Source organism: Anomaloglossus baeobatrachus, chromosome 2, assembly GCF_048569485.1.
Source record: "Anomaloglossus baeobatrachus isolate aAnoBae1 chromosome 2, aAnoBae1.hap1, whole genome shotgun sequence".
Lineage (NCBI taxonomy): Eukaryota > Metazoa > Chordata > Amphibia > Anura > Aromobatidae > Anomaloglossus > Anomaloglossus baeobatrachus.
This window is the reverse complement of record NC_134354.1, coordinates 526,246,901-526,318,989: the sequence shown is the minus strand read 5'-3', so window position 1 is coordinate 526,318,989 and position 72,089 is coordinate 526,246,901. Positions and strand designations below refer to the sequence as shown.

The 72,089-nt window shown below is 44.6% G+C and overlaps 1 long non-coding RNA gene across 1 annotated transcript; it reads right to left on the bottom strand.

Moving 5' to 3' along the window:
- Positions 1-31,418: 31,418 nt before the first annotated feature.
- Positions 31,419-64,827, bottom strand: LOC142290345 (uncharacterized). The gene is made up of 4 exons (XR_012750272.1): positions 64,759-64,827; positions 54,180-54,292; positions 34,536-34,688; positions 31,419-32,338 (listed from the first exon to the last, which is right to left on the bottom strand). It is a non-coding gene; the product is annotated as an uncharacterized LOC142290345 (long non-coding RNA).
- Between the last annotated feature and the right edge of the window lie 7,262 nt (positions 64,828-72,089).

Sequence of the window (72,089 nt, the reverse complement as noted above, 5' to 3'; positions counted from 1 at the left end):
CCACACATGAATCGTTTCAGGATGCTTAACAGTTGGCATGAGACAAGACTGGTGGTAGCGCTCACCTCTTCTTCTCCTAATAAGCTGTTTTCCAGATGTCCCAAACAATCAAAAAGGGGATTCATCTGAGAAAATGACTTTACCCAAGCCCTCAGCAGTCCACTCCCTGTACCTTTTGCAGAATATCAGTCGGTCCCTGATGTTTTTCTGGAGAGAAGAGGCTTCTTTGCTGCCCTCCTTAAAACCAGGCCTTGCTCAAGCAGTCTCCACCTCACAGTGTGTGCAGAAGCACTCACACCAGCCTGCTGCCATTGCTGAGCTAGCTCGGCACTGCTGGTAGTCCGATCCCACAGCTGAAACAGTTTTAAGATACAGTCCTGGCATTTGCTGGTCCTTCTTGGACGCCCTGGAGCCTTTTTGGCAACAATGGAAGCTCTCTTCTTGAAGTTCTTGATGATGCAATAGATTGTTGACTAAGGTGCAATCTTTGTAGCTGCGATACTCTTCCCTGTTAGGCCATTTTTGTGCAGAGCAATGATGGCTCCACGTGTTTCTTTAGAGATAACCATGGTTAACTGAAGAGAAACAATGATACCAAGCACCAGCCTCCTTTTAAAGTGTCCAGTGGTGTCATTCTTACTTAATCATGGCTGATTGATCGCCAGCCCTGTCCTCATCAACACCCACACCTGTGTTAATGGAACAATCACTAAAACAATGTTAGCTGCTCCTTTTAAGGCAGGAATGCAATGATGTTGAAATGTGTTTTGGGGGTTAAAGTTCATTTTCTTAGCCAATATTGACTTTGCAAGTAATTGCTGTTAAGCTGATCACTCTTTATGAAATTCTGGAGTATATGCAAATTGCCATTAGAAAAACGTAAGTAGTAGACTTTGTAAAAAATAATATTTGTAGCATTCTCAAAACTTTTGGCCATGACTGTAGAGTGGAAAAACGATATTAAATACTTTTATAAAAGCACTTCTTATCATCGACAGGCCTGATAGTGTACACAAATTAAAAATAAAACTAAATCGCAGATCTATGCCACTCTTAGGCTATGTGCGCACGTAGCGTACTAGCCTGCAGAAATTTCTGCAGCGATCTGAAGAGCACATGTGCGCTTTAGATCGCTGCAGAAATGTCCGTAGTGAGCGCCGATTCCATGCGCTCTGCCTGCAGCTCCTGCCATAGACAGAGCAGGAGCTGCCGGCAAAGCGCAGGAAAGAAGTGACATGTCACTTCTTTTTGCGCAGCGCTTCGGCAGTAGCCGAAGCGCTGCGCTCTTAGACGCCACGTGCGCACGGCCCCTGCACAATCTCCATAGACTGTGCAGGGGCCGCAGGACGCATGCAGTTACGCTGCGCTACAAAGCGCAGCGTAACTGCATGTTTTTACGCAACGTGCGCACATAGCCTTACAGCAAAGGTAAGTGGATTCTGTAGCCTGATGCCAACCTGCCTTTCTATTTATATCCATAATATACAATATTAAATAGTCCAAATGTACACAAAACTTAAAGTTAAGCATGTGTGAAATACTTAGTAAAAATTTACTATGGGATTACTCTGCATTAGTTCACGTGGATTAGTGCCCAGAACATACTTGTTATTTTCTTATTTTTGGTGCCAGCTATAGGCTAATACAATAACATAAAAACACGGATAATAAAGTAAATGTGATTCAAACGAGTCATATTTTAAGAGAATTTTGTTTACTCTTCTGAACGACTCCGTTCTATATGGTTTGCTATGCTTTTTAATATACAGAATATGATAGAATTTTCAGACATTCTTTACTTTAAAGGGGTTTTCCCATCTCCAAGATCTTATCCCACTATATAGTAGGTGTAATGATAAAAATATTAGCAAATACCTATAGTTTTCCTGATTAGCTATGTTGCTTACCTCATGTACTGTTGTACATTCAACTATCAGTAGTCTTAATGTGCCGCCCCCATGCCAGCAGCCGGCGCTGCTCGGGTCCGGGCCTTCTGGGGTGGTGGCTCTAGGGCCTCTGGACCCGGGGGTCTCGCGGACACGCCGAATAAAAAGGGGAACGTAAACGTACCGGCTAGGCCATAGTAAGTTCGTGACGCCACCCACGGTGCGTGGTGAAGTGGGGCACCACCGCTGCTGTTGTAGGGGACCCGGGGGAGATGTTGTGCAGCCAGTTGTTAACACCTCCGTGGGTAGGGATGATGGCCCCGGGACCCGGTGTCTCTGTGCAGGGGATAGCGACCACAGGGTGTGTTGGTGTACTCGTACCACACAAGTCTCTGGTAAACCATGGTGTCGCAGCCAGTTGCATTCGGGTCCCCCACCCGACTGGTGGTCTCTATCCTTTTCTCTGCACTGTTTTGTGTAAGGTGGACTTCCTAGCGTGAAACTCGGGAGTCTGCTCCCGGCTGGATGTGGCCTAAGGAGCCGTGCCTGCAGCCGCTGTCCCGTGGGATCTATGGGCCCTGGCAGTGACCTCTTATCCCTATCGGTGGGCTGTTGTCTTCTATGAGGGACTTTGGGTGGGACAAAACCTCTAGTCCTGGCCTCAATCGGTGAATTAACCAGTCCGCTTGTTTCCGGTTCTGGCTTCAGGGTCCGAGTTACCCCCTTTGTGCTACGGTTTCCGGGTTAGTTCCCCGTGTCGGTACCGGAGGGCTACAACCCTGTCCCAGTCCACCTCGGTTCTGCCGAGCCATCTTCCCGTCTCCTGCTGACGGAGACCACCGTCTGCCTCCTAGCCAGTGGCACCAGGGCTCCTACCCTGGTACCGTTCAACTTGAACTTTTCTGCTGGAGCTACACTTAGCTCCATCCCACACTCCTCTCCACCTTCAACTCCAAACTCTCTATCTGAACTCTCAACTGTTTTCCCGCCCAGGGCTGTCTGGACCCCTGGGTGGGCGTGTCCCAACCGCCTGGTCATGCCCACTGATGTGTCTATCTTTCCTTAAGAGGGAGTGACTAGGGTTTCTGGTAGGCTGTGTGTTTCCTAGTGAGGGAAGGTGATATGCAGGGGTCTATTTGTGACTACCTGGTTTTGCCAGGACGTCACATTAACCATGGATACTTAACTTATTGCAATGCCCTGCACATGAGGTAAGCGACATAGCTAATCTGGAAAACTATACTACATCAATCTAATCCTCAGCTCTGCTAAATCCAGAGGCTGCAGTGACAGAAAACGCGACCATCATTGCAGCCTGTGGGAGACACTGAGGACAGCAAGGCAGTCCCCAACTGTGAGAAGCAGTGATGTCACTCAGCTCACCAGAGTTCACAACTGGGGGCTCCCATCGTACAAACTGTGACCACCAGTGAACTTACTGCTTTTTCGTCGTGTCACGAAATATGACAGTCCGGCAATGGGGCAGCTAGTTTAACTGAGGTCACAGTTGGCGGCTCACATAACACAGTGGGTAGCATAGGAACCACCAGCTGTGACGTCAGTTGCACTAACTGACAGACTGTTGGATTGCCTGACATGGCGACAGAGCAATCTGGTAGTGACACAGTTGGTATCCGGGAGTCCCCAGCTGTGAACTCTGGTGCCCTGACTGATGTCATCGCTTCTCACAGCCGTTCTCAGGGTGCTCCAGAGGTTGCAGTGAAAGGCCACGGTCTCTGTCATTGCAGCCTCAGGATGTAGCAAAGCCAAGTATCGTCGTGGTAATACGTGGTTAATTACGTCGGACCTGCCAGGTCGTTTTGGGTGTTAATAGAGAGGTGAAAGAGCATTTTTTCTGTGTTTGTGTTTATTTTTTTTTACTTACACAGTAATGCCCCCCTCTTTCCCCATAGATTGTAAGCTTTCGAGCAGGGCCCTCACTCCTAGTGTAGCTGCTGAACTATGTGCTATTTTGTTTTTGTCTGTACAAGTCCCTACCTGATTGTAAAGTGCTGTGGAATATGTAGGCGCTATATAAATAAATTTTATTATTATTATTATTATTATTATTAATGGGGGTGACTCATAGACTCCTCTCCATTAATAACTTATTGCTTGATAGCAGCTGTGATATTTGACAAATTACAGCTAATATCAGCCCCCCCTATATTATGCCGATTGTCACTGCACTAGGGCAATCGGGATGAGCTGGATAAAGTGCCAGAATTGGCGCATCTAATAGATGCACCAATTCTGAGGCAGCTGCGGATTGAATTATTTAGGCTGGGAGGGGCCAATGGCCCTTCACACTGTTACGGGGGAACCGGCAGATTAGGACCAGGGGGTATATATCCTCATCGCCAGTCGGGGCCCACCGTGCTCCAGATGACAAAGGAGCTGCTGGCACCTGAGGGTTAGGCGGAGACTATAGAGCTGGATGGCTCTGAGATAACCCAGGAACTCTGGGAACCGGTCACGTGTGTTGGGACACGTCAGACCGGACGACAACCCGATTAGCGTTTTGGTGCACCTAGCGCTACACCAACCACGTGTGCAGGAAACACGTCAGGCCGGGTGGTAACCAGGTAGCGTTGACCGGAAGACCGCCACGAAAGCGCCCTGTCGGCCACGTGTGTAGGACACGTCAGGCCGAGCGGTCCTCCGATTAGCGTTTCTGGCCACCTCTCGACTGGCCACGTGTGAGTAGGACACGTCAGGCCAGATGGGTACACCAGTAGCGTTGACCGGGAAGCCGAGGAGGATAAGGAACACCCTGTTAACTCCACAGGGGTCCTGGGGTACGCTGTCCGTGCGCGTAGGGGGCACAACCGGACAGGTGGCGCAGCAGGTGCGTTGTCCGTGTGCGGAGGGAGCACAATCGGACAGGTGGCGCAGCAGGTGCGTTGTCCGTGTGCGTAGGAGGCACAATCGGACAGGTGGCACAGCAGGTGCGTTGTCCGTGTGCGTAGGGGGCACAATCGGACAGGAAGCACAGCAGCCGCAGCCCAGTTAACGCCACTGGGCTGCTATAGCAAGACTGGAACGGCAGGAGGGAAGCACGGCGCCTGACCCTGATGTGCCGAGCCACGAATCTTGGCGTGACAGGCACCGTTCGCCTAACCCTACCTACCGCTTCCCAACATAGGCTTATGCCGCAATGAGGCTCTAACATGGAGGTGTGCTCTGACTGAGCAAAAGTGAAGACTGCGCCCTCCATGTTGTCTCCAGCCCCTTTTATAACCTGGGTCCACCCCAAACCCAGGGTGGAACCACCAAGGTCCAATAGCAGAGTGCCATGTCATCAGTGACGTCACATGCGACCTATCCGGAACCGCTACGTCATTGATGACCTCATGGCAGCCACGCCCCAAACACTTCACCAGTCATTGTCTGACCACCAATACTGAGGTGCCAGATCATAGGGGCGGGCCTCTGCGAGCCAGTCCGGAGTTGCCACATCATCAGGACACCTGACACCCTCTGCCCTATCAGGGCCTGCCACCTCACGGACATGCTCAGTGAGGTCCTTACCGGACCTAGCCTCTGGTGCACTAAGTGCCTGAGCATGCCCAGTAGCCTGAACAACAGACTCAGAAAGCAGACTATCAGTTTGAGCATGCTCAGTAGGCACATCCCAGAACTTAGACACAGCACGAAGTCCAAGTACCTGTGCAAAGAGACTGTTAGGGTTAATTGTGGGAGCATGCTCAGTAGCCTGAACTGAGGACTTAGTCTCAGACATAACACAATCAGGCTGAGCATGCTCACTAGGCAAAACACCGGGCTTCAACTCTGGCTGGGGTAAATCGGCGCACGCATGCGCACTAGCCACCTCTCCACACTTAGACGTGGTGGAAGGAACAGCCAACTGGACGACCCGAGGCACGGCCAAGAACGGCAGCCGGCGCCTGGGCGAAACAGGAACCGCAGCAGGCTGCTTGCGGCTATGGCGGCGCCGGTTCGTAACACACACCCTGATAATACCAGCCCCCAGCTGTGAGTTTTACTTTGGCTGGTTATCAAAAAAATGGTTGGGACCCCACATTGTTTTTTTCTATTTATTTAAAATGTGGCGTCCCCCCCTATTTTGATAACCATCCAAGGTACAGCAGACATCTGGAGGTTTGTATTATCAGGCTGGGAAGGCCCATGGATATTTGACCCCTCCTAGTGTAAAAATAGGAGCTCATCTCACAGCTGCCCATGAAATTGCACATCACATTAGATGTGCCAATTCTGGTGGTTTTCTTGACTTTCCCAATTGCCCTGGTCCGTTATGCAATCGGGGTAATATATAGGCTTGATGATAGCAAAAATCACAGATGCCATCAAGCCCTGGGTTATTAATGGGAAGGCATCTATGAGACACCCCCATTATTAACCATGTAAATCAAAAGAAATAAACATAAAAACACAGAAAAATGCTTTATTTTAAGTAAAAAATACAGACACCCTCTTTCACCCCTTTATTAAGCTCCAAAACAACCCTTCAGGTCCAACATAATTCACAGAACGTCCCATGAAGATCCTTGGCTTTGCTACTTCTAGAGGCTGCAGTGACAGAAAAGGTGACCAATCACCGTAGCCTCTGGGACACACTAAGAGCAGCGGGGGAGCCGCCAGCTGTGAGAAGCAGTGATGTCAGTCAGGTCACTGGAATTCACAGATGGGGACTCCCACGGTACCAACTGTGACTGCCGGTGAAGTTGCTGCCGGACTGCTCTGCCCCCAAGTGAATGTGGGGGTCAGTCTTTTTGATATATTTGATAGTGCATTTCTTTGTTACTGAGCAGTCCACCCTATAACCTGCGTATGTCCATCTTACTTTATAGTTGTATCCTTACTGCTTGGAAATGTAGGTTTTAACCCAGATAATTGCATGTCAAGTATGGTCCTGATATATAAGAAATCACTTTGTCGTGGATATCTGGCTCACAAGCATTGACCATTACATAAGCTAAGTATCTCTTTTTTCAAATATTCCTATAGCAGTAATGCAATACCAGAGTTCCCTTATTCATTGTAGCTGTATGTGTTTTTGGCCAATGCATGTGAGCCTGATAAACACGAAAAGGTGATCTCATATATTGGGACCCTAACTGGAAATGCCGGTATCTGTGTTAAAACCTACATGTCTAAGCAGAAACGATCCAGCTATAAAAGAAGAAGGATACACCCTGCTTATAGGACGGAGTGCTCAAAAAATGTACTACATATATATAAAAAACGCTGACCTGCATATCCAATAGTTAAGAACAGGTGCCAGCTGAAAACACAATATAACTTCAAATAATACATACAGCTGCGCTCTAGAATGCTTACAATGAATAACTCAGTGTGTCTTAGAGGCTGCAGCAGAGCCAAGGATCGTTGTGGGACATTCTGTGGTTTATGTTGACCTGCAGGGATGTTTTGGGGGTTAATAAAGGGGTGTAATAGGGTGTCTGTATTTTTTATTTAAAATAAAGTATTTTTCTATCTGTGTTTATTTCTTTTGACTTACACAATTAGTAAAGGAGGTGTCTCATAGACGCCTCACCATTAATAACCTAGGCTTGATGGCAGCTGTGATATTTGACAATTCACAACTATCATCAACCCCATATATTGCCCCAATTGTCTCCACACCAGGGCAATCAGGATGAGCCATGTAAAGCACCAGCATTAGTGCATCTAATGGATGCACTAATTTTGCAGTGGCTGCAAGCTGCTATTTTCAGACTGTGAGGGACCAATAACCATGGCTCTTCCCAGCCTGATAATACCAGCCCTCAGCTCTCAGTTTTACTATGGCTGGTTATAACAAATAGAGGAGACCCCACGCCAATATTTTAAATTGTATGGGATCCCCTCTATTTTTGATAACCAGCCAAGGTAAAGCAGACCGCTGGAGGTTGAAGCCAGTAGTTGTCTGTTTTGTTTTACTTGTGCTGGTTCTCAAAAATAGGGCAGGAACCAACACCTTTTTTTTTTTTAAGTTATGTATTTATTTTTAAAATACCATACAGCAAGCTGCTATTTACCCGATCACAGATGTTAGCACAGAGGTTGGGGGTGTGTATAACCGTCTGCAACCAATCACAGATGCCGGCCCAGAGGGTGGGTGAAGGAAGCAGTGAGTATTCATGAAGTTTAATGAGCAGGCCCAGAAAAGAGTCTGACTGTTATGTGATCTTCCGGGATACAAGGCATATGTAACTGTCCTGCTTTTACTTCTTTTTGCAACTCCCTAGCCCTTACTACGACCACTTTACAGACATTTTTCAGCACAGAAATTAAGGTCCCTATTGACATGTATGGCATCTGGGGTCAAGTGTGCTTTACCTAACCAGACTTTTTTTTTTCCAAGTCCGCAAACCTGAATATCCAGAGGTCCGCTCATCTCTAGTGGGGATGATATCATAACTGGCACCATTTTGCTAAAGAGGTTTTCCAGGACCACAAAATGAATGCTTGCTAGTGATTAGCAAGCACTACCAAGCTCGGTACTTGTAATGAGCAGTTGGGCGCTCAGACGGGCTTGACTCGTGTACTGAGTATAATGAAAGTCAATAAGGAACGCTAGCATTTTTCTGAAAGACCCTTCCAGTAGGGGTGGGCAGTCAGGAAAATTGCTGAAATGGATGGAAACAGTGCTCAAATGGAATGGGAACAACATGGGTAAAATGCGTGCACTCATCTCTGTTTCAAAGGTAGCTGCTGGGAGCAATGTTCTAAACCAATTGTGTACTAAAAAGTGGGTGTAACTATACAAATTAACAGTTGACATCTTTTTATCACTAAACCCAAGCATTGTGACTCAGAAGGCTATACAGTCATATGAAAAAGTTTGGGCACCCCTATTAATGTTAACCTATTTTCTTTATAACAATTTGGGTTTTTGCAACAGCTTTTTCAGTTTCATATATCTAATAACTGATGGACTGAGTAATATTTCTGGATTGAAATGAGGTTTATTGTACTAACAGAAAATGTGCAATCCACATTTAAACAAAATATGACCAGTGCAAAAGTATGGGCACCTCAACATAAAAATGAGATTAATATTTTGTAGATCCTCCTTTTGCAAAAATAACAGCCTCTAGTTGCTTCCTGTAGCTTTTAATGAGTTCCTGGATCCTGGATGAAGGTATATTTGACCATTCCTGTTTACAAAACAATTCCAGTTCAGTTAAGTTTGATGGTCGCCGAGCATGGACAGCACACTTCAAATCATCCCACAGATGTTCAATGATATTCAGGTCTGGGGACTGGGATGGCCATTCCAGAACATTGTAATTGTTCCTCTGCATGAATGCCTGAGTAGATTTGGAGCGGTGCTTTGGATCATTGTCTTGCTGAAATATCCATCCCCTGCGTAACTTCAACTTCGTCACTGATTCTTGCACATTATTGTCAAGAATCTGCTGATACTGAGTTGAATGCATGCGACCCTCAACTTTAACAAGATTCCTGATGCCGGCATTGGCCACACAGCCCCAAAGCTTAATGGAACCTCCACCAAATTTTACTGTGGGTAGCAAGTGCTTTTCTTGGAATGCCGTATTTTTTTGCCTCCATGCATAACGCCTTTTTGTATGACCAAACAACTCAATCTTTGTTTCATCAGTCCACAGGACCTTCTTCCAAAATGTGACTGGCTTGTCCAAATGTGCTTTTGCATACCTCAGGCGACTCTGTTTGTGGCGTGCTTGCAGAAACGGCTTCTTTCGCATCACTCTCCCATACAGCTTCTCCTTGTGCAACGTGCGCTGTATTGTTGACCGATGCACATTGACACCATCTGCAGCAACATGATGTTGCAAGTCTTTGGAGGTGGTCTGTGGATTGTCCCTGACTGTTCTCACCATTCTTCTTCTCTGCCTTTCTGATATTTTTCTTGGCCTGCCACTTCTGGGCTTAACAAGCACTGTACCTGTGTTCTTCCATTTCCTTACTATGTTCCTCAGAGTGGAAACTGACAGTTTAAATCTCTGAGACAACTTTTTGTATCCTTCCCCTGAACAACTATGTTGAATAATCTTTTGTTTTCAGATAATTTGAGAGTTGTTTTGAGGAGCCCATGATGCCACTCTTCATAGGAGATTCAAATAGGAGAACAACTTGCAAGTGGCCACCTTAAATATCTTTTCTCATGATTGGATACACCTGCCTATGAAGTTCAAAGCTCAATGAGGTTACAAAACCAATTTAGTGCTTTAGTTAGTCAGTAAAAAGTAGTTAGGAGTGTTCAAATCAAGAAATTAATAAGGGTGCCCATACTTTTGCACCGGTCAAATTTTGTTTAAATGCGGATTGCACATTTTCTGTTAGTACAATAAACCTCATTTCAATCCAGAAATATTACTCAGTCCATCAGTTATTAGATATATGAAACAGAAATAGCTGTTGCAAAAACCCAATTTGTTATAAAGAAAAAAGGTTAACATTAATAGGGGTGCCCAAACTTTTTCATATGACTGTAGCACAGTACAGACCCAGATAGCATTAGGCACCTTCATGTAGTATACAGAGATATATAGCACAGTACAGACCCAGATAGCATTAGGCACCCTCATGTAGTATACAGCGCCATATAGACAGTGCAGACCCAGATAGCATTAAGCACCGTCATGTAGTATATAGCCCCCATGGTCGTCTGGCCTCAGTAACTAGCACAAACTCACTTTTCCTCGTTCCTCCGCTGCTCCGGTCTCCTCGGCGCGTCCACTGCTGTCGCACGCTCTGACCTCACTGCAGGTGCGCGGTGGTGACGTCACCGCGCTCCGCTGCAGTCCTGTCAGAGCGCCGACACTCCAGACACAGGGGGGAGAATAATGAGAGAAGGAGCGTGCCGCTCCATCTCTCATCATACAAGTGAAAGTGCAATAATCGTCGGGGGGGGGGCGGTGACAGCGCGGGCACCAGGCAGGCCCCCTGCCATTGCGAGTGGACCCCCCGGCAGCCCAGGGCCCCGGCATTTGACCAGGTTTGTCGGGTGCTGATGCCGGCCCTAGGCGCAACAGTATGTATGGAACTGATAGCATACAAGTTAACAAAGTTTAAAAATAGTGATCAAAATTAAATATGTGCAAATGTTCAGGGGCAAAGCAACACGATGACTGAAAATAGATATAGCATATTACACTAAACAGCAGAGCACTATGTATATAGAGGCATAAGGTGCAAATGGTGCATTTATATGAAAGTGGCTAATGCTAATAATAATATAATCACAAAGTGTACATAGTGCTTTAGACAAGGTGACCAATGTAAATAGTAACTCAACTCTGTAACTACAAGAGGTACAGGAAATAATAAAGTGACAGTACACTGGTTACTACAGTCATGGCCAAAAGTTTTGAGAATGCTACAAATATTAATTTTTACAAAGTCTACTTCTTAAGTTTTTCTAATGGCAAGTTGCATATACTCCAGAATGTCATAAAGAGTTATCAGCTTAACAGCAATTACTTGCAAAGTCAATATTGACTAAGAAAATGAACTTTAACCCCAAAACACATTTCAACATCATTGCATTCCTGCCTTAAAAGGAGCAGCTAACATTGTTTTAGTGATTGTTCCATTAACACAGGTGTGGGTATTGATGAGGACAGAGCTGGCGATCAATCAGTCATGATTAAGTAAGAATGACACCACTGAACACTTTAAAAGGAGGCTGGTGCTTGGTATCATTGTTTCTCTTCAGTTAACCATGGTTATCTCTAAAGTAACACGTGCAGCCATCATTGCTCTGCACAAAAATGGCCTAACAGGGAAGAGTATCGCAGATACAAAGATTGCACCTCAGTCAACAATCTATCGCATAATCAAGAACTTCAAGAAGAGAGCTTCCATTGTTGCCAAAAAGGCTCCAGGGCGCCCAAGAAGGACCAGCAAACGCCAGGACCGTATCTTAAAACTGTTTCAGCTGCGGGATCGGACTACCAGCAGTGCCGAGCTAGCTCAGCAATGGCAGCAGGCTGGTGTGAGTGCTTCTGCACACACTGTGAGGCGGAGACTGCTTGAGCAAGGCCTGGTTTCAAGGAGGGCAGCAAAGAAGCCACTTCTCTCCAGAAAAAACATCAGGGACCGACTGATATTCTGCAAAAGGTACAGGGAGTGGACTGCTGAGGACTGGGGTAAAGTCATTTTCTCTGATGAATCCCCTTTTCGATAGTTTGGGACATCTGGAAAACAGCTTATTAGGAGAAGAAGAGTTGAGCGCTACCACCAGTCTTGTTTCATGCCAACTGTTAAGCATCCTGAAACTATTCATGTGTGGGGTTGCTTCTCAGCCAAGGGAATCGGCTCACTCACAGTCTTGCCTAAAAACACAGCCATGAATAAAGAATGGTACCAGAATGTCCTCCAAGAGCAACTTCTCCCAACTATCCAAGAGCAGTTTGGCGCCCAACAATGCCTTTTCCAGCATGATGGAGCACCTTGCCATAAAGCAAAGGTTATCACTAAATGGCTCATGGAAGAAAACATAGAGATTTTGGGTCCATGGCCTGGAAACTCCCCAGATCTTAATCCCATTGAGAACTTGTGGGCAATCATCAAGAGACGGGTGGACAAACAAAAACCAACAAATTCTGGCAAAATGCAAGCATTGCTTATGCAAGAGTGGACAGCTATCAGTCAGGATTTGGTCCAGAAGTTGATTGAGAGCATGCCAGGGAGAATTGCAGAGGTCCTGAAGAAGAAGGGTCAACACTGCAAATATTGACTTGCTGCATTAACTCATTCTAACTGTCAATATAACCTTTTGGTACTCATAATATGATTGCAATTATATTTCTGTATGTGATGTAAACATCAGACGAGCACAATTAAAAACCAGAGGGCAACAGATCATGTGAAAATATAATTTTGGTGTCATTCTCAAAACTTTTGGCCATGACTGTACTAAAGTGACTAAAGTAACAAATGCTACCAACAGAAGTTGATGATAATCACTAGGAGAAGTAATAATACACAAACAAGTGTTTGTTAAGGGTGATTACATTAGCCTATTTGATCATTTACTTTCCGCTACTGATATCCCTGTATTATACAAAGGACTAAAGGCCACTTCACACATAACGAGATCGTAAAACGAGATCGTTACTACGTCACAGTTTGTGTGACGCAAGAACGACTTCAATTGCGATCTCGTCATGTTTGACACGTACCAACGATTCACCCCCTGCTGCGAAATCGCTGATCGATGCCGAACAGCTTGGGCCATTTTTGGCTCGTTGGAGTCCTGCTGGGCTGCATGAATCTGTATGTTTGACACCCTATTTACGATTTCGTTGACGACCTAGATGAGATGCACGAAGGCGTGTTGTTGCGTCCCCGTTACCATGCCCCTTCTGCACCCATTGGTTGGCGCTGAGAACAATAGTGTGTAGTTACGTCGCCATTTCCGCGCCCCCTCTCTGCAACGATTGGTTAGCAATGAGAATACTATTGCGTTCTGATTGGATATCGCTTCATGCTTTGTTCCCTTTTGAGTCTTCTAGGAGCAAACCTGTGACTACACCCAGATTCATTCGTGCTTTGTTCCCGCTTGCTTGGTTTTCGGATCAAAGCTGCATCTTCCCTCATTCGTTCCCGAGCGTGTCGCTGTATTACAGATTCATTCGTGCTTTGTTCCCGCTTGCTTGGTTTTCGGATCAAAGCCGCATCTGCACTTGTATATCCCTCATTCGTTCCCGAGCGTGTCGCTGTGAGGATCGAAACTGCGATTATTAATAGATAGCATAGACGGCTGCATTTTCTGGACGCGGTAAGTCATTTTCGAAAAGTCTTTGTTACATGTTCCATGTTTTTGTTATAGTATGGAAAGTTTTTGTGTTTATAGATAGTAATTATTTTTGCGGATCATGAAAGTGGTTGGTTGTTATCTGTATACATATTGCCTTTTGTGCGTCCATCGTCCTTTTATGTGTCCTTATCTAGTATTGCTGGTTATTTTGTCTCTCTGCTACAGCCGCCATTTTGTTTCTCTGACACAGTTACAGCCGCCATTTTGTTTCTCTGACACAGTTACAGCCGCCATTTTGTTTCTCTGACACAGTTACAGCCGCCATTTTGTTTCTCTGACACAGTTACAGCCGCCATTTTGTTTCTCTGACACAGTTACAGCCGCCATTTTGTTTCTCTGACACAGTTACAGCCGCCATTCTGTTTCTCTGACACAGTTACAGCCGCCATTTTGTTTCTCTGACACAGTTACAGCCGCCATTTTGTTTCTCTGACACAGTTACAGCCGCCATTTTGTTTCTCTGACACAGTTACAGCCGCCATTTTGTTTCTCTGACACAGTTAGAACTGGTGCACTTCTATGGGGGCGGCCATTTTAGTGTCTCCTTTACACCCCCCCAAAAAATGTGATTGGTTTATAGCAACTTTTCTCATCTTTACATGTTTTTTTGCAGTGTGGACAACATGAACGACATTCAGCGTGTTGTGCTGGGTGCTGCATTGATGTTTGAGGCCGGTCGGCTACGTGAAGTGGAACAGAGGCGTTCCAAACGAAAGCGCCGCATGTGGACCAGAGAGTGGCTGCAGAAGAGGTACAAATACTCCCACATGCAACTGCTAAGAGAGCTGCAGGAAAATAATCCTCAGGATTTCCGCAATTTTCTGCGGATGTCAGAAGAATCATTTAGCCTTTTACTCGAAAGAGTTACGCCAATTATTCAGCGCAAGAATACAGCGATGCGTGCTGCCATCCCGGCAGATGAAAGATTGGCAGTCACGCTGCGTTTCCTGGCCACCGGACGCTCCCTGCAAGACTTACATTTTTCTTCTGCAATTTCAAGGTCCCTGCTCAGCGTTCTTATTCCGGAGACATGTAGAGCAATTTTCCACAGTCTGCGTAACTACATTGAGTTCCCCAAAACTGTGGAGGAATGGCAGAAGATTGCCTCCGATTTTGAACACCTTTGGCAGTTCCCAAACTGTGGTGGTGCTTTGGACGGGAAACATGTGCGGATCACTCAACCACTGAACAGCGGCTCCTATTTTTATAACTATAAGGGCTATTTCAGCATCATCCTAATGGCCCTTGTGAATGCCAATTACGAATTTATTGCTGTTGATGTTGGCATGAATGGCAGGGTTTCTGACGGTGGTGTTTTAGAACACACAGGCTTTGGTGAACGTTTGCAAAATGGTGAACTGCACTTGCCCCCCAACTCTGACACTACCGCAAACCTTAACTTTGTATTTGTGGGCGATGAAGCCTTCCCACTTCATCCCAATCTCATGAAACCATTCCCCCAGAAAAGTCTAACGGCGGAAAGACAAAGGTTCAATTACAGATTATCAAGGGCACGCAGGGTTGTGGAAAATGCCTTTGGGATAATGGCAAATCGCTTCCGCGTTTTCCACACACCAATTAACCTGAGTCTACCATCAATAGACGCAGTTGTTTTGGCCTGTTGCGCCCTTCACAACTTTCTTCGACGGCGAGATGCTATTACGTACTGTCCAACAGGCTTTGTAGACTCTGTTGACTTAAATGGCGAAGTGGTGCTTGGCGAATGGCATTCTGAAGATCCCGCAATCGCAGGACTTCAACCATTGGCGCCCGGCAGAAATACCGATGATGCGAAGGCCTGTCGAGAAAAGTACTGCCAATATTTTAATGGTCCTGGTGCAATTACGTGGCAGCATTAGATAAACTTGTATTGAGCACATTTATTATGCTGAGTTTTATTTTCTTTTATTGATTTGTTTAAGAAACTTCCCTTCTTAATTTTAAAATATATGGTTACTTGTATTATGTTCATCACATTTATACTAATTTTAAAATATATGGGTACTTGTATTGTTATGTTCATCACATTTATACTAAAATGTCATTTTTGCAAAACGATTACTTTAATAAACAGTTGTTTTTACTTTCCACAAGATTTGTTTGTCATTCATTCACTATTAAGGGCTACTGTGGGGAGCAGTACCACCATTGCTGCCGTTCCATCACCCCCGGAGGCCCCATACAGCAGCGGCGGATTAAGGTGGCGTCACGAATATAAACTACAATCACCCCCACTGAAGCCATGACTCCGGCAACCACTTACGACCCCCAGACTAGTCCGGCCCGGCACCGGGTGTCATCACCGCTATCATTGGGCCTCCTGCTCCGGATCGCACATTGAGAGTGAGCGTAGCGAACAACAGCGTGCCAAAATATGTGCCAAACCAGTTGATTTCAACCACATATTACATATGGGTGCACTAAGAAGAAATTGCACAATATATTTTATGGTGAATTTTATCTTGATACCCTAGTATAAATGCTCAATGGTATGACTAAAATTTGTTTTTTGGGTTTAAAAGTAAAATGTTCACTTTTAACTTCAACATTGCTTTTCTTTAGGTAAAACCCTGCAAAGGTTTATTTACTTCCTCAATTTGGCGTCCAGCTGTATGATGAATACATCATTTAGGGCTCTTGTACAATTTTGATTTCCATGTGCCAATGCAATAAAAAAAAAAACACACAAATTATGAATATGAAGCTGTATATATTTTCATTTGGGGTTTTTAAACGGGGACGTTTGTGCGTCCCCGAAACCTTCATCAAACGACATCTCTTTTTCGATTTTTTATAATTGTATGTGCGCTCGGAGTGTGTGCTACCACGACCCCCTTGACACAGCATTTGCGTCATGGCGCGATCTCATTTCTGCAGCAAAGATCATTCTGATTTCTTAAAAGTGCGTCGCACTTTCACCTTCAATCATAGCAATTGTAATATTTCACAAATCAACAATCCAGCCATGGCCGAAGATGTAATATCGGCGGCCATTGGCTGGAGCAGGAACAACAACGTCTACCCCAATATGATTGGAGCTAGCGTTCACGTGACGCTATCCGTCGAATCAGATGTGAAGAGGCGTTACCGCGGGTGACGTAACTGCGTTTGCTACGCAGACACACCAGCGAACAATGGCGGCACGCAGGAGGGCGACAGCTTGGGGAGAGGCGGAGGTCCGTTACCTAATCAGAGAAGTGGATGCTCGCGATTATGATTGCCGTGAGGCGCAAGAGCATCCACTTCTCCATAAAAAAGCGGTCTTGCGCAGGATCCAACGTGGGCTGAGGAGGAGGTTTCATTTGGAGCGCACCTGCGCCCAGATCCGCAAAAAATTAGCGGATCTGCGTTACCGCTCCAGCGCCCGGATCTCTGCCATACAAGCAGAGTTCCAAAACCAAGGTAGGCGCAGATGAGTGTGCCTTGGCAACTTATAATGGTCTTTTTAAATATATATCTATTTATATATAATTATATATATATATATATATATATATATATATATATATATATATATCTCTATCTATATATATATATTTATTATAAAAATAAATATATAAATATATATATAATACATATATAAATAATATATATATATCTATATATATATATTTTTAAATTAAATATATATATATAATTCATATTAATTATATATATATATATATAAATATAAGAAAATATACATATATAATAAATAATAAATATATAGATTTAAATGTATATATTTATGATATATATATCCTTTTTTTTAATTACAATTATATATATAATGTATTATATAGATCGATAGATTATATATATATAATATATATATAAATATATATATATAGATAAAATTCAAAAAATATATTTAGATATATATAATAATAAAAATAAATATATACATATAATATATATAAATAATATATATATATATCTATATATAATTATAAAAATATATATAATATATTAATTATATATATAATTATAAAAATAAATATATACATATAATATTTAAATAATAAATATATATATTTTAATGTATATATATTTATTATATATATATATATATATTTTTTTTTTTTTTTCTTTTAATTCATTAAAAGTATTTATATAATCTATCGATCTATGTAATAGATCGATAGATAGATTATATATATAATATGTAATAGATATATATATAGAGATCTATTGCATTGAACGATAGATAGATTATATATATATATAATATATATATAGATTATATATATATAATATGTAACAGATCTATATATAGAGATCTATTGCATAGATCGATAGATACACCGACACTTGTGGTACGGGCTAATTACACTGACACTCGGGACACAGGGAAATTACGCAGACAGTAGGCTCTCTACACCAAGATTTCCCATTAACTGACAACCCTCTATCAGCACACAGTTTTCATATGTTCTGATATACCTCTTGTCCTTGGCACCCAGCTTCGCCATTCTTTTGTAAAACATCATTCCCTCACCACCCAGCTTTTCCCATATCAGAGAGAGCATGGCAAAGCTGGGTGCTGTGGGTAGTGGGTCTTTTTCCCTCAGCATAAAAAAATTCCATCTCCTGCTTGTATTTTTGTCCCCCCTCATATCTAGTTCACCAAATACAATATTGGCCCCCACATAGCCTTCCATATAGTATAAAGGGTTCCACATAACCCTTCATATATTAGAATGCATCCCATAGTCCTCCATGAACTGTAATGAATTTCCTAGAGTTCTCCATGAAGTTTCATTCACCCCAGAGTTCTCCATATATTATACTGCACCACATAGTCCACAATGTGTTAAAATTCACCCCCATAGTCCTTGTATAAGGTAGGCTACGTAGTCCGCCATATATTTCAATGTACCCCCCACAGTCCTATATGTATCATAACGCAACCACATAAAACTTTATATTTTCTTAAGAACCCCCAGAGGAGCAAGGGGCCGCAGAGGAGGGAGAGCATGTGCCCCATGATCAGCCCGAGCCCCCGGTGGAGCTACAGCCACCAGAGGAGGAGGAGGAGGAACACCCACAGGGGCCACCGGCCGGATCGGCCCCCGGTAATTTTTGAATATAACATTAACGCCATATAAAGTGCAAAACAAAAAGCTGTTGAGTACTATAAAGTGTTTTTTGTTTTCATAGATGCTAGTCCAGGGTCCATAAGTGAGTCTTTATCGGACGAGGGGGATAACCGTAAGTCATGAATCTCCTACTTTGTAATAATAAGCAGAAATAAAAATTATGATTTATTAATTTTACCATTCCCTACATAGGCATACCCACTTTGGCCGAACTCATGTCCTCCCAAGGTAGCATCATCGCTGCCCAAAGAAGGATGATGTCAGCCCACAGGAGGCTGATGGACAAAGTGGAGCGGCATGCGGCGCTGCTGGCACGTTATGTGGCTGGACAAGGGGAGGGCAGCAGCAACTAACGTTTTTTTTTTTTTTGTTATTGTGTACATATACATGTGTTATAAAAAATTTGAAATTGATATCTGCTGTTTGGTATGTCTCATTGCATAAAGCAAGTTAACAGCTATCACCACTCACAAACTCACCACTCACAAACATCATATTACATGTAGGCATCTTTATAGATGCACCAATCCCATTATCCACGAGGGGGTGACTAGGCTTTACTGGTTGTTTGCTGTACATGAGTGTGGGGGTTGTGTGGTGGTATGCCAATGAGGGTGGAGTATGGTACAATCTCTGTAACTACCGTGTTTTGCCAGGGCATCACAACCATATGCTGAATTAAGTAACGCAGGCTGCAAGATTGAACCAACATAAATTTATTATTACAATGAAAATATAACAATCAATTAAAATTAATCTCAAATAACAAAACAACAACAATAACAAAATTTAGTTGCCGTCTTCATATTGGTTGACATATTCAGGCCGGGTGGGAGATGACAGTTGGCTTAAAAATGAATCATTTGAATACCTGGGATAATGTGGGGGGGGAAACTGTGGGGGGGGATACTGTGGGGGGTGGTCAAGCTGCAAGCGTGGTGGATGCATCCTGTTTGGTGTACTTTGCAGGGGCTGGCGAGGAATCCATGTATTAGAATCATGGGGCTGGTTCTTCTTGCATATCGTGTCATTGTCATCAAGTTCTCCTCGGCCTGCCTTTCTTAGGACTTCCAACATTAGTCTCTCGGCTTGCTCCCTCTGTGTGGGATCCAATTTGCAAAGTCTGTCCGATGCAAATGTGGCAAAGCTATCCACTGGACTGCTTTTTGGCTGTGATAGCAGTTGGGTTGCCAAAGAATAAAATTCAGCGGATGTCACAGGGGTGTTGGCCTTCTTTTTGCGTAAATGTCTTCGCCGCATTTCACCAGAGGGTGCAGGTGCCTCATTATCCTCCACAATTGGCTCGCTCGATGTGGTGGGGTTCTCATTCAATTGGGGCCTCACCATATCTGTCTGAGGGTTCTGCGGGAACAGAAAAATAAATGTTAATTAAAAGTCATACATTAATAGTTAGTAAATTTAATTAAAGTGTGACAAAATTGTATTGGAGTGTACTTATCTGAACTGGAAGGGATAACTTTTCCAAACTGCACAATAAATCATGGTAACAATAAGTTACTATTTTGTGTTCCTCAATGGCATGTACATAAAAAGTTTGAATACTATGTACCGTGAAGCAAATAAGGTACTTACATCTACAACAGCGGAGGTGTTGTCATCGATCGGGATGTCATCGATTGGAAAGTCTGCTTCCAGGTCTACGTTTCTTTGGTAGGAGCTTTCCATCATTCGTGGTAGCTCCTGGTCCCTTGTGAATTCCAGGAGATTGAAATACCACAAGGGAGAAACATACACCTGGTCAGTGCCGGCCCCTGACTTTTTGGATTTCTCCACCTTATTAGCTTCCTTCTTGTATACAGTCCTCAAGCCTTGTATCTTCTTTTTTACTACTTTGACATCCACCGCCTCGCCTCCACTGTGTTTTTTAAAAAGCTCCACCAGTTGGGCATAGGCGGCTTGTTTTTGGGTTCTGTCTGAATATTCGGCGGATTTGATTCTCCACAAGCAGGGCAGTGATTTATACAAATCCAGCAGCTCACGCACAAAGTCTTCTTTGTTATAATAAGCCATCTGAAATAAAGAATGAAAAATTTATATGTAAACATAAAAGAAGTTGCAATAAACCGATCACAATTTTTGGTTATGGTGTGCCAGAGACTAAAATGGCCGCCCCTATGTGTGGCAGAAACACAAAATGGCGGCTGTGGCTGAGAGACAAAAGATGAAAAAAATCCAGCACTCAAAGCATTCAACTGAAATTGTTTTATATTTTATTCATGGATCTGTGTAATTATTAAAGACGTTTCGGTCATCCGACCTTCATCAGTTTACACAGAAAAGGTTCTGTAGACAGTATGTGACATTGACTGCAGACCCGGACGGGCAGCTTTTTCCTCTGGTCCAGCTTTTTCATATATTTCTAAAGAACCTTTTCTGTGTAAACTGATGAAGGTCGGATGACCGAAACGTCTTTAATAATTACACAGATCCATGAATAAAATATAAAACAATTTCAGTTAAATGCTTTGAGTGCTGGATTTTTTTCATTTTTTGATCTGGGGTGGGACCCTATCCAAGCACCAGCGACTATAGAAGGAGTGCCACATTTCTATATTTTATTTAATGAGAGACAAAAGAGCCAGCAATGCTAGGATAGGACACATTACAAACAGCACTATGGAGAGACCCCTCTTTAAAAGGCATTATACACACACAGATAAAAGGCAGCAACTTTAATTAACTCACATAATAAATATTAACATATATCTAACAGCAATCAACTGACATAATAAATATTAACATATATCTAACAGCAAGAACATTATTCAAAAAAAGCCCACCCCCCCCAACAAAAAAAAAGACCTACCTTTTCAAAGAAGTGTATATCAATGTAGAATCCAAGCGGAATCGCAAATACGATCTCACCGACACTCGAGAGCACTGCAAGGATACTCCAGGTGCAACTGCGGCTTCGATCCGAAAAACACACCAACAAAGCGACCGGGTACAATGGACGAAGGAATCAGGGTGGAGACGCAGGTTCTATCTCAAAGCAAAGCGCAAAAGAAGTGACAAAGGGTGACGCGATCCAAAATTTAAACGCTAGATATGCCCCCTGCATGCCCAATCAGAACGCAGTATTGGCCGCCAATGAAAGCGGAGGGGGGTATGGAAAAGGCGACGCAAATGCACGCCTACGTGACTCACTGCATAATGGGATTGGAATCGTTAACATAGTAGCTGTGTGACAGGGTCCTTATCAATCAGAGCGGAGGGGGTGGAAAAGGCGACGCCCGCCCGGCCGCCCAATCAGAACGCAGTATTGGCCGCCAAAGAGAGCGGAGGGGGGTATGGAAAAGGCGACGCAAATGCACGCCTACGTGACTCACTGCATAATGGGATTGGAATCGTTAACATAGTAGCTGTGTGACAGGGTCCTTATCAATCAGAGCGGAGGGGGTGGAAAAGGCGACGCCCGCCCGGCCGCCCAATCAGAACGCAGTATTGGCCGCCAATGAAAGCGGAAAAGGCAACGCAAATGCACGCCTACGTGACTCACTGCATTTTACTACGCCCCTAATGGGATTGGAATCGTTAACATAGTTGCTGTGTGACAGGGTCCCAGCGATTTGAAAGATCGTTATACGGGACGCATGCTCGTTCATAAACTCGTTATGTGTGACACCCAACATGCGATTTCAACAACGACTCATAAACGATCCAGAAAGTGTGACGTAGTAGCGATCTCGTTCACGATCTCGTTATGTGTGACTGGACCTTTAGGCTATGTGCACACGTTGCGTAAAAACATGCAGTTACGCTGCGCTTTGTAGCGCAGCGTAACTGCATGCGTCCTGCCTCCCCTGCACAGTCTATGGAGATTGTGCAGGGGCCGTGCGCATGTGGCGTTTTAGAGCGCAGCGCTTCGGCTACTGCACTTCAAAGAAGTGACATGTCACTTCTTCCGTGCGCTTTGCCGGCAGCTCCTGCTCTGTCTATGGCAGGAGCTGCAGGCAGAGCGCATGGAATCGGCTTCACTACGGACATTTCTGCAGCGATTTAAAGCGCACATGTGCTCTTCAGATCGCTGCAGAAACTTCTGCAGTGAACTGTACACAACGTGCGCACATAGCCTAACATTCTCTCCACAAGGATCTAAACATCTTTGCTAGGTCTTTAATTTGAAAAAATGTTCCACGATGAAGGAACCCGCAAAAAAATTCCCACATCCCAAGAATGAGAGGCATCAAAGGTTTTTGATAGCAGGTTTTTGCTATATAAGCTGAAAACTGTATTGTGCAAGGGTTAAAAACAAAAAGCTACTGTGCTTCTCTTATCTGTTTGTGGGGTATTGTTTACCTAATCACTTGGTGATTAACATTGCTAGGTCTGTGCCCAACAGTCTGGCATGCCCCATGCTGTGATTGACACATCCCAGTCAATGCACAATCTCTACTGAGAGTCCAGGTGTGGGCAGGGAAGCTCAATCAGCTCTGGTGTTTTCCTGGATCTAAATTCTTTGATTGTATGAGAACAGCTGCACCCAGTAATCTATGTGATACACCATTGGATTCAAAATCTCCTTGCCTACATAATGTTGCTGACAGATGAGGTAGCTATAGGTGGGTTTACACACTGCAACATCGCAAACGGCATCGCTGTAACGTCACCGGTTTTGTGACGTTACAGCGACCTCCCCAGCGACATTGCAGTGTGTGAAACACATCAGCGACCTGGCCCCTGCTGTGAAGTTGTGATCGCTACAAATCGTTCAGGACCATTCTTAGGTCCTTTGCTTCCCGCTGTGCAGCATGATCGCTAGAAAGTCTCAGTGTGTAAAGGGGACTTTACAGCGACTTCCCTTTCAAAAAGCTGCTTTACAACGTCCCCAACAACCAGCTAGGTCGCTCTGCAGGTCCGGATCGCTGTTGCGTCGTTGGCCAGGTTTGCCTGTTTGACAGCTCACCAGAGACTTTGTAGCGATCCCGGCCAGGTTGGGATCACTGGTGGGATTGCTAGAAAGTTTCAGTGTGTAAACCCAGCTTAAAGCCTGCTGACAGATTCCGTTTAACCCCTTCACCCCCGGCCACTAAAACACCCTAATGACCGGGCCATTTTTTGCAATTCTGACCAGTGTCACTTTGACAGGTTATAACTCTGGAACGCTTCAACGGATCCTGGCGATTCTGAGATTGTTTTTTCATGACATATTGTACTTCATGTCAGTTGTAAATTTAGGCCGATATTTTTTGCATTTATTTGTGAAAATTTAGGAAATTTGGCGAAAATTTTGAAAATTTCGCAATTTTCAAACTTTGAAAATTTATGCCCATAAATCTGAGAGATATGTCACACAAAATAGTTACTAAATAACATTTCCCACTTGTGTACTTTACATCAGCGCAATTTTCGAAACAAATTTTTTTTCCGTTAGGAAGTTAGAAGGGGTCAAAGGCCATCAGCAAATTCTCATTTTTCCAACAAAATTTACAAAATAATTTTTTTTAGGGACCACATTACATTTGAGGTGACTTTGAGAGGCCTAGGTGACAGAAAATACCCAAAAGTGACCCCATTCTAAAAACTACACCCCTCACACTGCTCAAAACCACATCCAATAAGTTTATTAACCCTTTAGATGCTTCACAGGAACCAAAGCAATGTGGAAGGAAAAAATGAAAATTTTACTTAACACAAAAATGTTACTTTAGCCATAAAATTTTCATTTTTACAAGGGAGAAAAGAGAAAGTACACAATACAATTTATTGTGCATGTTCTCCTGAGTACGCTGATACCCCATATGTGGTAAAAATCAATTGTTTGGGCGCACGGCAGAGCTCGGAAGGGAAGGAGCGCCATTTGAATTTTTGAATGCAAAATTAGCTGCACTCATTAACGGACGCCATGTCGGGTTTGAAGACCCCCTGAGGTGCCTAAACAATGGAGCTCCCCCACAAGTGACCCCATTTTGGAAACTAGAGCCCTCAAATAATTGTTCTAGATGTTTGGTGAGCACTTTGAACACCTGTGGGCTTCACAGAAGTTTATAGCGTTGAGCCGTGAAAAGAAAAACATTTTTTTTAACCACAAAACGGTTGCTTCAACTAGGTAGCTTTTTTTTTCACAAGGCTATCAGGAAAAAATGCACCATAAAATGTATGGTGCATTTTCTCCTGAGTACGCAGATACCTCATATGTGGTGGAAAGTAATTGTTTGGGCGCATGGCGGGGTTCAGAAGAGAAGGAGCGCCATTTGACAGCAAAATTGGTTGGAATCATTAGCGGACGCCATGTCACGTTTGGAGACCCCCTATGGTGCCTAAACAGTGGAGCTCCCCCACAAGTGACACCATTTTGGAAACTAGAGCACTCAAATAATTTTTCTAGATGTTTGGTGAGCACTTTGAACACCTGGGGGCTTCACAGACGTTTATAGCGTTGAGCCGTGAAAAGAAAAATTTTTTTGTTTACCACAAAACGGTTGCTTCAACTAGGTAGCTTTTTTTTCACAAGGGTAAAAGGAAAAAATGCACCATAAAACGTATTGTGCAATTTCTCCTGAGTACGCAGATACCTCATATGTGGTGGAAAGTAATTGTTTGAGCGCATGGCGGGGCTCAGAAGAGAAGGAGCGCCATTTGACTTTTCAAACGCACAGACGCAGTGCACTGATCGGCCGCTGCAGGACGCACGGTCGGATGCGATAAAAAAAAGCGTCGGGGATATGTAAAAAAAAAAGTCACGCCAAAAATTGACCATGGATGCCGATCCGTTATGTGCATCCCTGATCAGCGCTTGGCAGAACGCACGGACGGATGCGATACAAAAAGCGTCGGGAATACGGAAAAAAGTCACGCCAAAAATTGACCATGGATGCCGATCCGTTATGTGCATCCCTGATCAGCGCTTGGCGGGACGCACGAACGGATGCAATACAAAAAGCGTCGGGGATACGGAAAAAAGTCACGCCAAAAATTGACCATGGATGCCGATCCGTTATCTGCATCCCTGATCAGCGCTTGGCGGGATGCACGGACGGATGCGATACAAAAAGCGTCGTGAATACGGAAAAAAGTCACGCCAAAAATTGACCATGGATGCCGATCCGTTATGTGCATCCCTGATCAGCGCTTGGCGGGACGCACGGACGGATGCGATACAAAAAGCGTCGGGAATACGGAAAAAAGTCACGCCAAAAATTGACCATGGATGCCGATCCGTTATGTGCATCCCTGATCAGCGCTTGGCGGGACGCACGAACGGATGCAATACAAAAAGCGTCGGGGATACGGAAAAAAGTCACGCCAAAAATTGACCATGGATGCCGATCCGTTATCTGCATCCCTGATCAGCGCTTGGCGGGACGCACGGATGGATGCGATACAAAAAGCGTCGGGGATACGGAAAAAAAAGTCACGCCAAAAATTGAGCAGGGATGCCGATCCGTTATCTGCATCCCTGATCAGCGCTTGGCGGGACGCACGGACGGATGAGGTGTAAAAATGGACAGGGGATACGGAAAAAAAAAAAAAAGTTATACTCACAGTACCCAGAGGACTAGCAGGAGGATCACTGACCAGAAGAGCTGCAGAGGAACAGATGGCAGAGAGATGGACAGCTTTACAGGAGCAGCAGGCAGATCAGCAGAATGCCCAGGAAGGACCCAGGGATGGACGCAGATGTGATCAGGCCGGTGAAGACAGGTAAGAGGACGTCGGGGAAGAGCAGAGGGGGAGAGGGGAGGTTGAGAGCAGAGGGGGGGTTGAGAGCAGAGGGGGTTGAGAGCAGAGGGGGAGGGGGGAGAGCAGAGGGGGAGACCGGAGAGGGAGCTGCAGAAGCAGAATAAAGATAATGGGGGAGGCAGTCAGATCGCGGGGGGAGCAGATCGGGATGTCGGGGGGGGGGGGGTTGGGGGGAGCAGATCGCGGGGGGGGGCACGGCAGGGGCTATCACGGCAGCGCGCAGGGGCACCACGGGAGCGCGCACGGGCTGCAAAGTGAGCACAGTACTCACGTGCAGCAGCAGCAGCGGTGACCTCAGCGACGGCGGCGGCGGCAGCAGCAGCGGTGGCGTGGTACCACAAGTACCAGCCACTGCACGCTGCAGCCATGTTGGGGGAGGGCTCGCAGGCCAGCACAGGCCTGGGGAGGGCGGCCACAGGCAGATCAGACCGCCCCACTGCACACTGATTGGAGCGATTGCGCGTCATAGCACGATCGCTCCAATCAGTGCTGCAGGGGCTGGGGGCGGCATGTTTGAGGTCCACCTATGATATGCTGCAGCAGCTGCGGCATCTCATAGCTGGATCTCACAGGATCGCACTAATTCGGGCATTATTTTTGCCGAAATTAGTGCGATCGATGTGGTTGGCGGTTCAGATTTGAACAGCCAATCACATCGATCGTCGATAGGGGGTGGCGATGCCGCCCCCCCTGGGGTCAAGCAAAGGTCCCCTGCTGTAAGAAACAGCAGGGGACATCATTTGAAAGCCGTTGCTATGGCCACGGCAATCAAATGAAGTTTAGGCCGTAAAATTACGTCCCTGGTCGTTAAGTCACGTTAAAATAGGACGTAATTTTACGGCCCGCGGTCGTGAAGGGGTTAAGGGATTTGGAAGAAATTTCTGAAGAGCATACATCTGACCCTTTGAGTAAGATTCCTCACTCGATTCATTCCAGATATACTAGGTTTCCACCCTTGTCAGTCTGTCCTACTGTAGACATTTTCATCAAATCAGTTTCTGATGAGTGGTACAAAATCCCTAACAGCATTTATAATGATAATTTACCATATCAGGAAAGGTCTAGTCTTAATCATTTAAAAAACTTTCAGACATTGTATTTAAGTCCATAACAGTTACACTCAACCAAGAGAGAAAAAAAGCTGAAGGGTGCAAATAGTGGACACAGGAATGTGAACATGCATTACTGCTTAGAAAAAAAAAAAAATTTTAAAAATGGAGATAGCAGATAAAAATGGCCAATTTTATTTGAGCCTGGTTACCATGTCATGCCGTACCACTTAACTGGGTCCTAACCTAGTGAATGCTTCGCTTTGTGCTAAACTTGACCTCTTACATATGGACTAGAAAAGGACCTGCTAACAGAGAATTAAAACTAGCTGGGCTCTTGGTAACTGGGCTCAAAAGAATTTGGCCATTTTTATCTGCTAAGTATCTATTTTTATGTTTTTTCTCAGTAATCTATGTTCACATACCTGTGTCCACTATTTGCATTTTTCAGTTTTTTTCCCCTCTTGCTTCAGTGCAACTGTTATTGTAATAATATTGTTGAGGAGAGCCATTAGATCAAATACTTAATTAACCTCTGTATGCAGAGTATTGGGAGATGTGTGTTCAATGAAATCGATTTTCTATACATAAGCCAGGTTTTCAGATATAACTAAGATGGCCACCAATGACATCACAGACCCTACCATCAGCATGGATCCACCAGATGACGACAGACCCTCTCATCAGCATTACCATGGATCCATCCAATGATGTCATAGACCCGCCTACGATGACGCCCACCAATCAGCTCATGGACTAACACATTGTTCAACCCACTGACCAATGGACACATCCAAGTATGCTCACTGTAGAGCCGACAATGCCCCTTTCCTAGGTTTTTATAAAGGTATGCTCTTGAATAATCAGGCAGTTCTGAGCCACCTCTGACTGAGGAAAGATGAATATCCGACTGTGTGTCTGATGTCATTTTTTAAGCATGCACTCGATCCACACCAATTAGGCCAGGCAGTAGGCAACAAGTGATCTCTGATTAAGAGTTCACCCTAACAGTATATGTTATTTTCAGTATGCATCAATTCAGACCTTCAGGTTAGGAAGTGCTGGCAGTTTATCCATTTTTGTATTATGGGGTCATGCCCTCCGTCTGTCCACTCCTCCCAGTTACTTTAGGTGTTTTTAATTCTCTGTTAGCAGGTCCTTTTCCAGCCCATATATAAGAGGTCAGGTTTGACACAAAGAGAGGCTTTCACTACGTTAGAAGCCAGTTGAGAGGTACGCCGTGATTTTGTAACTGTGCTGAAATAAAATTGGCCAATTTTATCTGCTATCTCATTTAAAAAAACAAAAAATGTTTTTTCTAAGCAGTAATGCATCTTCACATTCCTATGTCCACTATTTGCATCCTTCAGCTATTTTTTCTCTTGCTTGAGTGCAACTCTTATTGTGATAGTACTGTATATGTTATTTTCAGTATGCACCAATTCACACCTTCAGGTTAGGAAGTGCTGGCAGTTTATCCATTGTTTTATTCATACCATCTGACAAGGGTGGCAACATAGTGATCTGGCCATGAAAAATGGATGAGACTGAAGCCTACCGGCAACTAAGGGACTCAACATGTTACAAGAAACTGACATATAACCCTCTGTCCTCTTTTTGACCACCCTTGATTAATTGTTGAACAAGGCATTTGAAGATGAAACTATTATTAAGAACTTGGTACAAGCTTCTGCCTAAAAACGCATCGATCCTCCCAATTAGGCCTATAGTTTCAGGTATCAGTGGGCTAACTGATAATGTTAGTAACATCGCGTACTGCTCTGTTGACAGCCATACTGATCTGAGCCGGCAACACAGAGCGTGCTGTAACTGCACATTGACAGCGCACAGTGACCAGACCAGTCCCTGAAATATGCATCATTGATGACACTTAATTTTAGGGAGAGGCTGTGTCAAAATCAATATTAGTTAGACAGTGTAGTCAGGGAAGGGTAGGAATGTTTTAATGTAGCCCTATTATAAATTAGATTTGATTGGGGCAATAAATAGGGATTTAGACTGAAATTTTTCAGTCTTTGGACCACCCCTTTGATTTCTGCAGAGGTGTATGCCATTTGGGCTCGGTGATTTGCCTACTTTAGTGATTTTGAGGTTCCGCCGTTCTTAATGCTGGATTAAGCAGTTCACATTTTATGGAGAATTTGTAGTAAACTTAATATTGATTTGAATAGGAGGCAGATGTGCAGTACCCATTCGTGGCTACTATGATTTGATGGGGCAACCCCAGAATTGAGCATATCCAGCCACCTGCTACCGCCACTGGCACCAAAAACAGCTGGTTGGCGGGGATGTAGGGTGTTGGACCCCAGCTGATCAGACATTGATGACCTATCCTAAGGATAGATCATCAATGTAAAAGTATTGGACAACCTCTTTAAGAGCAGAGTCACACTGGCGTATGACTCGCACCAGTGCAAAATGAGAAAATCTCGCATTGCACTCACCTTCATATAAGACAATGCTACAGCTCAGATCTGTGAGATTTTCCTCAGCCCTAATGAAACTGAGGAAAGAAAATCGCAGCATACTGCGATTGTCTGCAAGTCTCTCATCATCACTCGCACAAATACAAGTCTATGGGTCTGAGAGAAACATCGGACTGCAGTCAGATGACATCCAACTGCAGTACGATATAAGCACAGGCTGACAATGGAGGAGACAGACCTGAGGATAATTAAAATATCGCATCCGATGCTCTCCCATCGGATGCCATACGCTAGTGTTACTCCATCCTTAGCTGCATTCTTTAAAAAAAACACTCTTTTTACAATTATCTTGCAGTGTAAATAGGCTGACGATAACTCGATGAACTAGCAGAATGCTGGATGATCAGGTGAAATGATCATTTGCGCAACATAGAAGATCATCGTTCCTAACAGTGCATTGTACTGTGTAAACAGAACTCAGATCGCCTAAAACCATGGTAGCCTGTGTGCACTGAGCAGCCTATTACAGATCAGCTCAGTGCGCATCATTTACTTTGATCTGCCAGAGTAAACAGGCAATTAAATAATCGCCAATCGGTAAAGATTTACTGACAGGTGGTCATATTAGGCCACTGGTCGGTCCATGTAAACGGATCCTTACTGTGTAACGTTATGATACAAGCTGTGTTTAGTTTGACTTAGGTTTTGCCCTTGGGAATTCTGTTTTTGCATACTTACTTTTAGGATAAATGTCAATTTGTAACAGAGAACTGAGTGACTTAATGGAAGGATTAGTCAGTGATTTTTGCACTGCATTAAACAATGTGTTTATTACAAGGTCAAACAGCGCCTTATTGTTTGGGTATTGAGTTCAGTTAATATGATGTCAACACAAGGAGAGATTTGTGTGAGGTTGTTACTGTGTAAGCGGGGCTGTCTGTATTTGGAAGGACAAAAAAAACCCTAGAAATCTGTGAATTTTAACCTTAAAGGGGTTTTCCCAAGGACAAAGTTATTTTAATAGTTCATTTTAATAAATAGATCTTGAAATAATAATAAGTTCCACAATTGGCTGCATTTTAAAAAGATGTTCCAGTGCTGAGATAACCTTTTTAATGTGCCCCTGCTATGTACTGTGTAATGGCCGTGTCTGACCGTACAGACACATGGTCTGATGATACCGCACCTCCTGGGCAAGGGAGAATGCAAAAGAGAGCATAAAGACATTATAGCATGGGATCATAGCTGATTCTTTTTGTGAGGTAAAATATTTCCCTGCCTGTTTTTAAAGAATGTTTTACCTTAAAGAAAGAATTATTTGCAGTTCCATGCTGTAATGTTTCAATATAGAGGAGAAGAAAAGGAGTATTAAATGGCCAACCACATAATCAATAAAAATCAAAACCATTGCCTTTATGGTATCAAAACCTAAATGAGTTTATTAAGCATAAATTCAGACAATGGTAAAATCACAATAGTACAAAAAAGGGGGATATAGTAGGCAGGAAATCAGTCCCAGAAAACATTCCCAAACAAGGGGACATCAGCCCTATAAGGTAATAGTATACACAGAAATGGGCAAGCAGCACCCTGAAAATGTAGTAGAGGAAAATTCATCATACTACAGATATAAATATATGACAGAGCTGCTTACCCATTAAAAAGTGCAAGGTGCTAGGTCAGTGCCAGGGCAGAGGTCCAAATATCAGTGGGAGAAGCCCCAACGCGTTTCGCTGCGTTGCTTCTTCGGGGGGGCAATGCATACATCCTATGTGGCCAAATGCCCCTAAATACCCCTGTGTATTACCAAAGATCGCCGCCACCTGTGCCGCATGTGTCGCGTCAGCGCTCCCCGTCCGTCCATCACTTCCGGGTCTCCCCAGCGGAAGTGACGCCACAACAGCGTCACCTCCCACCGCATCCGAGCTCCTCAGCGTGGGCGGAAGTGGGGAGCGGCAAGACACATGCGCCGCGGCCATCTTGTGTGTGGGCATGAGAAAGGGCGTCCCCAAACTCACTATGCCGCACAAGGCGCAGTATCACGTGGTAGCGCCGCAGGTCCGTTCCACACAATGATTCAACATGGGGGGAAAAAGACTAAAATGCCATTGTAAGAATAATTCAGTATAATGGCATAAGGTGTAACCCGATGTAGAACTGTATGTATAGGACCAGCAGGGGTACCACTACATTAATAGGAGCATAGGGAGACAGAGAGATGATAGTGATCAAAACAGAATTGAAGAATACATTCGGATATAGAGGACACATCATAAGACATTTACATCAGTGACAATGCATATATACGACATATTCTTGAAAGCTTCATTCCTGTGTCACAAAAACTCCATCATGTAGGCCACAAAAAGACATATAAGCACTGAGGAAAAATAGAAAAATAGAGGGAGGTAATTAAATCAGTTAAAAACAAAAACAAAACATATATGTACACATATATGAATTGCCCCCAGAGAGACAGAAAGTCCATGACAATACTATTGTAAGAATGGAGAGAAGCTGAGTTTCTCGTTGAGACCCTTGGGCGTCATGGTGCCAAGGCGAACAATCCAAGCACATTCTTTCTGTGCCAGAATTTTGCCATAGTCACCACCCCTCATCCCAAGATGGACCACATCTATGCCCCTTACCCTGAATTGGGTTGGGTCACATCCGTGTTCCACCTTGTGATGACGGGGCAGTGTAGTGAGACATGGGTCATCCAAGTCCAACTCAGATGCCGCAGAAATATTCCTAACATGTTCACGTGTACGTAGGCGCAATTCACGTGTGGTAAGTCCTATATAGACTAAATTGCACCCACAAGTGGCATAGTAAACCACATTGCTTGTACGACAAGTAATGTGGTGGCGAATCTCATATTCACGACTGCCATCAGCAGAAGAGAATGTAGTTGCTCTTATCATGTTACGGCAGGCAATACAATTGCCACAAGGAAAAAAGCCACGTCGTGGCTCACCAACACCAAAGAGACGAGGCACCTTAGCCACGTAATGGCTATTAACCAATGAATCACGTAAATTAGAGGCCCTTCTAGCTGTCATGGGTGGATTAGATGGTAAGCTCACCCCAAAGGAAGGTTCAGTCTTAAGCACATCCCAATGGCGTTTTAAAATTGTTCGCATGTCCTGCCATTTATCGTTATAGGTGGATATGAACCTAGCAACAGGGGCTGTCTCCACTTTCTTTCTAGAGACCAGTAGATCATTCCGTGGTGTACTGCGGGCCCGTCGATACCCTCTGCGCACACTCCTCCCACTGTATCCCCTGGAAAGAAATCTCTCCCGGAGATCCTTAGCCTGTTCTTCAAAAAGGTTGTCATTGGAGCATACTCGTTTAGCTCTTAGATATTGGCCAATTGGTATCGCGGAGATTGTGGAGGGAGTGTGCGCAGATGAAGCATGGAGGAGGCTATTCACTGAAGTCTCCTTACGATGTATAGTGGTCTGGATTGAGCGGTCAGGATGCACAGATATATGAATATCCAAAAAATCAATGGCAACAGCATGACATTTAGATGTTAATTTGATGTTGTAGACATTAGAGTTTAAATCAGAAATAAATTGAAAAAATTCCAAATCAGTGCCCTTCCAAAAAATCAAAACATCATCAATAAAACGGAGCCAGCACTGCGCTTGAGACGCGGCGGGCACGCCCTCGCCGAAAACCTCCCTCTCCCAGTAGCCTAGGGAAAGGTTTACGTACGAAGGCGCGCACGCCGCGCCCATCGCAGTGCCGCGCTCCTGTAAAAAGAATCGGTCCTTGAAAAGAAAATAATTGTGCGTTAAAATAAATGAAAGTAATTCCAAAATTAATTCAATCATCGGTGCATCCAGACCGCTCATCTCCAGAAAAAACCTAGCTGCTTGAAGTCCAAAATCATGACCAATGGATGAGTACAAAGACTCAACATCTACAGTGGCCAAGATAACGCCAGGGTCCACAAAGATCCCATCAATCTGCCTCAGGACGTCAGTAGAGTCCCCGACATAGGAGGGCAAAGTCTGAACCAGTGGATGCAGGTAAAATTCAATAAACCTGCACACCGGCTCAGACAGCCCCCCAATGCCGGACACTATCGGACGCCCCGAGGGGACAAGGGGATCTTTGTGGACTTTTGGGAGTAAATAAAAGGTCGGAATTTTAGGGTCCTTAATCAACAACCCCTCCATAACCTTTTTAGGTATCAGACCCAACTGGAAGGCCCGATCTACTATCTCAAAGAGAGTGGCCATGAATTGATCAGTTGGATTGGATGTCAGGGTGGAATAAGATGATCTATCCCTCAAATGCCTGAAGGCTTCCCGCTCGTACATTTTGATGGGCCAGACGACCACATTCCCCCCCCTTGTCTGCAGGTTTGATAACGACATCGGGCAGGGACCCCAATTCCCTCAGAGCTTTCCTCTGATCTAGGGTTAGGTTGTCCCCGCCCGATCTCCTACTCTCCAGTGCCTTAAAGTCACTGGACACTAGTTTGTGAAAAATGTCAACCGCAGGACAAAGTGAAAAAGGGGGGAACGTGGTCGATCGTGGACAGATAGAATAGGGAATTTTACCTCCAGACGTTGAGGGAAGATCATCATCCAACTCCTCCGATGTTTCCATAGTATCCATTTGGGGTGTCTCCAACCGATTCGCCCGTGACTCCCTCTGGGAATGTAATTTCTGAAGGACCAATTTCCGCGAGAATAGATTCAGGTCTTTTAGTGCTGTGAAATAATCAAATTTCATATTAGGCACAAAAGACAAACCTAATTCCAAAACCTCCAATTGGGGTTTGGATAGTGAGATGTCAGAAAGGTTAATCATCTCAAGATTGTTATCCTTATTTTTGCTTTTTTTCTCCACTGGTGCAGGGGGAGTTATCTTCCTCTTTGAGGAGGTCGGACCTACTTGTTTATGTTTACTATTATCCCATCTACCAGTCATGCTGTAATGTTTCTATACAATTTAACTTCTTTCCCGGCCCAGGTATAATCAAACCATGTCTCTGTACGGTCAAAAAACGCATAAAAAAAGAGAAAGATAAAAATGCTCACTGTAGCACTGGCGTCCCAGCACCCCTCACTCACCGCTGTGGCCAGCTCTCACTACGCTGCCCGGCGTCCCCGTGCTACGCCACTTGGGTGCTTCCAACTTTTCTCTCCTGGGACCTGTACATGTGGCACAGGTCCTCTGGAAGTGCTCCTAGGTCGTGCACGCGCACCGCCGACCTTCTCTTAAGGAACCAGCATATCACTGAGAGGCACTGGGTACTTTTTTTTATAACTGATTATTTATTGATTTTTCAACATAACATTACAGGTATAAATCACTCCAAAAAAATGCATACAGAAATTCAATGCAAACCATATAAAAAATATAGTAAAGACAAATGGAATTGACAAAACAATGAAATATAAGGAAGGGAAAGGGAGAAAAGAGCCCGGTGGTTGATGATATTCTTTGCTAAGTATTTATCGTTATTAAACATTCTGAGCCCAGTATCCCACAGATTCCATGTTGCTTCAAAACGTTCAGACGTGTTATTTATTAAAGCTGTGAGATGTTCCATACCTCGAATGTCCGGCATCAGAGAATGTAACTCACTGAGTGAAGGAGAACGAGCCAACCTCCAGTTCCTTGCTATTAAACATCTTGCGGCTGTAGTCAAATGTAGAAGAATCTGATGGGTCCTTCTTCCAAAGCACTGGGTACTTAAAGCACTGTCCCACTGGGGGAGGTGCCTGAGCAATGCCTTAGTTTACTTAGTGTTCTGTGTTCTGTGCTCTAGCCAGCTAGTTGTTAGGTTCCCTTGTCTGTCCTGTCCTGCCTGTACCTGGTTCCAGCCCATTCTGCCCTGTTGGTACCTGGTTGCAGTCCATCCTGTGCTGCCAGTACCTGGTCCCAGTCTTGTCCTGTCCTGTTGGTACCTGGTCCCAGTGCTGTGCTGTTGGCGCCTGGTTCCAGTCCTGTCCTGATTGTACCTGCTACCAGTCCATCCTGCCCTGTTGGTACTAGTGACCATATCCGTCCTGGCCGTGCCATCTGCCTCAGCCACTCTGGTGGTCCCAGACTTGCTAGTGTCTCTGCCTGTCTGTCCTGGCCATGCCGTCTGCCTCAGTCACTCTGGTGGTCCCAGCCTTGCTAGTGACTCTACCTGTCCATCCTGGCCATGTTTTCAGCCTCTGCCAGTCCGGTGGTCCCAGTCCTACTTGAGACTCAGCCCGTGTGCACCTGTGTTCGTCCCTGTTCTGGGTGTCAGCAGCCACAGTGTCGTTCTCTGATCTGTGAGTAGCACCTGGCATCAAGCCCCTCCCACTAAAGGGTAAATCCCCTTGTAGTCCAGTGGGTTCACTTCTGTTCGCTGCTTTACCATCTCTGGCGTTGAGCATTACACACACAGCCTAACACAGAACAATATAATAATCCTACCATTTAGTGTATAGTCTTAAAGGGGTTGGCCGCTGCTTTACATGTCCCTTTCATGTACAGTATATAGATAATATCAGTGCTTTTTTGTAAAAAAATATTTTCTGGTACGCATCTCTGAGGCGAGTAGCAGGGGGCGGGGGGAGGGTGCTGTCAGGCGCCGGCGGCCGAGATTGAGGAGCGGTAAAGGGGTGCTGTCGTGCTGTCGGGCAGCCGGGAGATCCTGTGCATGGTTTACCTGTTGAGGCACTGGGCTCCCAGCCTGGACCCCATGCTCGTATATGGGCCCCCAGCCTTGGTATACATGTCCCCTGCGTTTTAAAAAAAAATATCATATACTCACCTGCTCCATCAGGTCTTGAGCGGTGCAGTGCAGGCAGGACATCGCGCGCACAAGACAGCAGAGTCCTGGAGCTGAGTGATGACGTCACCACGCTGTGACTCTGTGTCCTGCATGTGCGCTGTCAACAGCAGCAGTGCAGGGAGATCATGCCACCTCCACACTGCCAGGGAACCTGTCACCTAAAATATGCGATCTGAAGAGAAGCCTGCCGCAATGGTAAGTATAAACGCGCGCAGGATTGAATGAGCGACGGGGACGTGGGGCGTGATACCACACGGAAAGTATGCAGACGCCCATAGGGCAAGGCACTGCCCATGGGGCCAGCGGCTCTGTAATCTACATAGGAAATCTGAAAGTAATAAAACGTTTTTTATTACTTTCATATTACACAATTTTACAGCACAGGGATGGGTAGGGAGCTGCTATTAGGGCAAATATGCGTCTGCTAACATATCAGATCGCATATTGGAGGTGAGAGGTTCCCTTTCCTTTAACTATATCGGCGCGCTGTGCACGCTGATATAGTTAATGGTATCGCAGCTCCGGGTGGGCACCCTATGAGCACGGGATCTGGGGAGGTCGCACCCTCTGCCCCCCTGCTAGCTACGCTACTGCCCCTGCTCCTTCCATCCTGGATTCCCCTGATCATTCCATCCTCCGTCCCCCTCGTCTCTCAATTCTACATACCCCTCATCTCACGCTATTCCCCCTGCACAGCCTGCCGCCCTCTGCACCCCTCTACTCACATACCCTGCACTCCTCCATCACCTCCATCTTCTTTCCCGCTGGGCAAAACTCCATGGCTCCGCACACCCGAGTCCCATGTACGTGACATCATCGCAAGTCCTGCAGCTCCAATAGCTGCTCTGTTTGTGCCTCCGCTCCACACATGGCTAATTTGAATAGTTTACAAATTAGCCATGTGGACAGAGCCAGTGGTGCTTTCCCTCAGCGCTCTTCGGATTTTCCGGTACGTCGTACCGGCGCGTACCGCCGCAAAAAAAGCACTGGATAATATAGTGACAGAAATGTATAATTGGTGGCGGAAGGTTGAACTTGGACATATGTCTTTTTTCAACCTATGTAACTATGTGACCTAACTGCCATAGATAAGCATTTAATTAAATAATTTGCTTTGGCAAATCTTGCTGTCACCTTGTTTGCTCTTCTGGCCACATGATCTCTGGCTGAGAATCTGTAAAAACATTGAAATTAATACATCAAGTTATCAAATATTTCATAGTAAGACATATACGTTCATAGTTCTGTTTATGTTGGAGGGCATAGGTTATTAATAAAGTTTATAAGGGATAAATATGCCCATATTGAATATACTTGAGTGCTGAGCATGGAAGGATATATTTAAATCCTTTCCGAAGCTTTCCGAAGCTTTCCGAAGTTTCCAGAAGGTTACGTAATATGGAACTATATTCAACTGTGTTCCACTAAACACCCTATATGGACTGAGCAGCTGGTATATAATACACGATGGAGGGGGCTACGGGGCGCTCCTCCACACTGCCTGCTGTGAGAAGACTCCAGTGCTGCAAGATATGACACGTTGTCCAGCCTAAGAGATGACATCCCCTGCATTGCCGTTCAGGAGCCAAAGAGAGATGGGTAAAGACTTCCTATTGTTCAGTATGGACTAAATGAACTCTTTTTTACATAAGCTATCAAAGTATATTCTTTTTCCTTTCTGTAACTGAACCCTGGCAACCATTTTTAAATAGATAAAATACATTTATTTTTTACATCTTTGGAAGTTCTTTCTTTCATGCGGCTTTTACGTATTTGACGAAAAATATATTTAAGAGTATATTTTTTAACATTTTGGCGAGCCAGGTCATTCGTGTTTTTTCTGCATTTTTTGTGCTTCTTCCTTCACTTTGCATACGGGGGGAGAGACAGAGACATATATCTCCTGCAAAAGATCAGGAATCGACAATTTATAAAAATCACGCAGAACCTAGGAAATACGTATAAGTCAAGTTGCATGAATGTTTTTTTTTTTTTAAATGAACTTTAAAGACTTTATAAAGCCACATAAGTTAACTTTTGACGTATTTTTGAGCAAGAAAGATAGAGTCAGTCCATAAGAAGTATTGGACGGGTTGAACAAGGTGAATCAAGTCTTACAGGATCATCCATCAGATCATCTGATCATTTCAGGTAAGAAAATGGATTTTATCTCTTCATATGTTAAGCAAAGTAAACTTCAGTTCACTTATCCAGATATTTCTAATGTAGAAGAGATTTGGTTACGCTTTTATGAGGAGTGTGAACTTGAGAATTCACGTATAGAATGTGCAAGGTCTTTTAATAGAGAGAAACAGAAAATCAGAAATGTCTGTCATTTAGTCTATGATTTTCACAAGTTAATCGTAGAAAAGTGCAAAAATGGTGGAAATAGACAACCTGAATTGTCAGGAGAGTTAGTGACAGAGAAATCCAAAGACTGCTTAGAACTTGGAATGTCAGTCAGTGATATTGTGAATTCTGACTGTAATGTTGGCTGTAATTTTGTAAATCAGAATTTTGATAATGGCGGCAGACATGTGTTAAGTAATCAAGGTCATTTTCAGGACACTGGGAAAGAAGCAGGAAATGACGTAGAGAAGCCAGAAGGGGGAGGAGCCAGAATGGGACACAGGCAGAAAGCTGTCAGAGAAGGACACGTGGAGAGAGAAAATGGCGACGATCAGTTTCTAAAAATAGAACAGGCCAAGTTAGGGATTACACTTAGAAAAAATTTATTGGACATATGCAAATTAATTCCCGCATATAATCCTAAAATACATGTTTGCAGAAATTCAGAGATATTTGAAAGTTCCATCGAGAGGTTAAATTTAACCAATAGTGAGACGAATCAGTTATTCCGTATGTGGATACCTCAGCATTTCTTTAGACAATTGGCTTTGAAAAAGTTTTCTGACAATGAGACATTTGATTGTTCAAATGATAACGATATCATAAGGCTGAAAAATCTCATATTCTGTACAAGGAATGAATCTGATCCAAACTATGAGATGTTGAAGGAATTACAAATTGAACAAAATGAGAGTACGTTCTCATTTATGTCCGTTTTTGAACGTTTGTATAGGGCGGTTATTCCAAATGTCGGATTGGATGGAATGATACGTTTATTCATCAAGAAATTTAATTTCCTTGACAATGCCGCCTGTGAAGTGGCATTAAATAAAAAGTCCCTATTCGAATGTACGACATTTATCGATTTTGTTAGAAATCGCCAAAGTCAATCAAAACAGAAATTAATTAATTCTGAAAAACCAACACAAAAAAGGGAGAGTTTCCGTGAAAAACCAACAGTGTCTCCCAGATCCAAATATTTTTGTGACAAGATGTATGAAATTCGAAGGAACCTTCATGTGAATTATAAGTCATACACCCCCCCTCTTTCCTTGTCACCTTCAATGAAAGAGAAAATTGTCACAAAATCTGATACCGATTATCTCAGACAAGCGATTTTTAAAAGCCCTGAAAGACAGAAACAGGTGTCTTGTGCAGATTCTCTCCCCTGGTCACTAGTCAAAGAAAAAAGGTCGTCCAGAGAATTTGATAGCCAGCGACAGCTGGGTGGTTTTTCAGAGAAAGATATTTTTTCTCATTTAAGGACAAAAATTGAGTTACAAAATAATTTCAATTCCAATTTTCTGGAAATTACTGTAATAAACCGAATCTTGCAAAAATTGAGGTTTGGTCTTTAGCTGGATAAAAGGGGATTCCTGGATAAATTAATTTTGCTATTTGATAATCATAATTTTTCATATACAGTGAATATATATATATATATATATATATATATATATATATATATATTAAAAGTAGTGATAGTAAATCAAGGTCATATTTTCATTTAGTCAAATGATAGTTTAATGTTATAAATAAATAATTTGATCTCTGTATATGAATAATAATATTTAAAATAAAATAATAAGAGAAAGTAACGGATTTCAAGTGTTTCATTTTTATCATAAATATGATAATAATTTTATTCTTTTATTTCCCTCAGAATTTATCAGTAAAACAAATTGATGAAGTATTAACTTTTTATTTTTACATATGTTCTTGTCCTCAATCAGGTAACATATATTTTCTTGTGTAAGGTTAATTTGCGAAAGCATGTTTGATAATAATTATTATTTTCTCAGGTACCAATGGTCAGAGAAGTATACTTGAACGTTTTTTTATGAATATATATATATATCTCCTTTAGAGTTATTAGAAATGTAATCTGAGCTTTGGAAGTGTAGTAAAACTGCTTGCTGTCTTGGAATGGTGTTCCTTGCACGTAACCAGAGCATGACTTGGTACTAAAGCTAAAAATAAATGTTTGTTCCATGGTCATATGTACAGTGTGTAATACATTGGAATTTGTTTTTTTCGAGAAGTACTTCAAATTAGTAACATAATTTTTGAAATGCGCATAGAATATTGAAAAAAAAAGGATATGTGTTTGTCAGTTTCTATGTAGAAGTGTATGTTGGAAAAAACATGACAGTCTTGTGTGCACCGATGTGTCTTTGAATGATTGATTGTTGAGCAGCTGCTAAAGTCAGAGTACTTGGATCCAGAGTGAGAGAAAAAAAAAAAAAGAGGGGAATTTTTATTTTAACTTCGAGGTTATAATATGTATGTATAATATTAGATAATAAGTTATAGTACATAAGTATAAATGAAGGAATTTATACCGGATATATATATATCTTATTCTTAGACATTTCTTTAGTATAGAGATATTAGGATTTTTTATTAAGGGTTTATTCTGAAGAGTTACATTCTAGAATAAGGTTATAACGTTTTGATTTTCTTATATCTTTTGTGTTAGTCACTTCTTTTATTGGTACATAGATTGAAAATCATTTTTCTTTTCAAATATGGAAGTGATATTTATAATATGGTCTTGAAGATATGCAACACAAATTTTAATTTAATTTGATCTAAACATATTAATTTTTATAATATCATATTTCATGATATTGAAAGGGGGAGGTTTGGTCTCAATCACACACATTTATATTTAATAAATATATGTGTTTACAGGATACTTTAATAATTAATATTTCAAGTACAAAGGAAGAAGTGGGAATAAAAAAAATATATTTGAAGTATATCATAATGCATTTATATACTAAGAGAAGTGTATTATTTGCAAGGTTACATGACTTAATTATTTTTTATAGGATACTGATAGGCATGGTAATCCTATAAGATACTGGTAACATTAAGGTTATGTATTATTTTTATTTCAATGTATTATTTTTTATTTCAATTTTTTTATTTTTATTCCAATTTTCATTTTTTCCTTTTATTCCAATTTTTTATATTAATTATTATTCAATATTCACGTTTTTAATCAAAATCTTAAATTATACAATTTTTATTTTTTCTTCAGATTTTAAATATCTCAATTGAGAAGACACTTCAATATTTAGTTCAGTAATATCTAATATAAGAATATTACTTTATTAAATATGAATCATATTAAAAGGGAAAAGTTCCATTTTTTGGAAGAAAAGATACTTCCTTCATCAATATATATACAATTGTTTATTTCCTAGTAATACATTATTTTTATATTAATATGGATGAAATATTACTTATAGTTACACATTTCTTTATAGTAGGTTATTTAATAAATAATAGACAAATCAAATAAATTAAATTAGAGTAATAAAGATGGAAGATCGAGGTACATCTAGGTTTACCTTCCTATATTTACAAATAATATATATTATATTTTTAATCAATAATAATTTATAATGGGTATTATTGTGTTTGGATGGTATCATCCAGTCTTTTCTAAAAGGTTATTTGCTTTGGTTTATAATTTTACAATGATCTAACTAAAAGCCACATTGTTGCCTTTTATATTTATAATATGATACATGTTATAGGTACACATTATATTATTTCATACTTTATATTATATTTTGGTTACATTCAACACATTGCCACCTATGGGTTTGGAAGGGTAATGCACCAATGACAAAAAAGGTCATTACAAGAAAATACTATTGTCTATACCATTATGCAGTATTTTATCATTCTGAGTATCAATTATATTAATACTTTTACGATAATAATAATAATGACATGGTATTATAGTATTCGAGTTATGATACGCTGTGACATTTATTAGTGATAGTTATTGCCATATTTGGTATCTAGATTAGGGAATGAATCAGTCTTCAATCAAGATTACAGAAGATAAAAAGACTTTATATTTTTCCTAAAGTTAAAAGGGATTCTGCAAAAAGGTCCAAAAGGTAACGTCTCAAATAAGACTGTGTAACATACAAAATACACTTACCGTGCTTGCATCTCAGAAACACAATAGTCCTATGATTTCAGGATGGACAATGACACATGGTCTGTGCATTAAGACCTCCCTAAAGTTACTAAGAAGAGCAATGACATGTTAAAGTTAACCCCTGTCGTGCTGACCAAGAACGTCTTAACATCTGTTCCTGGGTTATTTGACAACAGGCAGCATGAAAGGTGACTAGTGTAAATCACACTGCACAGACATCAAAGACTTTTGCTATTCTTCTTCTACACTCATGAACTGTGGTTTATCAACATTGGCTATGGACTTTGCAATAAAAAATAAAGTTTATGGACTTTGATCTGACAATGATAAACGCAATATGGGACTGTATGAATTGGTAACCATTCATTTTTATCAAAGGATTTATTTCTAAGAGACTGTGTTTATGCCGGATTACATCGGAGATAAGAAGACATCAACTCAGAGGACATCATATGGTGACCGGATTTGGTTTTTGCATTTCTTTTTAGGTCTAGCGAAGTATAGTTATATACATTTTTATATGATTGATCAGTCACAGCCTGTCATAACATGAATCCACATTATTATATTATTGAACTTACATGAATAATGCAAATTAATTATTCTTCATCATTATTATTGATATTAATCCGTTATTGCCAAATAAGGAAAGAAGATTTGTTATTTTAATGATGTATTAATTAATTTCGGGGTTACTCCACCCGCTTCAAGGGGGGTTTGTAAAAACATTGAAATTAATACATCAAGTTATCAAATATTTCATAGTAAGACATATACGTTCATAGTTCTGTTTATGTTGGAGGGCATAGGTTATTAATAAAGTTTATAAGGGATAAATATGCCCATATTGAATATACTTGAGTGCTGAGCATGGAAGGATATATTTAAATCCTTTCCGAAGCTTTACGAAGCTTTCCGAAGTTTCCAGAAGGTTACGTAATATGGAACTATATTCAACTGTGTTCCACTAAACACCCTATATGGACTGAGCAGCTGGTATATAATACACGATGGAGGGGGCTACGGGGCGCTCCTCCACACTGCCTGCTGTGAGAAGACTCCAGTGCTGCAAGATATGACACGTTGTCCAGCCTAAGAGATGACATCCCCTGCATTGCCGTTCAGGAGCCAAAGAGAGATGGGTAAAGACTTCCTATTGTTCAGTATGGACTAAATGAACTCTTTTTTACATAAGCTATCAAACTATATTCTTTTTCCTTTCTGTAACTGAACCCTGGCAACCATTTTTAAATAGATAAAATACATTTATTTTTTACATCTTTGGAAGTTCTTTCTTTCATGCGGCTTTTACGTATTTGACGAAAAATATATTTAAGAGTATATTTTTTAACAGAATCTCTTGCTTCCTGTGATCAGGTCAGATTCTGCATCACTTCTGGGCTCTGGAAACTGACTGGTGGGTGGGGCTTGATGTGTGGTGGGAGGGGCTTGGTGTGTGGTGGGCGGGGCATGCTGTGCGTTTGCATGGGATTGCATTCAGCAAATCTTACTTTGTTTCTGTGACTGGCATTCACCAAAGACACCTACTTAAAGGCAATGCCTTACACCTTCCACAAAAAAATAGCACAAGGATGCCTTCTATGTATGAGTTATGGCCTTTTTAATTGGCTAGAAGAAACTTAAGGGCAGATTCATTAAGATTGGCATTTCGTATGCCTCTTTTCATGATGGGCTACCTGGAGTATCATCTTATCAGTGACATGCGCCCCATCAGAAATACTACTCTAGTCACTCACTGGAGTGGCATTTCTGGTGTTAAAAAACACTGTCACTGTTGCAGAATTTAACAACTGGGCATAGCCATGCCCAGACAGTTTTTGTAGAGCTGCTTCAAACTGGCGTGAAAACACCAAAAGTCGCAAACATTTTGTGAAAATCCATGTTGCATTTACATCATGACATTTTTTGAAGCATTTTATTCTTTTTTTCTGTCTTAAATCAACTTTGGTGAAATTCCCTTGATATTTTTTTGTATACAAAAAAACCAGATACCACATTGATGGTAAAAAATGGACCAAACATGAATGAAAATCAGATTCAGCACACGGATAAAAAAGGTCTGTTATTTTCACATATGTGAGTAAGAATAGATGTCTATGAGGCCTTAATTGCAGGATTTAGCCTCAGATTTAATTCTTTTCATCATGATGAATAAAATTCACAGTGAAAATGCACTACATTTCCACAACAAATAAGGCTCTGGATGTGCTCTGGATTTTTGCTTAAAATTAGAACCAGATTTTTCACACTTTGAATAAATGGGATTTATTAAACCTGTCACCAGAATTTTCGCTATTAAACTAAAACAATCCCCTTCTGCAGCTCCTGGGCTGCATTCTAGAAAGGTTCATCTTGCTACTGGCCCCCCTTTCAGACCTAAATAACAACGTTATAAAATATCACCTTTTGCTATGGTAATGAGGTTTGCTGGCCCCGTGGGAGGGCTGTATTTCGTCAGTTATCCCCTCTCCTGCCGCTGTTTGCCGTCCCCCAGTGTTCATTTACATAGATGAGGCTGCCGCCCTCATGTTCCGCAGTGCTCCTGAAGTCTCGCGCATGCGCAGTGGCACTATTGCGTCGACTGAGCACTTTTCAAATCGCGAGCGCCGGTGATGTTATTGCACAGGCACGAGATTATGGGCGGGTACTTGGATGACGCTGGTGATCACATTCACAGCGCCGCCCATAATCTTGCGCCTGCGCAATAACATCCTCGGCGCTCGCGATTTGAAAACAGTACTCAGTCCCGCGTTAGTGCCACTGCATATGCGTGAGAATTCAGGAGCAAATAGCAGTACTTGCCAGTAGCAGTACTTCAGTAGCCAGTAGCAAGATGAACCTTTATAGAATGCAGCCCATGAGCTGCAGAAGGGGATTCTTTTAGTTTAATAGCGAAAATTCTGGTGACAGGTTCCCTTTAAAGGGGTTGCTACCTTTCAATTAACGTTATACCCTGTCTGCAGTTTGTAATAAAACAAACCATGCTGGGCCTTCCACGGGTCCAGTGGTGAGTCTCTGTCTCTGCTACCTCTACTACTGGTGTCTGGCATTGGGTGTGTCACTGATGTCACCTTGACAATGCAGGAGTCAATCTGTGAGCTCAGTGGCTCTGCCAGTGTAGACAGAATGCTCCCTTTCAGAGCTGCATGGTCAATGTGACATCAGCGCTGCAGCAGACTCACCAGTGGACTCAGAGAAGGTAAGTATAGTATGGTTTATTGTTTTACAGCAAACTGTAGCCAGAGCAGAAATATACCGTAATTGAAAGGGAACAACCCCTTTAATGCTGTATGTGTCAGGCTCGGATTTAGGAGGGGCCCAAGGGACCCGGGCACGGGCCCTGGGCCACCCACCAAGCGGGGGCCTCCCACTAATATAGGGATAAATATCTCAAAACATGTAAAATACACATCTCTTTGCTGTGAACCGTTTCTAATGATAAGGAACATTTAACAAAAGAGAAACTATTGAAAGTGTAGGGACCTGGCTACGGTCCTACATCTCAATGGCTGGAGCAGAGTCATGACACCTGCGTCAACATCCACTGACCTGGCTAGCCAGACTTCCTTAGTACCTGTACCTAAAGCCTGCTTTACACCTTACAATTCTGCATACGATATCGTATGCGATGTGACACGCCCCCATCGTATGTGCGACATGTTCAATTTGTTGACCGTGTCGCACAATCGATTAAAAGCTGTCACACTTACTTACCCTTCCATATGACCTCGATGTGGGTGGCGAACATCCACTTCCTGGAGTGAGAGGGACATTCGGCGTCATACCAACGTCACGCGGCAGCCGGCCAATAGAAGCGGAGGGGCGGAGATGAGTGGGACGTAAACTCACCTCCTTCCTTCCGCATTGCCGGCGGGACGCAGGTAAGATTTGTTCTTCATTCCCGGGGTGTCACACACTGCGATGTGTGCTGCCTCGGGAACATTGAACAACCCGACGTGCAATTTTCATGAAATGAACGTGTATGCGATGAACGGTTTTACGTTCAATCGCAGTTGAACGTTGCTGTCACACGCTACAACACCACTAACGATGCAGGATGTGCGTCACTTACGATGTGACCCTGCCGACACATCGTTAGATATGTTGTAGCATGAAAAAGCGGCTTTAATGCTTAGCTTATGGCATGCAGCAGCTTTCTCCGATCCCAACAAAAGCTTCTAGGCCAGTGATGGCAAACTTATGGCACGCGTGCCAGACAGGCCACGCACAGCCCTGTCTGTCGGCATGTCACCTCATTCAGCTACTTTGAACTGCCGGTTTGATCGCGCTGACAGTTCAAAGTTGTGTTGGAGCAGAGCCAGAGGAGACATTTCTCCTTGCTCTGACACTCCTCCTCTCCTAGACCGCTGGCCTGTTGCCTAGGAGACGGCTGGAGCGTCAGTAAGCAGCGCCGGCGTAATGACAACCGGTGACAGCACGGACACTGAGGACCTGACCCAGCAGTGCACAACGGTGGAGCAGGTGCTGGAAGGTGAGGTTTTTTGTGGGATTTTTTTAGCTTTCTTTTTTTTAATCTGTGTGCGGCAGCAGCTGAGTCAAGGTGGGGGAAACATGGCAGTATGGGGGAAAACATGGAAGGATGGGGAAAAGCATGGAAGGATAGGGGAAAACATGGAAGGATGGGGAAACATGGAAGAATGGCGGAAACATGGAAGGATTGCGGAAACATAGAAAGATGGCAGAAACATGGAAGGATGGGGGAAACATGGAAAAATGGGGGAAAACATGCAAGGATGGGGAACACATGGCAGGATGGGGGAAAACATGGAAGGATGGGGAAAAGCATGGAAGGATAGGAGAAAACATGGAAGGATGGGGAAACATGGAAGAATGGCGGAAACATGGAAGGATTGCGGAAACATAGAAAGATGGCAGAAACATGGAAGGATGGGGGAAACATGGAAAAATGGGGGAAAACATGCAAGGATGGGGAACACATGGCAGGATGGGGGAAACATAGTAGCATGGGGGAAAACATGAAAGCATAAATGGGGGAAAACATAGCAGGATGGGGAAAAACATGCAAGGATGGGGGATACATGCAAGGATGGGGGAACATGCCAGGATGGGGTACATTTACCAGGAAGGGGGACATTTACCAGGATAGGGTCATTAAACAGCATGGGGGAACATGCCAGAATGAAGGACATTTACCAGGATGGAGGACATTTACCAGGATGGAGGACATTTACCAGGAATGGGGTACATGCCGGGATGGGGGAACATTTACCAGGATAGGGCCATGATGGGGACAAATATACCAGAATCTCAAAAAATGTGCCTCAAAAAAAAGCACACACTCGGAGTATTATTTTCATAAGCAGTAATTATAAATTTATTAAAGATGTAGAAATAACAAATATGTTGAAATACATTTAATTCATCAATAGATAGAGGTATCATAGGAGGACCTCAACCAACATTCACCCCCCTACACATATATATATGTGCCCTGATAGTGAAAACCATGCAGTTAAAGTGTCTGCATGACACAAACTGTGCTGCATGAAACACACTAATCACTTTGTGTATACACACATTCTAACTACCTGCAACACAGAATTTTAAGCAAAGAACTGCTCCAGCACTAACGAAGGGTAAATGCAAACCATGCAGTCCAATATCAAAGAATTCAAAGGAATTCAAAGGATGTAATGCTTACCCATAGGTTTACAAGAACAGGAGCAGCAGGCATAAAGGGTGGGTGGAGGAATGCAGCTCCCAGTCCCATGCGCACGTGTCGCGGTCGCTTCCTCAGCGGGATGGAGAAAAGGGGCGGAAGTCAATATACCAGAATGTAGGAAATATATATCAGGATGGGGGACATGTTTACCAAAAAGTGGCCCAGGAAGGAGGACATAACTATACAATGAAAGGGGAGGGTAGTGTAGCGCCCCTGAACCCCTCAGGGCACTACTAGGTACTGCATCCTGACTAAGATGCAGGGCTTAGCCCCAGGGACCTGGAAGACCAGTGCCGGTACCACCAAAACACATAACATCCCCAGTTTCCCACTCCCCATTGGGGATGACTGACTAGTCCGGGGCCCAATGGATGGCTACCCAGAGGTGGAGTCAGTCCAGTCCACTAGCCAACAGCCCGGTGAGAGGGGACAAACAGAGACAGACAGACACCCGGAGTCCGGTAGTGACAGTTGAAGGGGACGAACGTGTCTCCAGACGGGGTCGTGTAACAATGACCTAGGTGGCAAAGGAGAGTGGTTGCCAGGGAGGGTACAGCCAGTTACCTCTGGAACCAGAGCACCAATGGGGCACAGGGCCCTCGGTCAGACGACAGCTTCAGGCAACCTGTCAATCACCTGCACAGCGAGGGGACCTTCATGGACCTCACTGACCCAAGAATCCGGAGGCACCAGCAGTAAAGATTGAGCCAGGGACCGTAACAGAACACCAACCCTACAGGGTTCACACTGCCCGCCATACAGACGAGAAACTGCCGAAAGAAGGGACCCACAAATGCTCCAGGCTACGGTGTCCCACCAACCAGTGAGAGGTGCCAGGGAAAGAGATTACCAGGTCATCACACCGGCATTGGGACAAAAGGGACCAGGGGTCTGAACCAGCCGTCCTCAGTGCCACCGTTCAACATCACTGTGAGTAAACAGAAGTTTCACTGCATCCCCTTCGGGTGGTCTTCCTTCTTCCTGCGCCGGATCCCACCATTCACTCCCTGGGGCCCAGCCCTACTTGCGGAGGGCCTACCATCCAGGCTGCCACCACCATCAGCCCCAGAAGTAACAGACTGTGCAGCGGCGGTTCCATCACCATAACCACAAGTGGCGTCACAATAAAAACTCTTTCATCTCCCCTGTACATACTCCCCATTAAAAAGCATCCCCAGTGTCATGGAACTGGGCAACGGCCATTTTGCAACCGTGACACAGCATCCCCTTACATATACGCCCCGGGACCGAGTACCCCATAGCCCTGGGCAACACAGCCTTTTCCTGGCGTCACGAACAGGATACGGACTGGACCCATTAACACGGGTGACGTGTGCCTTATGGACTGTTTTTGTGCAAACATGTTTCTGTGGAAAAAGTTACCTGCGCCATCACTCTGGTGAAAAGGGCGCAAAAGGGGATTCCACCTACAACTCCTGTAAGCGCGGGCGGAAGAAGGCAGTGTCCTGACCCGGAAGCTCCCGGAGTGCTCTAGTCCCTGCGAGAGTGGTGAGAATAACCAAGGGGGACGGGGAAATGCAGACACCAGATGATGGTAGCGCCGAGCAACGGGAATGCAGCGGGACCTGCTCCGGTGGCGCAAGCGGCCGCGCCCGGAGCCGAAGCGGTAGCACCGAACATGACGATCACCCTGCCATATGTCCCAGGAGTGGCATGGCTGCCCCAGTATAATGGGAAACTGGACACCTTTCTCGGCTTTAAAAAGAAAATCTGCACTGTATTGGACATGTATGCGATGACTGGCAGACAAAGAGCGTCTGTGGTGCTGGGACAGCTGACGGGTGCAGCAGAGCTGGAAGTAGAGACCTGGTTAGATGGCGATCAGGGCTCAGTGAACACCATCTTTGTAAAGCTCAAAGTTGCTTTTGAAACCCGTACAGAGGCGGAGCTGAGAATGGGATTTTACAACTGTAGGCAGCGGTCCCAGGACAGTATCAGAGACTATGCCCCAAGATTGCAAGCATCACTGCGGACCTTGAGTCATGTAGACTCTATCAGTGATCTAGAAGGGAACAAGATGATGGTTGAACAGTTCCTGCAAGGGTTACAATCAGTGAAGGACCATAAGCAGCTGCACCTGTGGGCCCTGGAACACCCAAATGTGGACTTTGTTGTTCTAAAGCACCGAGCCATGAAAGCCCTGCAGCCCCCTGAGACCCCCGACTCCGCTTCTCCATCCTGGCAAGCCAGCACCTCACCTCTGTGAGTGGACCCCCCTTTCTTAACCATGGTAGAGACTAAAACCCAGGCGGTGCCCCCTGGTGCTCCAAATGACTTGTGTTCCAAGGAGAAGCAGTTGAGCAAGGATGTGGCTATGATACTAAAAGTGATGCAGCTCCAGCCAGAGTCCAAGCCGGTGTAGAAGATGCAGCTAGCCGACTGCTCTGAGGATGTCCCATGGATGAGAGGAGTAAGGATCCCATCGTCCAGAGGAAGGAGCTGCGATCGCTACGATTTGTATGGGTAACCCATCTGCCGCCGTTGCCACAAAGCCGGCCACTTCCCAAGAAGGTGTCCTCTAAACCGACAACCCCTGGGGCTAAGGGCTAATCCCCAGGAATAAGACGACAAGGCCCATCTGATTGGCATGACCAGTATGTAGGAGGACGGCCTATTCTGTCCATCACCCTGGATGGAATCCCTACTTCTGCATTGTTAGACAGGTTACAACCATCCCATATGTACTTTATAAAAGGTTCTGGTCAGATGCTGAACTCACCCGTCCGGATGCGGGCCTCACTATCTATGCTGTCAATGTGGGACATAATTTTGTTAGGTGCACGGTGTGGGGGACATTTTGTTGAGGTGCAGGATGTGGGTAACTGTATGGAGTAGTGCAGGGTGTGGGGGACATTTTGGAGGAGTTCAGGGTGTGGGTGAACATGATGGAGCAGTTGCAGGGCATTGAGACTTCATGGAAAGGTGCATTATATGAGGGATATTATCAAGGTGGGCAGTGTGAGGGGGAAATTGTGGAGAGGGTGAGTGTAGGGGGACATTATGGAGAGGGGCAGTGTGGGGGGGTATTATGCTAAGGGGCAGTGCGGGGTGGACATTATGGAGCAGATTGGTGTGGGGTGCATATCATGGAGTGGGGCAGTGTGCGGCAATGTTGGCAGGACATTATGGAGAGGGGCAGGTTGGGCGACATTGTGGACATTAAGGAGAGTGGCAGAGTTGGGGGAATATTAAGTAAGTGTTTCAGTATCTACAGTAAGTCTACCATAAAGAGAAGACTTCATGAGAGCAAATAGAAAGGCCAGATGAAACCTTCCCAAAACACATCTTAAAAAGCCAGGTCAGTTCTGGAAAAACATTCTTTGGATAGCTAAAACCATGAATAATCTGTGCCAGAATGATAGGGAAAAGAAAGTATGAGGAAGGCTTGGAATGGCTCATGATCAGCACACCACATTGTCTGTAAAACATGGTGGAGGCAGTGTGATGGCATGGGCATGCATGGCTTCTAATGGCACTGGGTCACTAGTGTTTGTTAATGATGTGAATGAAGAAAGAAGCAGTCGGATGAATTCTGAAGTGTACAGAGCTATACTTTCTACTCAGATTCAACTAATGCAGCAAGGTAGATTTGACAGTGCTTCACCGTACAGATGGACAATGACCCAAAACATACTGCGAAAGCAACCCAGATGTTTTTAAAGCAAAGAAAATGAATTATTTGAAAAAGAGTCACTCACCAGATCTCCACCCCAATGAGCATGTATTTCCCATGCTTAAGACAAACTTAAGGAAGAAAACCCCACAAACAAGCAATAACTGAAATCCGCTGTAGTAAAGGCCTGCAAAGCATCACAAAGGAGGATAGCCAGCGTTTGTTAATGTCCATGGCTTCCAGACTTCAGGCAGTGATTACCTGCAAAGGATTCTCTACAATCTATTAAAAATGAACAGAGATGGCAGATGTTAGTGATGTGATTCTATGACAAAAAGAGGAGGTAGGAGCTAGAGGCAGATGAAGGATCTAGAGGCAAAGTTGAGGAGCTAGAGTTGGAGCTCTGCCCCCTCCTCCCTCATCTATCTGCACAGAATCTCATCAGTAACAACTGCCATCTCTTATCTCAGTAATGGGAAAACACCTAGGTTACTTACCGGTAGCCGGTTTTTCCAGAACCCATGACAGCACCCATATAATCACGTGGTGCTGTCATGGGTGAGGAGAAAATCTACACTGAATACAGATTTTACCTCATAATTGAGAATTCCGATAATGACCGATCAATTCTGGGAGACAAAGAAGTAAATTTGTCTGATTTGTCCAATTATGCTTTAAACGCTAATTAATCCTGAAGGTCTACACTTCAATGGCATCTCAGTTGTTTAATTTTAAATAAAAAATATGAACATATAGAGCCCAAATCAGGAAGATTTGGTCACTGTCCAAATATTTCTGGAGAAAACAAAGTCACTAGTTGCCTGTTGCTTCAAGGATAATATTCTTGACAGAGTAAAGGCCACATCTCACTAAGCAACATCGCTAGCAACATCGCTGCTGAGTCACGGTTTTTGTGACGCAACAGCGATCTTGCTAGCGATGTTGCTGTGTGTGACATCCAGCAACAACCTGGCCCCTGCTGTGAGGTCGCCGGTTGTTGCTGAATGTCCTGGACCATTTTTTAGTTGTTGCTCTCCCGCTGTAAAGCACACATCGCTGTGTGTGACAGCGATAGAGCAACAACTGAATGTGCAGGAAGCAGGGAGCTGGCTTCTGCGGACGCTGGTAACCAAGGTAAATATCGGGTAACCAAGATGCCCTTTGCTTGGTTACCCAATATTTACCTTAGTTACTAGCGTCCGCCGCTCTAAGGCTGCCAGTGCCGGCTCCCTGCACACGTAGCCAGAGTACACATCGGGTAAATAAGTGAAGCGGTTTGCTTATTAACCCGATGTGTACTCTGGCTAGGAGTGCAGGGAGCCAGCGCTAAGCGGTGTGCGCTGGTAACCAAGGTAAATATCGGGTAACCAAGCGCTTGGTAACCCGATATTTACCTTAGTTACCAAGCGCAGCATCGCTTCCACGCGTCGCTGCTGGCTGGGGGCTGGTCACTGGTCGCTGGTGAGATCTGCCTGTTTGACAGCTCACCAGCAACCCGTGTAGCGACGCTCCAGCGATCCCTGCCAGGTCAGGTCGCTGGTGGGATCGCTGGAGCGTCGCTTAGTGTGACAGTACCTTAACTCCCCTTTACAGGTTTTTAGTTTCTGAATGCTAAAAAATAATATTTTATGTTTCATTGAGCAAGAATAGTCCTACAAAATAATGATGAATTAAACACAAAGTATGTTAGAAAGTTGGAAGACAATACAACTTTTTTTTACATATCATTAGATAATGTCAGTTCTTAATGTACCTTGAATAATTGTACTTTTCCTCCAGATCGATGATGATGCCACGCTTTGAAATGTTTAACATGTAATTACGGGATGAGCTTCAAATTTCCTGGAGGTATTCTGGATCAAAAACCTGGCAAAAAATCAAGATGTATCTTAACCTGTCTTGCATAATGTAATCAGTGTTACATAATAAAGCCTTTGTCAAGCTTGTTTAAAAAGTCTAGATCTGTGATCTTAAGTCTGAGATTACACATTGACATGTTTTGTGTGACAGCAATTCTCAGTTAAGTCATCATGAGACCAAAAACATCTGTACAACTTGTCTGCAAATTGCTGTTCCTCAACTATTTTAGAGCTGGGATTTTGCTGTAAAAATGGGCAAATTACAGATATGTCACAGGTGACTTGCATTTTAGTCTAAAGAAGTTGAGTTGCGTTTAACTTGTGACCAGTGACAGAAAATATATTACATTTGGAAAATGTGCAACTCTGTGTCATAGTTGCAAGCAATTGCAGTGTGACACCATAGGAAATCATTAGATGTCATGTTGAAATAAGAAGACATTGTAATTCTTGTCAATGATAAAGACCATTGCCCGCAGGACTCCTACATTGACATCCGTGGATCCTGGTGTTCACCTGTGGAGTACACATAAGTGGGCTTTACACGCTGAGACATCGCTAGCATCGGTTAGCGAAGTTGAGCGCGATAGCACCCGCCCCTGTCGTACGTGCAATATTGTGTGATCGCTGCGATAGCGAACATTATCACTACGGCAGTGTCACACGCACATACCTGCTCTGCGACGTTGCTCTGGCCGGCGAACTGCCTCCTTTCTAAGGGGGCGGTTCGTGCGGCGTCACATCGACGTCACACGGCAGGCGGCCAATAGAAGCGGGGGGGGTGGAGATGAGCGAGACGTAACATCCCGCCCACCTCCTTCCTTCCGCATTGCCGGTGGAGGCAGGTAAGGAGATGTTCGTCGCTCCTGCGGTGTCACACACAGCGATGTGTGGTGCCGCAGGAACGAGGAACAACAGCGCTAATAAGCATTAAACGATTTTTTGTTTCAGGACGACCTCTCCGCGGCCAACGATTTTGACTGCTTTTGCGATTGTTTAAGGTCGCTCAAAAGTGTCACACGCTGTGATCTCGTTAATGAAGCCGGATGTGCGTCACAAACATCATGACCCTGACAATAATTCATTAACGATATCGTAGCGTGTAAAGCCCGCTATAGTCCAAAATCTCAAGGAGGCACATTTACTAGGGATTATTGACCTTCTTAATCTATTTGGCTCTTATTCGGGGTTTAAAATCAGTGTTGACAAGTTCAAACTACTCACCTTAAGTCAAAAAGGAAAGACTACCCTGCAAAATAGCCCTCTAGGAGGTATAGCTGTTGCATCGTCATTCATATCATACTTGGGTATTAAAATAGGACAAACACCATCGTCGCTATATTCCCTTAACTATCCTCCCCTATTGAACAAAATTATTACCCAACTAAATTCCTGGCAGGATCTTCCATTGTCATTTATGGGTAGAGCTCATCTTATCAAAATGATAAGTATGGCCAAGCTGATGTACCAACTCCCTCCCGCTGCTATCTTCCTAATGTTAGAAATTATAATCTGGCGTGTCCCACTCGCCATATTATAGACCGGATGCACAATAGACATACATACTCAGACTCTACTCTCTAATCAGACTATGCTTACCCTCTTAATCTTACAGCAATTTTACATTCTCATTTTACTTCTCTACCTCCTGCAATTAAGCACTCCATAGTTTTCAGGGATACAATATCAACCTAGAAAGTGGTCTGGAAAAAGTATAGCCTTTCCTTTAGAATATCAAAACATCTTCCTTTGTGATGTAACCCAGAGTTTCCCCAGGGTATGGAGAATAAACTTTATTCTGTGTGGCGTGGAGCTGGTATATCTAAGGTTTCTCATCTTATACATTCAACAGAATCAAGGTGGTTAACAAACAGAGAGTGCATTGAAAAATACCATCTACATCCTTCCCACTATTTCCAATATGAACAAATAAAACTCTCCAGTATGTCCAACTTAAGGGACATTATGATTGAATCTAAACAGAATGAACTTGATATCATTCTTTTCCATCCAATGGGAACTCCTTCAATATCAGAGTTATACTTGATGATGAAGCCTAGATTATTTGGAGTACATCCCAAAACTTTCTTCAAATCCTGGAGATTACTAATGAACAACATTGATGGTCCTTCTAAGATAAGAGTGGGTTAGTCTATTTTCCAGAAAATTATCATCAACGAATCCTGAAGAGAGACTCGGTTTAAAATTATGCATGGGGTTATATATGCTTTTAATATTCCTAAAGTGAATTCTAGTTCAGACAGATTAAGTGCATGCCCCAAATGCCAACTGCAAAATTCAGACCTTTATCATGGTATTTGGCTTTGTCCCGACACTGCTTCTTTTTGGGGGTCAGTCTCGGATCTGACAAAATTGCTTTGGAGCGTTATACGCCCCCTACCGCCTAAAGCAGCACTTCGGCATTACTGGGAAAAATCTGATGTAGACAGTAATGTAAATAGAGGTATTCCAAGACTTTTGCACACTATTTTATTGCTGTCCAAAAAGTTGATCCTTAAATATTGGATAACATCCTCCACCCCCTCTATCTCAGAACTGATAACTCAACTTAAGCATTATATGGAGATTGAGCAGGGCGACACACTCACAAATAAGGAAGTGTAGGCGAGTAGATTTCTATTAAAATGAAAAAATATTGCAATAAGGAGGAAAAAAAATGATACCACCTTTTATCTCGACTGCATGGTACATTATGGAAGACCTAAAAAATAACCTAAGTCAACTCCGAATAGGTTACTAAACTGTGAAAGAATGTGACTAAGTGACAAAATGAAAATATCTACCCACCCCCTTTTTATTTTTTCCCCTTTTAACTGCGATGGATGTTATGTTAGTTTAGCTTATTTTATTGTTTGTTCTTATTGTCACTGCACTACTCATCTTCACAATTGCGGATAAAGGAGTTTCCGACAATGCTTATCATAAATCTATTGTAGTAATATTATTATTAATATATTTTTATGGGAATGCTAATACTATTGTTTACCATTTAATGTTTAAAATTTTCAATAAAAAAAGATATAATAAAAAAAATCCCAAGAATCCCAGTTGTAAATAGGATACAGGAAAAATGGTAGACAGCGTTCAAAAATATCAGAACTTTATTCTGCCAAATAAAGTGCAATGTTTTGACCTGTCATAAGTATTTTTCAAGCATACGTGTCACATAACAGGTTTATACAGCAAAGGCAATCAAGAGAATGCCAATCAAACTTCCATTACCACCTCCTTAAAAACCCCACCCACCATATTATCAAGAACGTACATGACAAATCACTGGCGGACACAGACTGAAAAGGGCCCCTGTGCAAGAACAATATATGGGCCCTTAGCAGCCCAAGAGCTCAAAAAATGCACAATTCCGCCAACTTTGGAGGTAGAAATGGGCCCCCCTTACCTCTCGGACCCCTATGCGGCAGAACAGGTTGCACCAATGATATGTCCAGCGCTGTGACAAATACACAAAATAACAATGCATAGCGCAACCCTAACAAAAGTAGACAAGGAAACCATAAAGCCAGGAAAAGGAGCTGTGTCCCCAATAGCACTTAGGCATCCTCATCATCTCGGTAACTGAATGTCCAATGGAAGGACGCTTTATCACGCATCATACCACACTTGCGCGATCGCAGCCCAATTCTAAACAGGGTCTCGTGATGTCATCAAGCCGAAATCATATGCTCTTAGCTCCATGACGACCATACAGTTATCAAATATGATTTCAGCATCACGCCGATATGGAAACAGCGGTCATGTAACTGCAGGACCACAGCGTCATGGCCATAATCAACCAATAGAATCTCAGTATTATGGTACCTTTTGTACAGCGATCACATTGCACTCATGTGATCACTGTTTCCATACGATACATTACGCTGGCAGTTTCGGCTACCTTTGTTTGTGTTGCGATACGCGTTGTTATATTGAGTATTTGTCATGTACTGTACATTATTTAGGAGGTGGGAATGGAAGCTTTGATTGGCGTTCTCTTGATTGATTTTGCTATATAAAACTTATTTATTGCCACTTATGTCACCGCGTAGCACTAACTTAATTAGTTTTCACTGATTTGAAAATCATTTCAACATGCACATGTTCTTCCAGATAAACTGTATATCATACTGAACCTGTCAGGCACACCCCATCCCTTCTAAGTATTACATTTGGAAAATTGCAAAATATCACATCTTTACAATGCAAACATACTTTAGGGCAGATAGTTCTAGAAAGATATTATACTTACTGAAACAACATTATTAGTCACTCTTAAGGGTGCTTTACACGCTACGACCCGCCCCCCGTCGCTCGTGCGACATTTGGTGATCGCTGCCGCAGCGAACATTATCGCTACGGCAGCATCACACGCACATACCTTTTCAGCGACGTCGCTGTGACCGCCGAACAATCCCTCCTTCAAGGGGCAGGTGCGTTCGGCGTCATAGCGACGTCACTGCGGTGTCACTAAGCGGCCGCCCAATAGCAGAGGAGAGGCGGAGATGAGCGGCCGGAATATGCCGCCCACCTTCTTCCTTCCTCATTGCCAGTGGACACAGGTAAGGAGATACGATACGATAAAATACGATACACTTTATTGATCCCGTGGGAAATTATGGTATCACAGCAGCACGACTTAAATCATAACATGAATTACATAATTGACAAGACAGTACAGTTGACAGAAGAATATTATACATTAGATTAGGACATACACAGCGGGTGAACTAAAAGTAGAAGAAATAAAGTAGACATTCACCTTGATAATTTAACACTAATGTTATTGTTGTACATTCCCTCTTAGCGATGTGTGATGCCGCAGGAACAACAAACAACATCATACCTGCAGCAGCAAAGATATCATGGGGATAGCTGGGCGGTGCAGGGCGGTGCGCGGCCGGATGGCACTGTTGTACTCACTGTTATTGACACACACAAGTCTTTGGTAAACCAAGTTGATGGTTGTTGGTGGCAGCAGCCGGCTGCGTCTGGTCCCCCACCTGGTTCGGTGGTCTTGGCCTTTCTCCTTTACTGTGTTGTGTACTTGGGCTGACTGCGCTTCAGCGACGGGAGTCCACTCCCTGGCTTTGTGAATGTCGGGAGAGCCCTTTTGCCTGCAGACGCTGGCCCGTGGGATCTCTCTGCCTGTGCCGTGGCTTTCTATCCCCCTCGTTGGGCTGTTGTCTTCAGTTGGTACTTGGGTGGGAAAGGACCTATAGTCCAGAGCGCAATCAGTTAATTAACTCAGTCCAGTGGATTCTGGACCTCGTTTCAAGGTCTGAGTACCCCCCTGTGTGCTCCGGTTTCTGAGTCGGTTCCCCAGGTAGGTACCGGCGGGCCACTACCCTGTCCCGGTCCACCATGGTTCCACCGAGCTGTCTTCCCGGCTCCTGCAGGCTAAGGCCACCATTTATCTCCTAGCCAAAGGTGCCTGGGCTCCAACCCCGGCACCTGTCAGACTCCTCTCACTACTGACAACTCCTCACTCTACTCACTGACTGACTTGTTTCCTGCCTCAGGCCCTCGGAACTCCTTGGTGGGCGTGACCAACCACCTGGCTCTGCCCCCTGGTGTGTCCATCAAACACTGAGGGAGGTGACTAGGTTTTAATGGTTGGCTGATGACACCTTTTTGGGGGACAGGTGTAGTGCGGGGGTCTATCTGTGACTACCTGGCTAGTCCAGGGCGTCACATTAGCATCATAAGATGGTGCCACAGGACCCTAGTGGCGTTGATAAAATATGAATATGCCAGGAGGTGAGTATAATACTGTGGGCAGGGGACTTACATTTAAAGCACCACTCCAGCGCTGAACCCCACACACACACACACACACACACACTGAAGTGGTGCTTAAAAGGTATGTGGCTTAGTTTCCACTTGCTATATATGAATAAAGTGAATCTGATGTCCGACGCTACTAAAGTGTGCTCTTCTGTTCTAGAATTTATTAACAGTTTTAAAAATCTCCGTTTGCTATTATGTAATGGATACACAACAGACCGGATTGAGCTATAGTACAGTTGTCTGAGCTGTGTGTTCTATCTTACAAAGACAAGGTCAGATTTTTTTCCCCCTAGAGAGTAAACAATGTGAATCACAAAGAACACAAACCTTGAAAACAGCAAGGAATTGATTCTAAAAGTAGACTGGAAAATTGTAAAACATTAAGGCTATGTGCGCACGTGTGCGTATTACATGCAGTTACACTGCGCTTTGTAGCGCAGCGTAACTGCATGCGTCCTGCGTCCCCTGCATAATCTATGGAGATTGTGCAGGGGCCGTGCGCACATGGCGTCTTAGAGCGCAGCGTTCTAAGAAGTGACATGTCACTTCTTCTGTGCGCTTTGCCGGCAGCCCCTGCTCTGTCTATGGCAGGAGCTGCATGCAGAGCGCACGTTCTCTGCCGGCACCATGCGCTTCAGAACGGAGCTTTTCAGCTGCGCTCTGAAGCGCACCTTTTAGGTGCCGTGCAGAGCGCACACGTGCGCACATAGCCTTAATTGCACCACCAAAAATAAACATTGGAAAAACAGAAATACCTCTGGGGTATGTTCACACAGGGCTTTTTGCCTTGGTTTTATGCAAATCCATGCTAATAAAAAGCTGTTTTTTACAGTCCCAGCAAAGTCTATGAGATTTCTGAAATCTCATGCACACACACACAAACACCTGCAGATTTTTTCCTGACTGTTTGTCAAATACCTGCGTTTTTGCTGCAGATTTCAAAGAATGAGCATGTCAATTATTTGCAGCGGTTTTGCAACGTTTTTTCATTGATACAAGCCATTTTGTAGAAAAAACGCACCAAAAACGCAAATGACTCAAAGGAGATTTACTGCCACAACATCAGGTTTTGGTCAGAAAAAAAACTTACCAAAAAAGCCCTGTGTGAACATGGCCTAAAGGGTGCGTTACACGCTGCGACATCGCTAGCGATAGCTAGCAATATCATGCGCAATAGCACCTGCCCCCGTCGTTCATGCGACATTTGGTGATTGCTGCCATAGCGAACATTATCGCTACGGCAGCGTCACATGCACATACCTTTTCAGCGACGTCGCTGTGACCGCCGAACAATCCCTCCTTCAAGGGGGAGGTGCGTTTGGCGTCATAGTGACGTCACTACTGCTTCACTAAGCGGCCGCCCAATAGCAGAGGAGGGGCGGAGATGAGCGGCCAGAACATGCCGCCCACCTCCTTCCTTCCTCATTGCCGGTGGACGCAGGTAAGGAGAAGTTCGTCGTTCCTGCGGCGTCACACACAGTGATGTGTGACGCCGCAGGAATGACGAACAACCAGCGGCATGCACCACCACCGATATTATGAAAAGGAGCGACATGTCAACGATCAACGATTTTTGACGTTTTTGCGATCGTTGATCGTCGCTCCTTGGTGTCACACGCTGTGATGTCGCTAACGGCGCCGGATGTGCGTCACTAACGACGTGACCCCGACGATATATCGTTAGCGATGTCGCAGCGTGTAAAGCACCCTTTAGGCTGGATTCAGGCAATGGTATGGTATCCGATGCGAGTGCATCAGATGCGATATGCTAATGACCCTCGGCTTCCGCTCTGATGCCAGTGTGAGCCAAGTGTCATGCAACTGTGATCCAATCCTGTGAACGGATCACAGCTGCAGAGGAGAGGGAGGGATTAATCTCCCCCTCTTCATTGTCAGTTGATGTGATTATCGCATCCGATTGCTGTCCGATGTTTCACTTGCACCGATAGACTTCTATGGGGGTGAGTGACATGTCTCTCGCTGATAATCGCAGCATGCTGCGACTTTTCATTCATCCAGAATCTGGATGAGAAAAAAACTGACCATCTGCTCTCTCTTATTGAATAACATTGGTCTGAATGCAATGCAAGGTTTTCTTTCATTGCACTTGTCCGATTCATACACTGATGTGAGCATACCCTATGTGCTAAACTCAGATAAAGAGAGTCTAAAGGTACCGTCACACATAACGAGATCGCTAGCGAGATCGCAGCTGAGTCACGGTTTCTGTCACGCAGTAGCGATCTCGTTATGTGTGACACCTACCAGCGATCAGGCCCCTGTTGTGAGATCGCTAGTCGTTGCAGAATGGTCCAGGCCATTTTCTTCAAAGGCGATGTCCTGCTGGGCAGGACACATCGCTGTGTTTGACACTGTGTGACATGCTCACAGTGACTGCTGAGATCGTTATACAGGTCGCTACTTCGACCTGTATTGTTCCTGCATCGCTGGTAAGATCTGACTGTGTGACATCTCACTTGCGACCTGCGTTCCCTATCAGGTCGCATCGTTTTTGGGGTCGCTGGTAAGTCGTTGTGTGTGACTGGACCTTTAATAAGACTTTCATTTGCATGACAAACTCCTTTAGATAAGAACACTTTTTACTTGATTAGATCTATTCTATCTAGACCAGTTGGATTGGTTGTTAGTAAATAGTTGCGCAGTGTAGGTGAGGCACAATTCTCACTCAATCTTTGAACAATACAATGTCCAGGTTTTTATTTAGATTTAACATAAATTCCAGAAAATACCAGGCAACCAGGAAGAAAATGAATGGAAATTGTGTCTCTACTTCCACCTATTCAGAAGGACCTCCACCTTTATTTACACTGCATACATACATTTTGTTCAGAGAGATACTGGTCATTTCTTTCTTAAGGTACCATCACACTAATGCTCCAGCGATCCCACCAGCAACCTGAACTGGCAGGGATCGCTGGAGTGTCGCTACACGGGTTGCTGGTGAGCTGTCACACAGGCAGATCTCACCAGCAACCAGTGACCAGCCCCCAGCCAGCAGCGACGCATGGAAGCGATGCTGCGCTTGGTAACTAAGGTAAATATCGGGTAACCAACCCGATATTTACCTTGGTTACCAGCGCCCACTGCTTAGCGCTGGCTCCCTGCCCTCCTAGCCAGAGTACACATCGGGCTAATTACCCGATGTGTACTCCAGCTACGTGTGCAGAGAGCAGGGAGCCGGCACTGACAGTGAGAGCGGCGGACGCTGCTAACGAACGTAAATATCAGGTAACCAAGGTAAGGGCTTCTTGGTTACCTGATATTTACATTGGTTACCAGCATCCGCAGAAGCCGGCTCCTGCTGCCTGCACATTTAGTTGTTGCTCTGTCGCTGTCACACACAGCGATTTGTGCTTCACAGCGGGAGAGCAACAACTAAAAAATGGTCCAGGACATTCAGCAACAACCAGCGATCTCACAGCAGGGGCCAGGTTGTTGCTGGATGTCACACACAGCAACATCGCTAGCAAATCGTGCCTCAGCAGCGATGTTGTTAACGATGTTGCTTAGTGAGACGTGGCCTTTAGTATTATGGACCATGCAGGGTTTTGTTGAAATGCTCCTAATGCTAATTTTGTTTCCCAAAAATATGAGTCTGAGAAATTGCTATTGTAGTAGTTCTCCTTTATATAAACTGCTTTATTTTGAAGCACTGACAAGCTGTAGACTCAGAAATATTACAATAGATACAAGTTGCCATTTTAGCTGTTTCTTTCTGCACAAAACACATACTCGGCTAAATCCTTCTCATACATCTTATCTGTACTATTGCATAGCATGTGTGGATGTGAGCGTTTTAAAGTTAGTTACGTCATGCCTTTAACAGAAAGAACCAGAATTACGAGACTAAACTAGTTTTGCCTCTTCGGGAAAGTTTTATTTACCAACTAGAAAAAACCTTTACTGCATTCAATGGGATAGCAATCAAAGAGTGTTTCAGCTAATGCAGTTCATCCAGTAGTGTCCTTCCTTTAAAATTCTTAAGGGTTCTTTACACGCTGCGACATCGCTAACGATATATCGTCGGGGTCACGTCGTTAGTGATGCACATCCGGCGCCGTTAGCGACATCGCAGCGTGTGACACCAATGAGCGATGATCAACGATCGCACTAGCGTCAAAAATTGTTGATCGTTGACACGTCACTCCTTTTCATAATATCGTTGCTACTGCCGGTACGATGTTGTTCGTCGTTCCTGCGGTATCACACATCGCTATGTGTGACACTGCAGGAACGACGAACATCTCCTTACCTGCGTCCACTGGCAATGCGGAAGGAAGGAGGTGGGCGGGATGTTACATCCCGCTCATCTCCGCCCCTCCTCTTCTATTGGGCGGCCGCTTAGTGACGCCGCAGTGACGTCGCTATGACGCCGAACGCACCTCCCCCTTAAGGGACGGATTGTTCGGCGGTCACAGCGACGTCGCTGAAAAGGCATGTGCATGTGACTCTGCCGTAGCAATAATGTTCGCTACGGCAGCGATCACCAAATGTCGCACGAACGACGGGGGCGGGTGCTATCGTGCAAGACATCGCTAGCTATCGCTAGCGATGTCGCAGCGTGTAAAGCACCCTTTAGTCCCCTGATGCTCACTACTTAACCCCTTAATGACAGAGCAACTTTTCATTTTTGTGCTTTCATTTTTTTACCTGCACTTTTTCTTCTTGCTGTTGTATATTTTAATGACACCATCCACTTTATTATATAATGTACTGGAAAATGGGAAAAAAAAATCCAAATGAAGTTAAATTGACCAATATACTCAATTCCACAATTGATTTTTGGGGTTTTTTTTAATGGCATTAAAAAATGCAGTAAAAATTATCTGGAAATATAATTGTCTAGGTCAGTATGATCACAGCAATACAAATCTTGAATATATATACAGTATATTTTTATTTAAGTGGTGTAAAAAAATCCAGAAGCTTGTAAATAATAAAAAAAAAAATTCAGTGAGTTGCCATATTCTAAAACCCGTAACATTTTTAGTTTTTCGGTCGATGGAGCTGTGTGACAGCGTGTTTTTGTATGGTGGTCTAATGGTTTTTTACACTTTTTTGGGGGTAGGTATAACGGTTTGCTTCTCATTCCTGGCATTTCTCTTGTTTTTACAGATTGGGTTAATTAATTTTTTATTTAGATAGATTAGACTTCTCTGGAAATGCTGATGACAAATATGTCAGTAAGATTAACACTTCTAAAACGTTAATATAGGTATGTAACTTATAGAAAGTTGAAAAAAATGATATCTTGATATTTTCTATCTGATGTCTTATTCCAGAGAAATTCATATATTTTTAAATATGTAAATCAGCTGTTAACATCTATGGGCCGGACATTTATCTCCCTGAGAATCTAATTCAACTCCAGAGCTTATTTTAAATGAACTAGGGGTGTTATTATGAGATATGTAATGACTGACAGTCTGCTCTCCTGATCTACATGTCTCACACTGTTACTACCCCTTTCATCTAAAGGGAATCTCTCACAAGGATTTTGATATTTAATCTGAGAGTAGAATAATACAGAGCACGAGACCCTGATTCTAGGGATGTGTCACTTATTAGTCTTTAAAAGTTGTAGTTTCAAAGTAATCAGAATTTCAAAGTAATCAGAATTTTATCAGCAGCAGAGTAACACAATAGGACTACATCTCACATGCAGGCCAGTCCAGCTAATCTGTGTAACCCCGCCACTGATTAGCAACTTTCTTACATGTATATATAGACATAGCACACACATACAGTATGTATGCGTACATGTGGAGGGAACCATTATATATATGTACCGCCCCGGGGCTCAGCCGGCTGCCAAGCCGCTCGGATCCGTGCTCGTCGGTGGGTGGCTCGAGCTCTTCACGGACCCGAGGGTCACGTCGCTCTGAAAGGGGGTTGGCGCTACATGTAGGGACTTTGGTGGGGAGGTCCACGGCCGGAGCCGCGGTGGTTTGCAGGGGATTTAAGTTCGTGACGCCACCCACGGGTTGTGGTGAATGGATGGACATGACCGCTGCCGTTGACTACCCTCCCGGGGATGGTGTTGCGCTGCCTGGTGTTGACCCCCTCCGTGGGTAGGGGGATGATGGTCCCGGGGGCCCGAGGGAGGTGGTGGGACAAGGGGATGGATGCGTGCTGGCGTGTCGGTGCGGTGCGGCGAGGTGCGCGGCCCGATGGCACTGTTGTACTCACTATGACAAACATGCTGGAGTCTCTGGTAAACCAAACAAGATGGTGAATGGTGCCCGCAACCGGCTGCAGTTTTCGCCTTAATAGGTTCGTGGTTCCCGCCTTTCTCCTGCACCTCACTTAAGTAGAAATCACGACTCCTATGCCTGAGCAACGGTAGTCCGCTCCCCGGTTTGATATGTGTCGGGAGAGCCCTTTTTGCCTGCAGATGCTGGCCCCTCGGGTCTCTATGCCTGGGTGGTGGCTTTACCCCTATGGTTGGGCTGTTGTCTTCAGTCGGGTCTTGTGTGGGAAAGGTCCTAAAGTCCAGTCCTCAATCAGTTGATTTGACTCAGCCCGGTTGTTTCTGGGCCTCGTACTGGGTCTGAGTACCCCTCCTGGTGCTCCGGTTTCCAATCGGTTCCCCGGTTCGGTACCGGCGGGTCACCGCCCATCCCCGGTACCTATGGTTCCACCGGCTGTAATCCCAGCTCCTGCAGGCGGCCACCACCGTCTGCCTCCTTGCCAGAGGTGACTGGGCTCCAACGCAGACACCTGTGTAGACTATGGAAGACCTAGGCACAGGTTTGCCCTTGAACTTCACTCCACTCCACTTCACTGTCAAAGCTAGACTACTCCTGTCTGCTCCCCACGGGGAACTACTCTGTTCTTCCTGCCTCAGGACCTGTAAACTCCTCGGTGGGTGGAGCCAACCACCTGGCTCCGCCCACCTGGTGTGAACATCAAACCCGGAGGGAGGCGACAAGGGTTTTGGTAGTTTGGCTGCTGTCACCTTACTAAGGGGGAGGAGGGGTGTGTGAATGGGACTACCTAGGATGACCTGTGTAGTCCAGGGCGTCACATATATTTGGGAACCATTATATCTGGGTGCGAGCTCCCCAGGACTACGGCCGTTTCTCGCTAACCTTGCACTTCTACGGGTCCATGCACCCCTAGAAGCGCAAGGTTAGCGCAAAATGGCCGTAGTCCTGGGGGAGCTAGGACCCAGCTCTGCAACTGCCTTTTTATGCACACCTTTTTGTATCAATAAATCTTTTTTACGGACCTCGAAGTGGAGCCACTTTTTCTTCTTTTGTGGGTTACTTGCTGGATATCTGCCTCCTTTGAAGTGTGCCCCTCTGAACATGTTTGATTCTTGGATCTGGAGCAGCTTTCCCCTGGCCACTCAATCATGAAAGGTAAACCCTGGTAGTGCAGGATCAATTCTTTGTTTATTCAACCATTATATCTGTTTGGAGGGCTATGTTTAAGCCATTATACCTGTTTGGAGGGTAATGTGGAGGCCATTATAGCTGTTTGGAAGGCTATGAGTGGGCCATAATACCTGTTTGGAGGACAATGTGGGGGCTATTATACCTGTTTGGAGGGCTATGTGGGGGCCATTGTACTGTGTGGTGGCTATTATTCTGTTTGGAGGGCTATGGGGTGGCCGTTATACTGTTTGGAGGGCTATCTCAAGTGCAGACCATTATACAGTGTGGAGGGCCATTATACTGTATGAAGAGCCATTATACTGTATGAAAGGCTGGGGGTGTTTCATACTTTGTGAGAGGACTGTGTCGGGGCCATCCTACTGTGTGTGAGGGTCATCACACTGTTATGGCGTCACAGTGGGGGTGTAATGCTTTGCAGGTAGTACTATAAGATAATCATACTGTGTGTGTGGAGTAATTGGCTGTGGGGCAATCATCTCATCATGTGTTGGGTCACTTTTGTTGGAATAATATTTCATGGGAGCCATGAAAAGGGTATCTTTGTGCGTGGAACCACCAAGGGGTTTCAATAGAAGCAAAGTTAACTTTGTAAAGGCAGCAAAGTTTTGAGATACATTCTCTTATGTGATGCTACCGAATATTTATTTTTATTTTTTTTGGTGGGGGGGGCACTTAGGACTGCTATGGGGCCCTATGATTTCTTTGCACACTATCAGTATGCATTTTTCTATATTCATTTTTGGGGGTAGGTGTGCACTTTTCCAACGTGGCAATAATCCAAAACACACATCTATTGCATTTCAGAAGAACAGGATAAAAGTGATTCAGTTGCCAAGAATGTCTCCTGATCTGAACCCAACTGAAACACCTGAAGTGCATTCTGCAGAAGACAAGTTGAGCATCATTCACCATGCAAAAGAGGTAATTTTTGAAGAATGAAAAAGATGTTGCTATATGTCCACCAACTTGTTCATTTCATGCCTAAATGACTTGGTGTTGCCCTTAAAAATTATGGTGGTTATAAAAAACTAGAAGGTGGCCCGATTCTACGCATCGGGTATTCTAGAATTTACGTATTGTGTAGTTAATGTATGATTTTTGTTATATATATATATATATATATATATATATAGATGTTGTGTGTAGTTACTAAGTGTTTGTGTAGGGCGCTGTACATGTTCTGGGTGTTGTCTGGGTGTGACGGGGGGTGAGAGCGGTGTTGTATGTGTGTTGCGTGTGTTGCGTTGTTTGTGGAGCGCTGTGTGTCTGTAGCGTTGTGTGTGTGTGTTGCGCGGTTTGTGTGGGTGTGGTGTGTTTTGGGGGGAGGTATGTTTTGTGCAATGTGTGTGTGTTGCGTGGTATGTGCGTATATTTATGTATGCTGCGGTGTTTGTGTGTTGGGTGTTGTGTGTGTGCAGCGTTGTCTGTGTGTGTGGGTGTCTGTGTAAGGGGGTGTTTGTGGTTCCCAGTGTGTGTGTGGTGTGTTGTGTGTGTGTGTGTGTGTTGGGGGGAGGTGTGCACCTCCCATCGTGCTCCATCCCCCATGCTGCGCACCCCCCATCGTGCTCCATCCGCCATGCTGCGCACTCCCAAACGTGCTCCATCCGCCATGCTGCGCACTCCCAAACGTGGTCCATCCGCCATGCTGCGCACTCCCAAACGTGCTCCATCCGCCATGCTGCGCACTCCCAAATGTGCTCCATCCGCCATGCTGCACACTCCCAAACATGCTCCATCCGCCATGCTGCGCACTCCCAAACGTGCTCCATCCGCCATGCTGTGCACTCCCAAACGTGCTCCATCCGCCATGCTGCGCACTCCCAAACATGCTCCATCCGCCATGCTGCGCACTCCCAAACGTGGTCCATCCGCCATGCTGCGCAGTCCCAAATGTGTTCCATCCGCCATGCTGCGCACTCCCAAACGTGCTCCATCCACCATGCTGCGCACTCCCACACGTGCTCCCAGTCTCCCCCAGCATCAGCCTCCCCCTCCCAGCCTCCCCCAGCATCAACCTCCCCCATCATCAGCCTCTCTCCTCCCAGCCTCCCCCAGCATCAGCCTCCCCCAGCATCAGCCTCTCTCCTCCCAGCCTCCCTCCTCCCAGCCTCCCCCAGCATCAGCCTCCCCCAGCATCAGCCTCTCTCCTTCCAGCCTCCCCCAGCATCAGCCTCCCCCAGCATCAGCCTCTCTCCTCCCAGCCTCCCCCAGCATCAGCCTCCCCCTCCCAGCCTCCCCCAGCATCAGCCTCCCCCAGCAGCAGCCTCTCTCCTCCCAGCCTCCCCCAGCATCAGCCTCTCTCCTTCCAGCCTCCCCCAGCATCAGCCTCCCCCTCCCAGCCTTCCCCAGGATCAGCCTCTCTCCTCCCAGCCTCTCTCCTCCCAGCCTCCCTCCTCCCAGCCTCCCTCAGCATCAGCCTTCCCCTCCCAGCCTCCCTCAGCATCAGCCTTCCCCAGCATCAGCCTCTCTCCTCCCAGCCTCCCCCAGCATCAGCCTCTCTCCTTCCAGCCTCCCCCAGCATCAGCCTCCCCCTCCCAGCCTTCCCCAGGATCAGCCTCTCTCCTCCCAGCCTCCCCCTCCCAGCCTCCCTCAGCATCAGCCTTCCCCTCCCAGTCTCCCCCAGCATCAGCCTCCCCCTCCCAGCCTTCCCCAAGATCAGCCTCTCTCCTCCCAGCCTCCTCCAGCACGCCGTGCTCCTCTGCCGACACTCACAGATCCCATCGCATACACTCACACACACCCGATCGCATACACTCACACACACCCAATCGCATACACTCACACACACCCAATCGCATACACTCACACACACCCGATCGCATACACTCACACACACACACAATACACTCACACACACCCGATCGCATACACTCACACACACCCAATCGCATACACTCACACACACCCGATCGCATACACTCACACACACACACACTGACGATATTGCACATCCACGCTCACACTCACAACATCCGGAGATACCACATGCTTCTGGCCATGTGATCCTCCGGCAGGTCCTGGAAGGTCACAACAGCACAGTATCGAGGCCGAGAAGCAAGCGATATCTCCGGATGCTGTGAGTATGTGGATGCGATGTGATGTGTGTGTGAGGTGTGTGTGAGAGTGAGTGTGAGCCGGTGTACACTGGTAACTATGATACACATCGGGTAACCAAGGGACCTTAGTTACCCGATGTGTATAATGGTTACCAGCGTTCACGGCCTCCGTCAAGATCCCAGCATCGCAAGGTTATGTCTGGCGCTGCTGGGATCGTGACGGAGCCGGTGTACACTGGTAACTATGATACACATCAGGTAACCAAGGGACCTTAGTTACCCGATGTGTATAATGGTTACCAGCGTTCACGGGCTCCGTCAAGATCCCAGCATCGCAAGGTTATGTCTGCGATATCCCAGGATGTTGTGAGTGTGTGGATGTGATGTGTGAGGTGTGTGTGAGAGTGAGTGTGATCTGATGTGTGTGTGTGTACTCACCTGGGAGTCGGAGCTCCATGTCAGTTGGGCCAGAGCGAGCGTGCATTGCGTGAGGGGGGCGGGGCCTGCAGAGAGCCAGGGCGAGAGGCCAATCCGTGTGGGGGGGCGGGGCCATGGCGAGCCCAGCGGCCAATCAGCTTTGTGTCACCGTAAGGACACAATTTTGGAGCATGACAGACAGACAGACAGACAGACAGACAGACAGAATAAGGCAATTATATATATAGATACTATACTGTATGTAGTAGTTTTTGATGTGGAGTTTATTCATTTCTGTATCAATCAATTTAAGTAAAACTGAAGATTTTGCAATGAAAATTATATGATTGACCTTACTTTCATGTTCTGGGTTAACCCCTCAACAACCGGCCGATTTTGCGCTTTCCGTTTTTTTTCGCCATTCTTCTTCCGAGAGCCGTAACTTTTTATTTTTCCCGTAAATATAGCCAGGGCCAGCATCTGCACTCGGCAAACCCAGTCAAATGCCGGAGCCCTGGGCTGCCGGGGGGCCCACTTGCAGTGGCAGGAATGGCGTACCACCAATTGCGGAAGGACACGTCACCGCTAGTCAGGGTGGCCCGATGCCAACGCTGTCACTGATATCTGCGTCTGCATGGTCATATATGCGGGCTGTATACTACATGAGGATGCCTAATGCTATCTGGGTCTGTATTGTGCTATATGCGGGCTGTATATTACATGAAGGTGCCTAATGCTATCTGAATCTGCATTTTGCTATATGCAGGCTGTATACTACATGAAGGTGCTGTCATAATCCAGGACCGGTATTCTCCACTCCAGAGTTTTACAGACTTGGCCTGGTCATGTCAGGGGTAACTCCCATCAGCCTCATTCCGGTTTCAGGAGACACTATATATGGTCGCTGCACCAGCATTCCAGTGCTGGTTATAGTTTTGGTCTGAAGCCTGTGACTTGCTCTGGTGAGAATTCCTGTTCAAACTGACTCCTTGTCACCATGCCCTGACCTGTACCCTCCCCCGTTCGTCTGTTGATTGTATTTCCCTCTGCATACCTGATCTCCCAACTTCCAACTTCTGTTTTCTGGCGCGATTTTTATCCTCCCTTT